General features: G+C 34.0%; 4 protein-coding genes, 1 long non-coding RNA gene, 1 other non-coding gene and 2 pseudogenes across 6 annotated transcripts; 3 read left to right on the plus strand and 5 right to left on the minus strand.

Moving 5' to 3' along the window:
• Positions 1 to 973: 973 nt before the first annotated feature.
• Positions 974 to 1,080, plus strand: LOC121205559 (small nucleolar RNA R71). Its single transcript, XR_005900635.1, has one exon. It is a non-coding gene; the product is annotated as a small nucleolar RNA R71 (small nucleolar RNA).
• Positions 1,081 to 6,868: 5,788 nt separating this feature from the next.
• LOC107930079 (uncharacterized) lies at positions 6,869 to 9,452 on the minus strand. Its single transcript, XR_001692943.2, has 8 exons — positions 9,060 to 9,452; positions 8,883 to 8,983; positions 8,675 to 8,795; positions 8,239 to 8,306; positions 8,022 to 8,090; positions 7,867 to 7,909; positions 7,367 to 7,744; positions 6,869 to 7,174 (listed from the first exon to the last, which is right to left on the minus strand). It is a non-coding gene; the product is annotated as an uncharacterized lncRNA (long non-coding RNA).
• A 2,623-nt stretch (positions 9,453 to 12,075) lies between these two features.
• On the minus strand, positions 12,076 to 19,414 carry LOC107930089 (UDP-glycosyltransferase 73C6-like; annotated as a pseudogene).
• Positions 19,415 to 23,234: 3,820 nt separating this feature from the next.
• Positions 23,235 to 24,306, minus strand: LOC107930086 (UDP-glycosyltransferase 73C6-like; annotated as a pseudogene).
• A 1,790-nt stretch (positions 24,307 to 26,096) lies between these two features.
• LOC107930101 (putative RING-type E3 ubiquitin transferase C3H69) lies at positions 26,097 to 28,752 on the plus strand. The gene is made up of 3 exons (XM_016861668.2): positions 26,097 to 26,266; positions 26,770 to 26,857; positions 26,947 to 28,752. The coding sequence occupies exons 1-3, from the start codon at positions 26,256 to 26,258 to the stop codon at positions 27,745 to 27,747; spliced, it is 900 nt and encodes a 299-aa protein (XP_016717157.1). The 5' UTR covers positions 26,097 to 26,255; the 3' UTR covers positions 27,748 to 28,752.
• Positions 28,753 to 60,886: 32,134 nt separating this feature from the next.
• Positions 60,887 to 61,384, plus strand: LOC107930090 (uncharacterized). Its single transcript, XM_016861652.1, has one exon. The coding sequence runs from the start codon at positions 60,887 to 60,889 to the stop codon at positions 61,382 to 61,384; it is 498 nt and encodes a 165-aa protein (XP_016717141.1).
• Positions 61,385 to 66,912: 5,528 nt separating this feature from the next.
• On the minus strand, positions 66,913 to 67,500 carry LOC121205063 (anthocyanin 5-aromatic acyltransferase-like). Its single transcript, XM_041075989.1, has one exon. It carries the CDS (start codon positions 67,498 to 67,500, stop codon positions 66,913 to 66,915), a length of 588 nt encoding a protein of 195 aa, XP_040931923.1.
• Positions 67,501 to 67,523: 23 nt separating this feature from the next.
• On the minus strand, positions 67,524 to 68,312 carry LOC107930088 (anthocyanin 5-aromatic acyltransferase-like). The gene has a single exon (XM_041075990.1). The coding sequence runs from the start codon at positions 68,310 to 68,312 to the stop codon at positions 67,524 to 67,526; it is 789 nt and encodes a 262-aa protein (XP_040931924.1).
• Positions 68,313 to 72,089: the final 3,777 nt, after the last annotated feature.

Genomic DNA, 72,089 nt, shown 5'->3' on the forward strand with positions numbered 1-72,089 from the left:
TAACTCCTTTAAAAATTTTGCATATGTGGGCATCTACGAAAGAGCTTCAACAAAAGGTAAGCTAATATGAAAATGCTTAAAAAGTTTAAGAAATTTACCAAATTGTTCATCCATGTGGTCTTTCTTCAACTTTGCTAGATATGGGATCAATAGTTTGTATGCTTTAAACACCGGTGGTTGAAATTTTTCTATTTTTGTCACCCCATCATCTTTCTCATCAGTTTCTTATTTCAATTTCTTTTCAAGCTCAGACAATACTTTCCCATTCCTCAATGTAGCTGCCTTCACATGCTCCTTTAGGGTTGCTTCAGTGTTGCTAGGTAAACTACCTTGTTGTCTTTCCAAAACCAGTTTAGCAAGCTATTCAATTTGATTTTCAAGTCTATGAATTGATGCTTGCTAAATTTTCAAAGTTGTCTCAATGTTTTGAAATCATTTTTCAGAAACTGAAATAAATTTAGCAATCATATCTTCAAGGTTTGGTTTCTTTTCTTACTGATAAGGCCGCTAAAAACTTGGAAGGGGTTGTGACCTTTGATTTCCTTAACCACCCCAAGAAAAATATGGATGATTCTTCCATCCTGCATTATAAGTATTGCTATAGGGGTTATTTTGAGGTCTAAAATTATTACCCATAAAGTTGATTTGCTCATGCTTCATGTTAGACTTGAAGGGTGAATATTCTAAATTAATCATCCCCACTCTATTTGCATCACATTGCATCACTGGATTTACCTGCTTAGAAAAATTTAGACCACCAATTTTCTTACTAAGAGCTTCAACCTGGTTTTCCAACATAGAACTTTCATCAACATCAAAAACTCCACCTGCCTTGACAGGTTTTACTCTCGTAACTTGCCACTGATAATTATTCAGTGTCGTCTTCTCAATAAACTCTTGAGCTACATCAATCATTTGTCTAGTTGAGGGATTCAAACTATTGTAAAAAGTGTGAACTTGAAGCCATAAAGGTAGTACATGGTGAGGACACATTGTCAACAAATCCTTAAATCTCTCCCATGTTTCATAAAGAGTTTCAATATCAAACTGGACAAAAGAAGATAAGTCGTTCCTCAATTTAATTGTTTTTGCCTGTGGAAAATATTTTAACGAAATTTTTTCAGTCATTTGAGCCTAAGTAGTGATAGAACCTCGTGGCAATGAATTTAACCACTGTTTTCCCTTGCTCCTCAATGAGAATGGGAACAACCATGAGCATATGGCATCATCAGTAATGCCATTGATCTTGAAAGTGTCACAAATCTCTAAAAAATTGGCCAAATGAGCATTCAGATCTTCATCTTGCAAACCATCAAACTGAACATATTGTTGCACCATCTGACTTATATTCGGCTTGATGTCAAAATTGTTTGCATTAACAGACGGTCTAACAATACTTGATTTAGCCCCAATTAGAGTGGGCTTAGCATAATCATACATAGTCTAAGGGGTAGAACGTGCAGGAGGTAGCCGATTGCTTTGATTATCACACATCTCCACAGTAATATCCTTTTCCTTTTGATCCTCTACTATATTTTGTTGACTTTGTCTTGCTTCTCTAAACTCTCTACGATTTCTGTGAGCAGTCTTTTCAATATCACTATAAAAAAAATAATGGATCTAACGGGTTTCCTTTAGTCATAAACCAAAAGAACCTTCCAAAAGTAAAAAATAAAAAAATTAGAATATAAAAATTAAATTAAAAAAAATATTAAAATTAAAATAAAAACGACTAAATTAATAGAAATAAAGTTTTCTTAATATTTTAGTCCCGACAATGGCGTCAAAAACTTGATGTCCATGAAACCAACTAAAAATCTAACTAAGGCAAGTGCACCTATCAATTAATAGTATAGCTATGATGAGAAAAGATATCATTCCCACGAAAACTAAAAGTACTAGTAATTACCGTCTTTCTATTATTTAACCAACAAATTGGAGTGATTGATTAAAACTAAAATTAACTAAATTAATTAACTAAAGAACATGACAAAGAACAAATTGAGAAAGTAATTGAATAATAACCAAGAAGCGAAACAATACCTAGGAAAGAATTCACTTAGACTTCATCTGTCATTATCAATCTAAATTACACAATTTCTTCACTTCACATCTTGATCCATAGAAATCCCTAAATTATGCTAATATCTCTCTTCAAAACTAAGAGCAACTGACTTTAGGTTGATTAATTGAAATTACCTTCTAATTAAAACCCCTATTATTACATTAACTCGATCTATAGATTCCCTTATTAGATTCGACTCTAATCTGGTAGACTTATGTCGTTCCATTTCTAAAATTGCATGCAACTCCACTCAATTATGCTAGACCTACTCTTAAACATGGACTTTTCCTCCTCTATTCAAGCACATCAAATATGGATTAATAGTCTGAAAATATTAAACCAAGAATTAAGCACAGAAAATTGAGAACAAGATCCAAATGTTTATTGTGTAAAACATAAATCAAAAGACAGAATTCGTTATAGGGTTCATCTCCCCTAGGTATTTTAGAAGATTAGTTTATAATCGCAAATAAAAACATCTCAAAGACAGTATAACCACAAGAAATAAAGAAACTCATAATAAACTTTAAAGAAATCAAAATGAGAGCTTCAATCTTGATGGAAATCTACTTCTGAGTCGGCTTTAAAGGTGTTTTTTCGAGTTGTTTTCTTCAATATTTTTTGACGGCTTATTCCCCTCTTCTTATATTTGGTATATATAGGTTTTAGAATGATCGAAAAACCTAAAAGTTTTGTTTCCAGTGTTTCCAGAGTGCATTTTGTGAAATCCACATGGTTTGGCACATGGCCATGTGGCTCACACAGCCATGTGTCCAGCCGGTGTGGCTCCTGAAGCTTGTTTCGATTTTTTTATTTTCACTTGTTTCTTGATCCTTTTGCTCCCAAATGCTCTCCTAAAGTATAAAAACATGAACTTAAAGGATTAAGAGCACAAAATTCACCATTTTAAATCGAATAATCATCCAAAACCACATTAAGAATTAGGCTAAAACATGTTACTTTTGGCATTTATCAACTGCCACACGACACACGGCCTAACCACACAGCTGTGTGTCTTATTGTCTTTAGGTACAGGTTTTACACGGTTTAGCACATGGCGCACAACATGGCCGTGTGTCTTATAACAGTTTGACACAAGGTCTAAGACACAGCCAACGACACGACCGTGTGACCCAATATCGAATGCACACATGGGGAAGCACACGGTCTTGTGACCTTAATTTGAATATACACACGGGTGGACACATGGACTGGGACACAACCATGTGTCTAGACTTCAAATGTCCACACGATCTGGGCTATGACACACGGCCGTGTGTCCCCTATTTTCAAAATTTTCAACTTTTTCCTAATTTCTGTTTTGTTTCGAATTAACCCTAGAATGGTTCCAAACTATTTTTAGGGCTCCGTAAACTCGGTTTAAGGCCCGTAAGTGTTTGTTTGTTATAAGTGGTACGTGATTTGATTATTTGTAATTATAATTGAATATTTGTGAGTTAGTAATGTTAAATGTTTAAAATTTTATCGTAATACTTTGTGACCCAAATCCAGTGATGAAGAAGGGTTAGGGGTGTTACAATATCCATAAACATCAAACGCAATAAAATAAAGATAAAAAATTGGATTTTTAATGGAGAAAATTAGAATCAAGTAAAGATGAACAACTAGTAGCAAGGTAAGAAGCAAAAAACATTAAAGGTGGAATCTTTAACAACTAAAACTAAAGAAATTTGAAATAACATTAAGCAAAGATTAAAGAGTGGTTACAAGAAAGTTTAAAGACTTACCACGTAAATAAAACTAAACTATAACAAGAACTAACTTAACTAATAACTATGAAATCTATTCAAAAGAAAAGAGAACACCTAAAATAAAATTGAAAAGAAAAAGAAAAAGAAAAAAGAAACCCTAACCCCAACCTAAAACTAAGAATAAATATTATAGAAACTAAAGTGAAAAGCTCTCCATTTTTCTCAGTCAAAAGTGGCTTTACATAGTTGATTTCTAACCCAAAAATGTCGCCTAAAGTGCCCTTGAACGCTGGCTTTTGATTGGTGCTTCGAGTGGACAAACTCTGTCTCTGATGCCATTTTTTGTCCCACACAACAGGGATATCGTGATACCCAAGTTAGGATATTGCAATATTGTCGACAATCTCCAAAAAGAGGTGCTCTAGGTGGATGTCGTGATATCACTATAGATGGCCTCTTTTCCTCTTCAATTCAGGCTTCTCAGAGATGTTGCGACTTCTATGCTTCAATGTCGTGATACCCTTTTCTAGGCGATTTTTTCGCTCATGTTCAGGCCTCTGATAGCTCCCTACAAAACTCAATTACCCATTAGGGTACCTAATGGCACAAGTGGCCAATTTAGGTAAAAAAGAGAAAGAAAAAAATGAGACATTTTCATTTATTAACTGAAAATATGGAAATAATGAAAAACTATGGTAAAAACTCTATTTTGCTCGAGAAAAAATTCTTTAATGGCGTCAAAAAGGCCTAATTTGCCACATCGATTTGTGGTAGATCAATAGGTAAAGTAGATTCTCGATAGATCAAGCAGTTATCTCAACAACCACCAATCGATCCTCGACTCAGCAAAGTTTGTATAATTTTGTTTTGTTAAAGTGTGGCATGTACCTAGTTGAGTTGGTTTTAGTATAATATTAGTTTTTTTTTTGTGGCCATTAAGATTAGAAGTTGATGTATAGAAATAAATCATATGGATGTATCATTTATTTGGGTCAGCATATGGATGAAATGCAAAAACAATGATTTATTGTCTATAGTCCAAGTGAATAGGTATGATTAATGGAGAATTTAAGTAGAATTATGTTTGGTAGTTAAATTATAAGTGTTATGGCATTGGTATATTGTTGCATAAGGTGTTAAAGTGCATAATTTGATGCTTGAGAAATGTATGTGTTGATTGAAAATATGAGGTAAATAAGTACGGTAGATGTTTGCAAAATTGTAGGTCGATGTTCAATTAGAAATTGCAAAAACAGTGTGTGACGCCATGACGTCGTGACGTCGCGACGTCGTGCAAGTGATATCGTGACAAGATCATGACTTCAGGGCATATTGTAACGTCATGCATGGGTCATTGAGACGAGACCATTTAGTATATTGCGTCGCAACAAGGAACTCCCTGATGTTGCCACGTCAACTAGAAGTTTTGCCAACATTACAATTTAGTCCTAATTCGACCTCAGTTAGCTGTAGAGCTATTGTAAGCTCATATAAGACCCAAAAATGATTCTGTGTCATACCATATAATTATATTACTTGTATTTTATGTTAACTGACATTAATTGAATATAATTCGATCGTAGTTGCTTTGACAACGAATGCGACACCTTATAACTCGGACCCGGCGATCAAATCGAGTATAAGGTGTTACAATTTGATTTAACTGCATTAGAACTTATTGATTTGTATAAAGTATTTTAATTTTTATATTTATGAATTATATATTATTTTATATATAATAATGTGAAATTATATATGATTGGCTTGTATTATAATTTATAAGGAAATATAAAAATACCAATTTTTTTATTATAAATTTTTAACATTTAACAGTGTTTGCTGAGGAAAATGCCACTGAAGGCCTTCTTTTGCTACATTCAAAAGGAAAAACCCACAAAAAGATTACATTCCGTTAAATATTCTATATCTATTGCGATGTTTTTACACCATCATTTTTTGCAGCGTTTTTTATTTCATCACTATTAAAAAAAGGGCCTCTAAAGATCCATTCTGTTGTGGTGATTGTTGGATGATATCTTGAATTAACAAAGTCATATTAATGTAAAAAGAGTTCCTCACTTCAACAACTTTTTTTTCCTTTTCTCCAAACTCTTTAGTACGTTTCCTTCTTTTTATTCCTTTATTCATCATCTGCGTTATGTGTTTTTAACATCTTATTTCTTCAACATGAACCCAAATTTCTCATCTCCAAACATCGTTGAGTTGTTGATTCCAAGGCTGACTCCGATTTCCAGTATTAGTACTACAAGCTTCTCGTTACTAAACTAGTCTCTAAAGAATGACAATGTTATTAATGGGATGCTTTCAATTGTTGAATTTCATATCTTGGCAGAGGCGGGAGATAAAACCTCATCATGATCTAAGAACAATATTTTAATAAGGATTTCATTTTATTTATCTAAATTTCATTGAATTTTTTTTATAATATAGTCATTTCAATGTAAAATCGAAATAAAAATAAACACTTAATTCAAGTTGATTATTTGTTTTCAAACACTAATAATGAATTTAACATTTTGCCACTATTGAATTCTCAAATTGCTTAACTAGAATATATAATATATACTCACTACAGCAAATCAGGTTTTAGCGGCATTTTTTTGGGGCCTTTAACGGCGTTTATAAGCGCCACTAAAATAATTTGCGACGTTTTGATAAACGCCACAAAAAACACCGCTATAGATAACGTCACTAAATTTTGCAACATTTATGTGAAAAAAGCCGCTATAGAACATGACCTTTAGCGGCGCTTCTCTTGCAAACGCCGTTAAAATACATGACCTTTAGCAATGCTTCTCCTGAAAATGCCGCTAAAAAGCATGACCTTTAGTGACACTTCTACAAATGCCACTAAAAATCATAACATTTAGCGACGCTTCTCCCACAATCGCCGTTAAATAGCATGACCTTTAGCAATTTTTCTCCCCAAAATGCCACTAAAGAACATAACCTTTAGCGGCACTTCTTATACAAACGCCGCTAAAAGTTATATCTTTAGCGGCGCTTCCCCTTAAACGCCGCTAAAGGTCATTAAAAATAAAAAAGATTAAAATATTATAAAGAGAGCATATATCAAAGGGAAGCATGCCATAGTATCAACACTATTATCACATCACATACAACAAGCATTAATTGGATAACAGTTTATATACAAATCCATTCCTATCACTCTACCCGCTTAAGCAAATCCTTCAGCATTACTTTAACAGTTCCTATACAATTCCATTTATGTTCCAGGTGCACAAGTAACTTCCGTTTGATTGTAATAATCAGCCCATTGCTTGTAACGCTACCGATATGAACTCTGCAAAGATATGAATGTTACGCAAATCAACTGTAAGTAGCTTGTAGTGATCACTGAGCACTTCTCCATTCTCTGCAAAGATATGAACTCTGTATCATTCTACAAAGAAGCATGTGCCAAAATGCACCAAAAGCAAGATACTATGAAGTACAAGAAGCTAGCTCTGTGATTCCTTCAATCAAAAGTTTGTTGGTGCACAATGAATTATAAAGCATTGAACATGAAACAGAGCACACCAATATTATAATTATATATAGGTGGTACCTGCATCAAGTGGAAACAGAGGGAAGATGAGGAGAAGGATCAAAGAGCTGAAGGACAGGATGGAACTTCTCTTTGGATTGGCAAAGCTATATGATGACAAAAATCTTCCCCAAAATATTGATTTAACATATTGATATTTCAATATATTATTTTTCCCCAAAATTCTTCCCCAAAATGAATGAATTAAATTAGTATCGAAAATGAATTAAAGAAATGATAAACGAAAAGAGTTTTCAATTAACATAACTCATAGAAACTACGAAATGAAACAATCTGTCGCACAAGCTCCATATGACAAAGAGAAAGTTATACGTTCATATGAAATGAAACAATCTGTTGCACAAGCTCCAGTAGATCTTCAATTGCAGCCTCTTCGCTCTGCATTAGCAACAAAGTAAATAACATTAACATCCAGATTAATGTCTCGCCGTTAAAGATAACCCTACATTACATAACTCATAGAAACTACGAAATGTCTAAAGATTCCTTAGACTTCTAACCTGTCGCTTCCCATACTCTTGTGCAATTTCTCCAGCCAAGTTCCTGAGAACAAATAATGAAGTGAGAACAAAATTATTCTAGTTATATGTCAACACGAACATGAAACCAATATGTTAATTATAGATTGAAAAATAAAGAAGAAGTAAATTAGTACCAAAAATAAATTCGCATAGGTGATCTTCTGGTTACAAACCCTAAGTCGGAGCACCAACACAAAGTGGAACTTGAAACCAATAACAAACACAAAAACATTAACACAATCTAAAACAACTCATAAGTTTGACTAGATATAGCTGATGAAGAACCACTAATACAAAATTTTCACAAAAAGTAGAGTAAATTAGCATGTTATCAAGTCGGACAATGCTCACCTCACATACTCATGACCCCACGAACCAATATCACCTTCTAAACCCAACAATCTCTACTTCAAACTCTCCTGTAGGATTGTCAAATGAAAAAAAATGATAAACAAAGATAGAACCCAACACAGACAGGATATCGGCCAAGTATTTCTACAAACAAGTGAGCTAAATTAGTGATGCAGAGTATATGGGAAAAAAAAGGAAATATCTAGGAAGCAAACACTAAAAAAATTGAAATTCTTGATTTTCAAAAGTGTGGCTAATTGAGATATTTATATAAGGAACAATTCGCAGCACCCCTGAAATAAAAATTATAAACAACGTCCCTATATAAAATATTAATGCCTTCATCTAAATCATCCTTCAGTGAATTGCTTAGCCCAATAAACATTACCCTAATAAAAGATGTAATGGAAGATAATCAAAGCAAAATTCCTAATACCTTCAAATCGGATTCTGGCATTGTCTCATAAAAAGCTTTTAAGGTTCCATAATGAGGATGGAGAAACTTCAATGGCTTCGGAACAGAAGTCATAGAGCTTGTTGAAGTCCGGATTTCATGCCTACATAGCATATCAAATCAAATCATAATTTTTTTAAATAACCTTTAACTACAAGTGACAAAAAAACCCCTAATTTGATTCAATCACCTCATGCTCTCAAGACCTACTTTCTGTAACCTAGGATCGGAATCCTGAACTCTCTCTACATATAACTCCAACTGTTGTTTCAAAGCCAAATCCTTCTCCGACTGCATAAAAAAAGCCAAGTGTTAAAAAAATCGATACAGTTAACCAAAAAAAGCTAAATCCCGAACAGCCACTCACCAGATCCTCATCATCTTTTTTCTTTTGGTCCTCAGCCGTACAGATCTTGGGAGGATCCGAAGTAGCTGCAGGACGGCTTCAGCATATGAGATTGAAAGACATGATTCCCTTCCCCCCTCCCGGTAGAAGCAAAAGGAAGAGGCTGGGGTTTTAATTGAACGTTGAAAAGGAAATTGGAACAATCAAATTGCACGCCGCGTCTCTTCCGTTGGTTGAGATTAAAGATGGGTAGGCATGAAATCTTTAAGAGAGAAAATTTATGAGAAGGGGATTTTGATCAGTGAAACCAAAGGGAATAGAATCATGGTTTTTAGCAGCGTAAAATTAGGGATTTAGAGGAGGGAGTGAAAATAAAACCGCGCCGATGGAAAATTTTTTGCGGCGTTTTCACTAAAAACGCTATTATAGTTAACTTTTTACGGTGTTTTTCTCAAAAAACACTACTATTGCTCAATTTTATTTTTTTCATTTTTAACATATATTTTTCTATTTTTTTGTTTTAAAATTTTTGTGCTGAGATTATCATTTTTTGAAATTTTTATTTTTTTAAATTTTGAATATTGATCTTTTTAACTAAAATATGGACTAAAATATTAAATATTAATTTTTTAATTTTTCAATTTTCAATTTTTTAAAGATTTTTATCATTTTTAATTAACATATAAAAAGATAGTATCATGTCATGTGAATTACCTTGTAGGTTTTCACGTCAATATCATTAAAAAATTAATTTTACAATTACATTCCTATTAAAAATGAGATTTAACATTTTTTAAAAAGTGGAAGCTTTTGGTTCAAAAAATGAGAATCAAATTGATAAAAAAATATAAATATTGAAAGTTAAAATTTAATTACCATTATCAACTCTTTTAGGAATTAAATTGATAGATGGGTATGGCATGGTCTAGTATTGTTGAAAGGATTTCTTTTTTCTTTCTTTTTTCATCAACATTATTTTTTTAAGTATGGTTTGCATTAGTTGTTTAGATTTTTATATAAATGGCATTTAATTATATGTATACACCTAAATTTTGATAGAGATACATCTTAGAATTATATATGAATTTCGGTTTAATATGTAATTGTAGACGTGAAATTTTAATTCTGGTTTAAATGTATAGTTGAAACTTTAATTTTAATTTAATCATACACATTTAAAAAAAAATACATCAATATATTTTTATATTGAATAAATATAAAATGATGTTATATCAATAATTGTGTTAATAATTTACAAGAACTGGATCAAATTAAAGTTCATGTATGCTTTTGGGATTTAACCCATTTTGATATATATTTTTTTTAAATAATAATTTATATTTATCTTATTTAGATTTATATTATAAAAAAATCCAAGATACACAAGCTAAGTAGTTCACCATATTTACCCCTAAACCCTAAAAATTAAACCCTAAACCACAAACACCAAACCTAAAAACTTAAATAAACCCTAAATCTTAGACCATAAAACTTACATCCTAAACCCTAAATATGTATTACAAGGGACAAAAGTAATTAGAAAATCTTATTGCTTACCTAAACCTTAAAATAAATTGATTTTTTGTCATTTTATCAAAAACCCTAACCCTTAAACCCTATTAGCCTAACCACTAAAACCATGAACATTACTAAAACCCTAACTATAAAACAATAAACCCCAAACTCTAAACTCTAAACCATAAATCCTAAACTCAAAACTCTAATCACAAAATAATAAACATTATATCATAAACCCTAAAACCCAAAACCATAGACATTAAACCTTAAATCATAAACCTTAAATCCTAAAATAAAATATTTTTTATGGCGTTTTTCGAAAAGCTCCGCTAATACCACTAAAGCTCAACAAACGACGTCGTTTTGGTCAACTTTTTGCGTCGTTTTCCGAAAAGCGCAGCTAATGCTCGATCTTTTGCGGCATTTTTCAAAAAACGACACTAATTCTCGATCTATTGCAGCATTTTCCTAAAAGCGCCACTAATGCTCAATCTTTAGCGGCATTTTTCAAAAAAGTGCCGCTAGTGTCGTTGTTTTGCTAAACTTTTTTGAGGCATTTTTCGTAAAGCACCGTAATGCTCAATTTATAACGGCGTTTTTCACAAAGCGCTCTAATGCTCGACTTATAGCGGCGTTTGTTACATAAACGCCGCTAATACTTGACCTTTTAGGCGATTTTGTCATAAACGCCGCTATACCTCTAACCTTTTGCAGCGTTTTCCTACTAGTGCCACTAATGTACAACTTTTGGGGTGTTTTTAGTTTAAGCGCCGTTAAAAACGCCGCTAAAAGCCTGTTTTGCTGTAGTGATCACATAAAAAATGTCATATAATCATGTAGAAATAAATGATTCATGTGTATGTTACACATTAAAATAACATTTAAGAGTTTGTAAAATAAATACCAATGTATAATCTCATAGATTTATTTATAATCAATAATTTAATTATTTGACTTACTTTACAGGGTAATTGGAACAGATTTGAAGTAGAAAAGAAAAGAAAAACTATAATTTTACACTGTAACTACAAGAAAATAATTGTATACACTTAATTCCTTCAAGAGACCCTTTATTGGGTGCTTGAAGATGTAAATCATGATGTTAAGTACTTGAGCTCTTATGATGTTAGGATATAAGACGTCATAATTCGAAGATTTTTTTCAAAAGAGTCGAAAATCTCTCAATAAAATTAATTTGTATTTTCTTTTTGTTATTTTAGGTTAAGTCAATTTTATGTTTGGATCATTTTTAAATTCAGCTCATTTCGAATTTTTCAAACTAAATAATTATTTGTTAGAATCATTTTCAATTATACTTGTTTTAGATTTTGATCATCCTAAATGAAATTAATTTTAAATCGATTTAGATTTAAGTTAAATAAAATAAAATTTTTAATGTCAAATCAAATTAAGAAGTATTTAAATTTAAATACAATAAATGAAATTTTTGAATGGCTAAGAAAGTTAGCAAAGTGGCTCAACTTGATAATTAATTTATTATAATAATTATTATCAAAAGTAGAAAGCAAAGTTTAATTGGAACTCTCTATAGATGATAGACCAATAATTATCCCAAACAGATATTCATCTAAGGTACTAGCTGGACTTGATATTGACAAATGTATAATATGCCAGCCAGGGTGGCTTGCTAACAAATAGAAAACAAACTTTATTTTGAAACTCTTCATAACTGATATATCCCGGTTCTTGAACCAGATGAGGCTCCTAGCAGCAAGATTTATATGAGGAGTTTCGTGCATTACCTGCTACCAGGGTCCATATCATCATATTCCACTTCAAACGGACAAGGAAACCCAGAGTCATCAAAATCATTTTGTATAGACCTACTGTATTATGCATATATCATGTAAAAGTGTCCATGTAAAAGTAAATCAAAGTACAAATAAATATTTATAAGTATGTTACACACTAATAATTTTAAGAGAAAAAGATTACGAAGCATGCATAATCTCATCTGTTCATTTATTTATTTGGTTTCCTTTATAGGGTAACTCAAAGTGGATTTTGAAGAGGAAAAGAAAAAAAAAGCTATAATTTTACACTTTGACGAAAGAAAATTAGTTGTATACATTGTATTATGCTTATTGAAAGAACTTATATTCTCATTCACTCTCATGTGAGACAGAATTCGAATCCAAACATAGTTTTGAAGATTGTTGGATGATATCTTGGACTAACAAAGTCATATTAATGTAAGAAGAGCCCCCCACTTCAACAGCTTTTTTTTGCCTTCTCACCAAACTCTTTAGCACGCTTCCTTCTCTCTATTCCTTCATTTCTGTTGCGCGGAAGCGTGTGAAAGAGTAAAAATATTGTACTGAAAAATCACACTAAGTTCAATTCCCAGGAAAGAGAGGTAGATCATGAAGATCACTTAAATACCAAGTCTTTCCTAGCCAGAATATCCCTCTATCGTAATTTAATAGCACAATAAATCACTACAATCACATTCACAAAATATGCAAAATAAATAATAAAGAACACCAGAATTTTAACGAGGTTCAGCAAATTTTGCCTACGTCCTCGGGCACTACCAAATATATTTCACTCAAAAAATTACAAGTGAATTTTACAAATAGGGAGAGAGAATAATGCCTTAAGTAGAGAATGGAAATTATGGGATGAAGAAAGTAAGAAATGGTTAGGCCTATTTATAGTTGAGGTTCAAGGATCAACTCGTAATGTCCCTATACAATTAGGGACCAAAATTGCAATTATCCCATGATAACTTTTAACCCAACTTGCCAACCAATCTTACTTTCTACTTTCGGTGCCCACCCTTTTTGACATTTCAAACAATGGGTGGGTTCCAATAATCTCCACCTTGAAGATTTGATTAGGATAATCTTATCTTCACACAATTCTTTCTGCCTTTGACAAGAATACTTGATAGTGCCTTCTTCAATTGTTAAACTTGCAGGATACTAATCAAGTTCAAACAATGTTCAAACTTGGTTATTATTACCACCTTGGTCATCATATCTGCGGGATTATCTGCAGTCTTGATCTTCTGAAGACAAATTTTCCCCTCATCAATAATTTCCTGCACAAAGTGGAAACGTACGTCAATATGCTTTGTACGTGCATGATAAACTTGATTCTTTGCTAAATGAATAGCACTTTGACTATCACAATACACGTTAATATGCTCCTGGACCAATCCCAAGGTTTTAGTCATACCTTGTAACCAAATAGCCTCCTTTACAGCCTCTATTACAGCCATGTACTCGGCTTCTGTGGTTGACAACGCAACTGTAGACTGTAGTGTAGACTTCCAACTTATTGGTCCTCCAGCAAGTGTAAACACATAACCGGTGGTTGATCTTTGCTTGTCCAAATCACCGGCATAGTCAGAATCAACGTACCTAATAACACCTTTACCAAGTGTATTATCCTGCTTGAACAGTAATCCAACATCCACGGTCTTCTGAATATACCGTAGAATCCATTTCACAGCTTGCCAATGTCCTTTTCCAGGATTATGCATATACCTGCTCACTATACTAACTGCCTGTGAAATGTCGGGTCTTGTACACACCATTACATACATCAAGCTACCCACTGCATTAGAATACAAAACTTGCAACATGTATTCTCGTTCTGTATTCGTCGAAGGAGATAGTTATGCAGAAAGCTTGAAATGAGAAGCCAACGGGGTACTTACAGGTTTTGTCTGTTCTTTCATGCCAAACTGCTGTAGTACCTTTTTCAAATACTGCTTCTGAGACAAGCTAACTCTATCATGAGCTCTATCTCTCTATATTTCCATGCCGAGAATCTTTTTAGCTTCTCCTAGATCTTTCATCTCAAATTCGAGATTAAGTTGAGTCTTCAATCTTTCAATCTCAATTTTGCTCTTAGATGCCATTAGCATATCATCAACATATAAGAGCAAGTATATGAAAGTTCCTTCTTGTAGCTTCTGAAAATACACGCAATGATCAAATTTACTTCTTGTGTACCTTTGCCCTTTCATGAACTGATCAAATCGCTTGTACTATTGCCTCGGAGATTGCTTCAATCCATAAAGCGACTTTGTCAGTTTGCAAACCCAATTTCTTTTCCAGCAACATTGAATCCATCTGGTTGAGTCATATAGATTTCCTTTTCCAAATTACCGTGTAAAAGCGCAGTCTTCACATCAAGTTGAACTAGTTCGAGATCATATTACACAACCAAGGCTAGCAAAATCCGTATAGATGAATGCTTCACAACTAGAGAAAACACTTCATTATAGTCATTCCTTCTTTCTGAGCGGAGCCCTTTGCTACCAATCTAGCCTTGTATCGAATTTCATTTTTACCAGAAAATCCTTCCTTCTTTGCATATACCCATTTGCATCCAATTGCCTTCTTTCCCTTGAGTAGTGTCACCAACTCCCAGGTCCTATTTTTATGAAGAGACTGCATTTCTTCATTCATTGCTTGCTTCCACTTTACACCATCAGGGTTACTTATTGCTTCTGTGTAAGTAGAAGGAATATCATCATCTGCAATTGGAAGTGCATAGGCCACTATATCATCAAAGCGAGCAGGCTTACGAATCTCTCTTCTTGGCCTCCTATATGCAATTGAATCTTGTTGCTGTAGAGGTTCTTGGGTAGGAACCTCTTCATCATTTGTCCCTTCAATATTAGCTGGATCATCGTTAACCTTTTCAAGCTCCACCTGCTGCAAAGTACTACTGGTTTTGTCATCCTTTTGTGAATCCTTGTACTTTAACATGGTTGATTCATCAAAAGTCACATCTCTACTGAAATCAATCTTCCTTGTATCAGGACACCAGAGATAATATCCTTTTACTCCATCAGTTATACCCAAGAATAATGCTTTCTTTGCTCTTGGGTCTAACTTAGATTCTTTTACATGATAATATGCAGTGGAACCAAATACATGTAAAGAATCATAATCAGTAGCAGATTTACCAGTCCACATCTCCATAGGAGTTTTTCTATTTATTGTAGCTGATGGCAAACGGTTAATTAGATGGCACGCATATGTAACTGCCTCAGCCCAAAATTCCTTGCCCAATCCAGCATTGGACAACATACATCGAACTTTCTCCAGTATAGTTCGATTCATGCGTTCTGCCACCCCATTCTGCTGTGGTGTATCCCGAATAGTGAAGTGTCGCACAATGCCCTCATCTTGACATACTTGTAGAAATGGATCATTTTTGTACTCAGTGCCATTATCTGATCGAAGTCGTTTGACCTTTCGACCAGTCTGAGTCTCCACCATCTTTTTCCATTTCAGAAATGCATCCAAAACTTCACTTTTTCTTTTCATTAGATACACCCATACTTTTCTTGAATAATCATCAACAAAAGTAACAAAATAGTGCACACCTCCCAAAGAAGCCACTTTGGTAGGTCCCCACACATCATTGTGAGCGTAGTCCAGAATTCCTTTCGTATTGTGAATTGCTGGACCAAATTTTACCCTCGTCTGTTTTCCCAGAACACCATGTTCACAGATTCCAATTTGCAAGAATTTGCACCTTTCAACAAGCCTTGCTTCGCCAAAGTCTGCAAAGCTTTTTCACCAGCATGTCCCAATCGCATATGCCATAATCTGGTAGCCTCTGAATCTACATCTTTTGTAGAAACTGTTGATGTTGATCCAATAACTGTACTTCTATTTAAAAAGTACAAGTTATTTCTTCTTGAACCTTTCATCACCATCAATTGCCCAGCTACTACTTTTAGTAATCCATCTCTCAAAGTGATTGTGAGCCCTTTAGATTCTAGGGCCCCTAATGAGATGAGATTTTTCTTCAGGCTAGGTACGTAGCGAACATCTGTCAAGACTTGGATTAAGCCGTCGTGATTCTTCAATTGGACTGTACCCACTCCCATTGTCTTACAAGCACTATCATTGCTCATAAGAACAATTCCACCTTCTAGCTCTTTAAGACTAGAAAACCAGTCCTTATTAGGACACATATGGTAAGTACATCCTGAATCCAAAATCCACTCATCTATTTGACATGCCATTGCCATGCCAACCAAGCTAAAGTCTGACTCCTCATCATGCTCCGCTACACATGCATTAGAAATAGCCTTGCCCTTTTGTAGCTTAGGACAATTCTTTTTCCAATGCCCTTTTTCACGGCAAAAGGCACATTCATCTTTGGCGGGTCTCCCTTTAGATTTTCCCCTTCTACTAGATTTACTACTGTGTGAGCGACCTCTTACTGTTAAGACTTCTGCAGTTGTATCTCTGTGATCTCTTTTATCTTTCTTTCGAGTCTCAGATCTATACAACGCACTACAGACTGCATCAAATGTGTTCGTGTCCTTCCCATGAAGCAATGTGGTGGTAAGATGATCATATTCATCAGGAAGGGAATTCAACAACAATAATGCCTTGTCTTCATCTTCAAATTTCTCATCCAAATTTAGCAAGTCGGCTAAAATTTTATTGAATGAGTTCACATGGTCATTCATCGACATACCAGGTGCATACGTGAATCGATAAAGTTTCTTTTTCATATAAAGCCTATTTTCAAGACTTTTCGTTAGAAACTTTTCTTCCAGTGTATCCCATAACTTCTTCGCCGATGTCTCCCTCATGATAGAGTACTTCTGCTCTTTGGCCAAACATAAGCGGATTGTACCACACGCTTGTCTATTGATCTTGGCCCACTTCTTGTCATCCATCTTGTCAGGTTTTTATGCAAGGGCTATATCTAGCTCTTGCTTACATAAGACATCCAGGATCTCACATTGGCACATACCAAAATTATTGGTACCATCAAATTTCTCTACTTCAAATTTTTCATTTGTCACAGTAGTCCTTGCTGATGACGATGCTGCTGCCATTTTTCTCCTCAATCCCAACTACTGTATACGTGAACAGTACTATATACGTAAATAGTACTGTATACATGACTAGTGCCGTATACGTGAATAGTGTCGTAAATGGTCGTATTCTCCAAGTACGAATTTGGCTCTGATACCAATTGTTGCGCTGAAGCGTGTGAAAGAGTAAGAATATTGTACTGAAAAATCACACTAAGTTCAATTCCCAGAAAAGAGAGGTAGATCACGAAGATCACTTAAATACCAAGTCTTTCCTAGCCAGAATATCCCTCTATCGTAATTTAATAGCACAATAAATCACTACAATCACATTTACAAAATATGCAAAATAAATAATAAAGAACACCAGAATTTTAACGAGGTTCAGCAAATTTTGCCTACGTCCTCGGGCACTACCAAATATATTTCACTCCAAAAATTACAAGTGAAATTTACAAATAGGGAGAGAGAATAATGCCTTAAGTAGAGAATGGCAATTATGGGATGAAGAAAGTAAGAAATGGTTAGGCCTATTTATAGTTGAGGTTCAAGGATCAACTTGCAATGTCCCTATACAATTAGGGACCAAAATTGCAATTATCCCATGCTAACTTTTAACCCAACTTGCCAACCAATCTTACTTTTTACTTTCGGTGCCCACCCTTTTTGACTTTTCAAACAATGGGTAGGTTCCAATAATTTCCTTCAATCACCAATTGGGGCTATCGCGTTTTTAACATCTTCTTTCTTCAACATGAACCCAGATTTCTCATCTCCGAACATCGTCGGTTTGTCGATTCCGATGCTGATTTCGATTTTCAATATTTGTACTACAAGTTTCTCGTTACAAAATTGGTCTGCAAAGAGCGGCAATGTTATTAATGGGTCACCAACAGAAATGCCTTCAATCATTGAATTCTATCCGCAATGAGTTAAAAAGCCGTCTATAGCTGGGTGTGACAAAATGAGTACTTAGGGAGCCCATCCCACAACTACAAGCCCTCTTCCTTTTATTCTTTCCTCAAATCCATCCTCTTTGATCCACTTCTCAACTTGGTTTGATGTTGTATCGTTTCCTCTTAACACCCAAATGAATGGTTTGTTCGATGCCTCTAACCCCAAACCCAACTCTATTAGTTCTGGGCACTTTACAGTGCTGATGCTCCCAAGGCAAGCATAGATTACAGAGTTAGGTTGTTGAGAATCAAGCCACTTCAAACACTGCTGCTGATTAGTTGAAGCCTTGTTGCCTCTTTTAGCCTTGTCTAACTCATCTTTGTGACTAAGAGAAACTGGACCAATACACCAAGCTTTCTTTATCTTCCTATACTCTTTGACATAAGTTGGCTCCAGCTCCTCGAAAGTATTTATGAAAACCCCGTATGATGCTCGGTCAGCTTGGATCATTGGTTCAAAAATGTCCTTCCTGGATGCATCACGGTTAAACGATAACTGGGCTTTAGTAAATTTGATCTTTTCAGTCAAGCCAGGCACCGTGAAGTATTCAGAATCAGAGGTTATGGTCTCAAGTATCTTGGAGGAAAGTACATTGTGCAAACAAAGAAGATAGAAGCAACAAAATCCATGGAATGATATCCTTGGAATCTGAAACTTGGTGGCAATTTTGTGAGTATAATAGAGGCACATGTCAGAAACAATGCAATTAGGGCGTGGTGTTAGCTTCTCAAATAATTGCTGTGCTGCTTCTTCCATCTTGTTTGCTGCAATGAAGAAACTGAAAAAGTCCTCCATTGAATACAGCATGTCTAGACTCTAGATTCTCAACCCCATCTTGCAATCCTTCTTCTTTGCCAGGAAACTGGAGCTGCACTAAACGGATACGGAGCCCTGACTCAATGGCACGGGCAATTGTATTCTGGACTCTGCTTGCGTTGTGAGGTGTTGTAACTATAGTAACAATCACGTTACGTTGTGCTAACAGTCGGCCAATATCTACCATGGGGATCAAGTGACCTTGAGCCATGAAAGGGAACAGCACAAAGTGAGGCTGAGGCTGGTCGAATAAGGAACCCATAGAAATAAGAGTAAATGAAACACGCAAGTTAATTTGTAATAGAAGGGTGCCAATAACTGTTATATATAGCGAAGTTTGAAGTTCATTTAAGAATGTTATACTTGGCTGCTGATGCAAGAGCATATATAAGAATATTGTTTTATACGGTAAAAGGATGAGGTTGGCCAGAAAAACTAGAATTCTGTGGGCTGTAATGCTTTGTTATAAACCTTTTTTTTGTCTGTTGCATTTCAGTACGTGTCTGACCAGTGGCCCTGAGTTCAGTCCTAGTCTTGGGACATAATTGTGTGAACGGCATATCATATGGCAATGGCCGAAGGGCCGAAGGACAAACAAACAAAAAGTTTGAAATGGTAGTCAGCAAGATATCTTTGTTTGTGGAACTGGGTTTAGGCCTGGAAGCTTTCTATAAACATTAAAACAAGTCACTATATTTGGAAAATTGTCTTCGATCACCAATAAGTTTCACCTACGTGTCTTAGGCTACAACTCAAAATTCATTTAGGGTTCGTACTGCTCTGTGTGCTAGTCTATCACTGGTTTTAACTCCAAAATAATAATAATAATAATAATAATAATAATAATAATAATAATAATAATAATAATACCAGGCAGGTAAAAGCTAGAAGTGTATTGAAATATGAAAGTTTACGAGATACTTGGTGAGATGTAGGTCACTCATGTATCTGAATCCATTTTATTAGTGTTTCATTAGGCGAAACATTACTATTGAAATATGAAACTTGAAAATGTAATGCAATGAATTTGATAAAATGACTTGATATAACATTGAAGTAAATTGTATGGAATTGATATAATCTTATAGATTGACATGGAATATGACATTGAAAATGGACTATGTAAAATTGGTATGTTCTTATGAATTAATGATAGAATATAACATTGAGATAAGTTTTGTGAAAGTGATATAAATTGGTATGTTTTGAGTTTACTTATAATGTCTAATGAACATGGATACTTATGCTCATCTTGTAGTTATTTTAAGTGTCATGTTCTAGCCAAAATTATGCCAAAACTAAGGTAGCTAACATGCTTATGTATGAACAAGGTAAGCATAATATTTTCTATTTGAACTTATTAAGCATTTTTATGTTTATCCTAGTTGTTTTCCCTACTTATAGATCATCAACTTGCAGAACTTACCGAGTCGGATAAACGCGAGTCATACACTATCACCAAGACGGTAGAATCATGTCTATTTTGTGTCTAAATATTGTGACATGTATATAAGGGCACTTCGTTGTGCTAATGATCATTTTTGAGTTGATAGTTATGTGTAAATGTGGTTATGGTTGAACTTCTATGATAAGTTTGACATACAACTTATTTGATGCATAGTCTTGATCATGTTCAATGCTAGTATGTGTAATGATGTTAAACTTGCAAGACATTGGCATGTTAAAGGTTGCAAAGTGAAGAAGTTGAGAAACATAAGTTGATGAATGGTTTGGAAATAGTATGTTTGGATATTAGGCATGAAATCATGTTAGGGTACTTTAAGTGCTTGGTTCCCAAGTTGCGTAAGTATGATATGTTAAAATGAAATAATTTAGTATGGCTAGTTGATAAAGGGTTGAATGTGCCTAAATGATGAATATTTATTTTGTACTATATTGAATGTTTGATTTCAAATGTTTATAGGTTTGAATTGGTATAGATTGGTATGAAATGATTGTGGAAAAAAGTATGAAAGTACATAGTGTATAATTGAAAGCATGAAATTGTTGGGAAATGTACCCATATTGTAGTAAACATGTAACTATTTTCTACGTATTTGAATTATGAATGAATAAATAAATGTAATTTCACATTTCACTATTATATCTTTTGTGTTTCTATCTGTCATGTTTTACATACATAGCGAAATTGTGACAAGCAAATATTAGCTCATTGATTCTCTAAGTTCAAGTTGATGATAAGTGGCACTGTAAGAACGTTTAAATTGCTAGAAAGATAACTTACTTCAGTAGATAATCTAAACAAGTTCGTAATCCCATAAAAAATCAAAGTGTGCATTTAATTCAAATACATAGAAGGATTATTATGTTGTCTACAATTCCAATTAGGGAGATGGCTAGTCTTGGCTATCGGAGCAGTTGACTCCACGGGTAGATACATAAATGTACTAATTGGAAGAATGTTACATTAGACTGGACCCAAATTAAATTAATTTTGAATCTGTTTTGTGAATTAATTCACTTGTGACATTCATTGTGTGACTTGCCTAAATCCCGAGTTAGTCACTGACCATACAAATGTAACTCATGTGGTTTGATATAAATGGAGGCTTATGCTCTAAAGATGATCGAGCCAATAGTTGGTATGTTGGGTATATGACTTGTGTATATCATGACTTTACTAGCAACAATGAAATTCATAACTCAATTAAAGAGTTAACGATATCCTCTCATTGACATTGTATAGATTGATAAATATTGAACATGGTCAGGGGTTGTTTGTTCTCGAACGAGCACTTTATCACAGTCATTAGTTGATAGTGATCATATTAATCATTAAGAAGACATTATGGTGACAATGAGATAAAATATGATTATATTAAGTGAACGGACTTAACTCAAAGGAATCAAGATATCATATGAGGGTAACATACACATGACGAGATTATTGGACAAAACAGTTGGATGAATTGCTTTCGTAAAGAGTATACAATAAGGAGTTTTCAATCATGGTACTTCTTGTGGACTGACTCCATGATTAAATAAATAGTGAATTATCGAAATGATACTTCTAGATATAATTACAATTAACTCGAGCCTAATTATATATGTCCAATTGGTTCCTTCACTAGCTCAACAAAAGCTTGATCAAACTGCATTTGAATCAGAAGAAAATTCTATGATTTTGAAAATAACTTAATTGAGTCAATTTATTCGATGTGGAATTAAATTAGGTGGTCGTTGTTCAATTAGAGAATTGATTAAAGAAATTTTTTAAAAAATAATTTGGAAAATCTTAGTGATTTTTGGGAAAATTAATTTTGATCAAGTAAAATTTAATTTAATCAATTTAATTAAAATAAATATGATATTTTTAGAAATTAATTTTCAAGTCAAACAATTGACCCAATGGGTAATTGAACTTGAAAATTGGACCCGAGAACCAAAACCCGAGATTGAAACTCAAAAACTGGTTGAACGGGACCTATGCATGAAGCTAGACCGGCGATCCAATTGGTGGTTGGACCGGACTGCTTGGACCGTCATTGGCCTGAACCGAACCAACAATAGCCGAATCGACCAAGACCATTCGAGCAAAACAACAACGGTTCAGAGTGCCGGGGGAGTTGCACTGTTAATGGCACCACCAAGCACAGTAGCTACGGTGGTGGTGATCTACCGATCGATGGATGGTTGGCAACAGTGGTTTGTAGGTGGTAAAGTAGTGGAAAAATTAGACTCCTAGTGGGACTCTACCGGGTAACTTGATTTCAAATTAAATTTTTCAAAGATAATATTATTTTAATAAATTTAATATTTAATTTAATTTAATTTTTATCTAGATAGTATTTTATTAATTTAATATTAATATGAAATATTAAATTTAATTTAATATTTATCTAGATAATATTTTATTAATTTAATATTTATGTGATTAATATTTAACTAGATAATATTTTATTAATTTAATTTAATATTTATCTATAATTTTACACTTTGACTACAAGAGAATAATTGTATACATTGTATTATGCATATTGAAAGAACTTATATTATCACTCGTGGTCATGTGAGACAGAAGTAAAATCCAAACACATTTTTGAAAATTGTTGGATGATATCTTGGACTAACAAAGTTATATTAATGTAAGAAGAGCCCCCACTTCAACAGTTTTTACAGAGTTCTGGGCACTTTACAGTGCCGATGCTCCCAAGGCAAGCATAGATTACAGAGTTGGGTTGTTGAGAATCAAGGCACTTCAAACATTGCTGCTCACTGATTGAAGCCTTGTTGCCTCTTTCAGCCTTGTCTAACTCATCTTTGTGGCTAAGAGAAACTGGACCAATGCACCAGGCTTTCTTTATCTTCCTATACTCTGACATAAGTTGACTCCAGCTCCTCGGAAGTATTTATGACGACCCCGTATGATGCTCGGTCAGCTTCGATCATTGGTCCAACAATGTCCTTCCTGGGTTCATCATGGATAACCGGTAACTGGGCTTTAGTAAATTCGATCTTTTCAGACAAGCCAGGTACCGTGAAGTATTCAGAATCAGAGGTTATGGTCTCAAGTATCTTGGAGGAACGTACATTATGCAAACAAAGAAGACAAAAGCAACAAAATCCATGGAATGATATCCTTGGAACCTGAAACTTGGTGGCAATTTTGTGAGTATAATAGAGACACATGTCAGAAATAATGCAATTAGGGCGTGGTGTTAGCTTCTCAAATAATTGCTGCACTGCTTCTTCCATCTTGTTTGCTGCAATGAAGAAATTGAAAAAGTCCTCCGTTGAATACAGCATGTCTAGACTCTAGATTCTCAACCCCATCTTGCAATCCTTCTTCTTTGCCAGGAAACTGGAGCTGCACTAAACGGATAGGGAGCCCTGACTCAATGGCACGGGCAATCGTATTCTGGACTCTGCCTGCGTTGTGAGGTGTTGTAACTATAGTAATAATCACGTTGTGCTAACAGTCGGCCAATATCTACCATGGGGATCAAGTGACCTTGAGCCATGAAAGGGAAAAACACAAAGTGAGGCTGAGGCTGATCGGATAAGGAACCCATAGAAATACGAGTAAATGAAACACGCAAGTTAATTATAGAAGGGTGCCGATAACTGTTATATATAGCGAAGTTTGAAGTTCATTTAAGAATGTTTTACTTGGCTGCTGATGCAAGAGCATACATAAGAGTATTGTTTTATTCGGTAAAAGGATGAGGTTGGCCAGAAAAACTAGAATTCTGTGAACTGTAGTGCTTCGTTATAAACCCTTTTTTTTGTCTCTTCTATCTCAGTACGTGTCTGACCAGTGGCCCTGAGTTTAGTCCTAGTCTTGGGACATAATTATGTGAACGACCGAAGAACAAACAAACAAAAAGTTTGAAACGATGGTCAGCAAGATATCTTTGCTTGTGGAACTGGGTTCAGGCCTGGAAGCTTTCTATCAACATTAAAACAAGTCACTATATTTGGAAAATTGTCTTCCATCACCAATAAGTTTCACCTATGTTTATTAGGATATAACTCAATCAATACAATACACAATAGATTTAAAATTAGACAAAACCCATATAAAGTATATACATATGAAAAAAAAGAGACCTGCATCATAAATACAAATGACGAGACTTAAACTCAAACTTCAAAATAGTGTGAACAACTTATCAATAATGTGTAGCATTTATTTGCATTTTTTTTCCTTGTTAATTTAAAGAGCAAGCAAAAAGGTGAACCAAATATCCCTTATTGTTAATATAATAATATTTTATTTTATTTTTATGACTTCAAAAATAAATTTTTTATATAATATTTAAACTACTCATAATTTCAAATTCTTAAAGATGAGGATATTACGTGCTTAAAAATGTTTGAGTCCACAACCTTCAAATTATTACACCAACCGTATCAATCAAGAAAATATTTATTAATAAAAATTTAAATGTTAAATAAAATACTTTAATAATATAAAGCTAAGAGCTGCCACAATAAAATAAATGCATTGACATTCAATATTTAAGTATTTTCATTCAATTAGTGGCTAAAAAATTACAAAGTACGAATCGATTTGTATTCGTGTTATCTTAAATTTTATATATTTTATTGTTTTTTTTATTATTTAATAAGTTTTTAGGTTTAGAAGTTTTTGTCTGTTCTTATAGCACGGTTTTTAGTCTTGCTTATGCATGTAATATTAACTCAATTTTTTTTCGATTTTTATTCGTCTCTTTGGACCATTCGGGGTTAATTTTCTTATCATGTTAAGTGCTTGCAATCACTCTAGACATGTCGTGCTTGAGTTATGACAAAACCAATTGACAACGTGTTGATGGAGTTTGTCATTCCCTATCTACGACGAGTATTTGTTATTTTCTTTCTCTCTAAATTATATGGTTATATCCATGGAATGAATTAATAGATTTAGCTTTTAAATAATAATAATGATAATAAAGCAAGAAGAAAAATTGGTTTTAAATATCTGACTGCATCCACTAATTGAACTATGAACTTGATTAGTTGGAGGTTTTAATAGTATAAGTTAAATTAAAAAGAAAAGTAGAGAATTGACAAAAAATAATAAAAATAAAAAATCGAGATTTAAATAAATCAATTAAAAACATATAAATGATAATGCTTTTATTTTTTGACAAATAATTCAGTCTTTTTTTATTATTATCTTTTGATTTACTTTCATCCTTGTTTTCTTTAAATATATATTTCATTATATTTGGTATTTTTTTTACTATTAATAATTTAAAATTTTAAAATAGTTTCAACAATGTTAAACTAATTAAACTGAAAACCAAAATGATTTGCAGAATTATGAGAAGAGAAGGGGCCATTTCCATAATTAGACAACTTTTGCCCCCTTTCCTTTGCGTTTGACTCCGGTCTTGTACGGAAAACCAAGTCACCGCCAAATCAAATCCTATGTTTATGTGAATGTGTAACGTTGATGACATGTATGTTAGTTACAATATCCAGACTCTGAAAGAACCCACCTTCAATTTCGCTGATCCCCTCTTCCTTTTCTTTTCTTCAGCCATCTTTCAATCCAACACCTCCCTTCTTTTTTCTCTTTTTATAATTTTAATTTCTTGGCTTCTTTCATTCTCTGAATCAATCGCCCATTCTCCATGCCTAAGAGGTGATTTTCATCTTTCAATTAATCCCCTCCCCCCTTTTTTCCCTCTTCAAGAGTTCATAATTTTGTTTCATTTCATGTAATTTCATTCTATTTATCTGATGATTATGATGCTTTAAATTGTTTATTATCCCTTGATCATTCTCTTCCTATCCCTTTGAGGCTTCAATTTATTTTGTCCTTGGTTTCAACTCTTATGTCTAGCTGCAATCTTATCTCTCTGTCGTTAAGTATGGATTCTTTAATAACCATCCTGCTTATTAATGTTAAATTTTGCCGATATTTCCTAATTTTTTTATGAAATATTGGAAAATGTTTGTTTATTTTTTCAGCTTTTTCTGTATGAATGAATTCCCGGTTCCATTATTTTATGAATGAATTTTAGTTACTTATTTCGCTGTCTCACCAAAACTTCAATCCTGGTTCCATTATTTTGTGGATGATGTCAGGATCAATCTGGATGTAGACTGCATGTTTTGTAACTTTTAATTTTCTTATCATTTCAGAGTTCTTTGCAAGTTCTTTGCTCATGGAGCGTGCCTAAAAGGGGAGCATTGTGAGTTTTCCCATCAATGGAAGCACCCACCTAACAATGTAGGAAGTTTCCCTTCCCTTCGCCTTTTTGCATTTACCTGTTGATGATGCTTTTTGGTTACCTTATTCTTGTTTCTTGTGCATTCCAGATTTGCACGTTCTACCAGAAAGGAAACTGCTTTTATGGTAGTCGGTGCAGATATGAACATGTTAAGGCTTCTCAATCAGATCCATCTGCTTCGTCTTCATCAACAGCACCTCAACAATCTACATTATCAGATACTATGCCTTTAACTCCTTCAAAGACTGCATCTGTTGGGTCGGTTGTACCTCCAGCTGCTTCTAATAAGGTTCCTGGTTCCAGTAGAGCTTGCCTTGCTCCCTTCAAAAAACCATGCGATTTGGAATCTGGGCCTCAAGGTCCATCAGACAATGGTGAATCTATGGAGCCTAGGAGCACTAATCCGGTTGAACGTTCTATCTGCTCATTTGCTGTAGCTGGAAATTGTCCCCGTGGAGAAAAATGTCCTCATATTCACGGAGACTTGTGTCCCACCTGTGAGAAACATTGTTTGCATCCTTTTAGACCTGAAGAAAGGGAGGAACATATAAAAATGTGTAAGAAAAAGAAAAAATACCTTGATGCATTGAAGCATAGTCAAGAAATAGAGTGTAGTGTGTGCTTGGATCATGTTCTCTCGAAGCCCACAGCAGCTGAACGTAAGTTTGGGTTGCTTTCAGAATGTGATCATCCATTTTGCATATCTTGCATTAGAAATTGGCGTAGCAGTTCTCCTTCCTCTGGAATGGATGTCAATACTGCCTTGAGGGCTTGCCCAATCTGCCGCAAGCTATCATACTTTGTCATTCCAAGTGTCATTTGGTATTGGACTCCAGAAGAAAAGCAGCGAAAAGAAGATATATTCGGCATGCAATTTTATCTTAGATAGTAGTGTTTGAGAAGAACCCCAGGATTCCTAGGTTCTAACAAGGTTAGGGTTGAGGTTGAAATAGTTAGGAGAAAGCGCGCTCTGCAGTGCAATACGAACCAAAGATTGGAATAAATGGAGGGAGAATAACTTTAATGAAAAAAATAACACAAATGAAATAAAATAATTAGAACTAACCATACGATATGGTACAATACAAACCAATTTAATAAATTCGTTGTGTGGATTGTAAATAAGTGTACATTTGGGAAGTAAAATAAATAATACAATTTGGTGTCAATAAATGTGGAACAAGAACATTATGGGTGGAAAATTTTATTACAATACAAATTAAAATTTAACAAATTAGAGATGAGGTATTTGAGAAAAATTACAAATAACATAATCATTGAAGTCCCAAATGTGTGCCATAACCTGGTGGGCGTTAGGTACACCTAAGGTTCTATCGAGTAAGTTAGGGTGGCAACTCCTCATCTTCTTCATCTTCATCTTTATCTCAACCTTGATATTGATCTCCATCTTCATCTCATTCCTTTATGGTTGAGTGCTTTTGGGTCTTAGGCGCCCATTGTACATCCCCCATTGTATAAATAGGCGATTGTGAATATGACCTACCTCAGTAGAACAACGATGCTGGGGGTGTTTGCGACACTATCGACGGATAATTGTATGGTGTCGCACAACCTGACTGTGGATAAAATGTGAGAATTGTTGGCAATACTGGATATGTTGGTGTTGCTAGTGGCATCAGCATGTAATAGGGTAAGGTGGGAGGTGATGGTGTAAAAAATACACTTGGATAAGGTGTTGATTTAGTGAATGATGGTGCAAGTTGTGGTGCTAGTGTAAAAAAAACTTAGTTTAGCACCAAAAAAATATGAACCATACTGATTGGAGGTTGCACACCCATCAGGTCCTTGTGTAGAGCTGGAGCAGATGTTGATCCCCTTACGACATGTTCTCTTGACCTAGGATTACTAAGCGGTCGTCTTGGCCTCCTACAACGATGTTGCCTTGTAACGCCCGATTTTAGCTAAATCAGAACAGTGGTTTCGGAACTACTAATCCAATGTCAAAAAATTATTTTAATATTATTTTCAGTATTTATAGCTTGTTATTTGATATGTGTGAAAATTTTGTAAGCTAATTTTATCGTTTAAATGGTCAATTTGAGAAAAAGAACTAAATCGCGTAAAATGCAAAAGTGTTGTTCTATTTGTTAAAGGTATTAAATTACTATGACTTATTAAATTAAAGGTCCTTATATTGTAATTATACCATTATAATAATGGGTGGACAATTATAGGCAATGTTTAAGTGATTTTTGTTTATTAATTAAAAGGGTAATATAGTAAATTAGTTAATAATTATGATAAAATATGTTAACAAAAGAAAAAGATTTCATTTTTCTCTTTTCATCATTGAATTTCAAAGGAAAAAATAGGGTTTGAAGCTTTTAAATAAGGTACGATTTTAGCTAAGTTTTTGATGATTTCTATGTTTTTGTAATCATTGCAGCTCAATCTAGCTAGCCCGTACCTTTAATTTCGAAACTGTTAAAGATTTTGAGAGTTTCCATTGATGATTTTATGTGTTCTTTGGTGTTTGAGAATGAAATATGAAGGCTTGATGATAGTTTTACATGTTTTGTTAAGTGATTTTTGGTAAAAATGCAAATTAGGGGCTAAATTGTGAAATGTGAAAAATGTGCAGTTAAAATGTGAAATAAATGAAAGTTTTGGGTTGCTAGGGACCTATGAATAATTGGCCTAGCTTGGGTTCATTGAAATTATGTGAATTTTGTGTATTTGTGAAATAGGGACTAAATTGATTAAATGTGAAAGTTTAGGGGCTAATGTGCAAATATGCCTAAATGTATGTTGGACTAAATTGAATGAATGGTTGATTAAATAAGTTAATTTTTAATATATTTAGATTAAGAAAAGAGGAATCCGGAATTAGATCGGGGGAAAAGCAAGGTTATTGAGTAGTTGATTCGATTTGTCAATTCCGAATACGAGGTAAGTTCGTATATGGTAATTTCCTTATAAAAGTATGTTAAAAGCTTTGATATTGCATAAACTGTGATTATGAGAATATGTATAATGTTCGAATTGTGAAAATGACTCTACGAATGTATTCAAAGATATGAGCGGAAAGTGTGAAATCCCGGTTGAACTTTAGGAATAGATTTGGATACTAGTGTCATGTTATTAGATGATAAGTTGAGTTGGCTTCGGGCCATGATATTAGCACTTCAGGTGCGAGTTATACCGATTTGGCTTCGGGCTATGCATATCAGATGATTTGGCTTCGGACTATGATAATTGTTCTTCGGATAAGTTACCTTGATTTGGCTACGGGCCATGGTATAGATACTTATCGTATGAGACTATTAAGTATCCAATTTCTATTCTGAATGGTTCAACGGGTAAACGAATGATGTGGTTGAGAAAGAGGTTATTACGAGGTGATACAGGTATGTACAGAACCTATTTGAGTATTAAATAGAGAAAGTTCAATGAGAAGGTATTTAATCATGTTTTAAGACATGAGAAAGGTTTGAATGTGAAATTGGTTGATTTACATTTATTCGATGAATTAAGTTATTTACATACGAGCTTACTAAGCTATGAAGCTTACTTCGTATTATATTTCTATGTTTATAGTGAATCAAGGCTAGCTCGGATCCGAAAGTCGTTGGGAACATCATCGCACTATCGGACATCTATTTGGTACTTTTGGGTTGTGTATATACGGTATATGGCATGTATAGGCTAGATGTGGTATTTTGGTTGTGATTATAGCCATAAGAGTTGGCTTGTAAATGATGTTAATATTGATGTATGTTTGGCTAATAGAAATGACTTACTTCGGCATGTTTGGTATGAATATGGTTAATTGTTTTGTGGAGTATAAATGCTTGAAAAATGCTTTGATGAAGTATGATTTTAAAAGTTGAGTTGATAAGTATTTGATTAGGTAAATGGCATTGAATTGAGTACTGAAATTGGTTGAAATGGATATTGTATGAATTGTGCATTTGGTTGATGTTTTTGGGCTGCCTAATTGTATGATGAAATAGTACCATTTTGGTTGTTTAGGTGAGCATGAATTGGGGTGTCAAATTGGCCTTGCAAATGGCCTATTTTTGTCCACACGGGCGTATTTCTTAGTCGTGTGTGACACACGGTCATGTTACATGGCCGTGTGTCCCCTGGTGTTGATATTAAAATAAAGTCAGTATGCCCCACACGGTTTCACACACGGGTGTGTGATTTTGGCCGTGTGGTACAAGTCAGTATACCCCCTAATTGGCACACATCCTAGACACGGGCGTGTGACATGGCCGTGTTGCATAAGTTTGTAACGCCCCCTTTACCCTAGACCATCATCGGAGTCGAGCACGAGACATTACTCAACTTATTTGAGCACTTAAACAAATTCAAACAATTTATATCACACTTTCTAGACAAGCTGTCCAACTGCATTACAGACGCAAAAAAAATCATATCTTGAGTTACAAAACTCAAAATCCAAATCCGTAAATTTTCTCCGAATCTAGGCTCATATATATACTTACTAATTTTTTTTCTAGAATTTTTGGTTGGGCCAATTAGTACAGTTTATTAGTTGAAGTCTCCCCTGTTTCAGGGTTCGGTTGGTCTGACCCCTGTGTACTACGAACCAAATTTCTCCATGTAAAGAATTCAAATAACCAAGAAGTTTGTTTCTATTAAAAATAGACTCAATAAGGAATCTATACATATATAGTATGACTCCTAATTAATTTTTTAAAATTTTTAATGATTTTTAAAAATCAGAATAGGGGAGTTCAAAATCACTCTGACCTTGTCTCACAAAAATTCAAATATCTCCTGATATGAAAGCCTTTTTCTTACACCGTTTCTTCTATGTGAAACTAGATTCAATAAGATTTAATTTCATATTTTATTCAACCTCTAATTAGATTTTCATGATTTATGGTAAATTTTCAAACTCAAACTACTGCTACTAACCAAAAACTGTTTTAGTACAAAATGTTGTTAACTAGTTTATAACATCTTTACTTCATTTCATTTAAACTCTATACATGCCATATAAATCTTCAAACATAAAACAAAAGCTACCGAAATTGATCTGGATAGTGTGCTTTGTTGTGTTGATCCGATCTACCCATTTCACTTCAAGTCAATCTACATAAAAATATTAAACACACACAAGTAAGCTTATTGAAGCTTAGTAAGTTTATAGGTTTAAAAGTAATGCTTACCAAACATAATATTTCCAAACAATACCAAAACATTTACTAAAGTTTCCTGCGATTCACAACCATTGTTATAATAATTCACATAGTTGAGCTCAACAGTAACAACTACTCAATCTCTTTCATTTGGATCACTTCTCTTTTATTTCTTATAATCAAATTAGGAAACGGCTTACGAAATTGAGTACGTCGTTGCTCAATGCCATGATTCACAACTCAGTATGGTTTTCCTCATTGAAATACCATACCTACATTTTTCAACTCGGTATGAGAAATGCCATACCTACATTTCTTAACTCGGTATGGATTTGATAATACCATACCTACATTTCACAGCTCAGTATGGATAATACCATACCTACATTTCACAACTCAGTATGGATGCTACCATACCTACATTTTACACTTTTCCATGGAACAACCATGGTCTTATCCGTCAATTCATCACACGTCACGATACGAACGTATTCAATCCTGCGTTTTTCCTAATTTGCATTTCCACATTTATTCTTTCATTAACAAAATCTACACAATCCCACAACAAATTCGTATATAATAACACATTATATACTTCAATCATTCACAAATAAACATCTAAATTCAACCATATGAACTTACCCGGCTAATTTGTAGAAGATATTGAAATTTAGGGACTATTCCGCAACTTTTTCTTTTCCTCGTTCTTCTTTGGATTCTTGATCTATAATATAAAATATTTCTACTCATTAGCATTTATTTGATTTCTATTTCACTTCAAAATTTATGCTGTTCAAATTTCGAAATTTCACTTTTACCCCAAAAATTACAGTTTTCACAATTTAGTCCCTGCTCAATTCACCCATCAATTGAACTAAATTTTCTCAATTAACACTTTATTTTATCATTATAATCTATTTCAAAACCTTTTCTATTCTGAATTTCAACAGCAACCTTCAATTCATAACTTTTTCACAATTAGGTCCTAAATATCATTTTCTATCAAAATCACTTAATAAAACCACCTTAATATGAAATTAGAACTTAAATTTCATAATAATTCATCATAAATTTCCCTTATCCATGCAGGGTAACTTCCAATTTCACCCATAAAACAAAAAACTAATGAATTCTATAAGTGGACCTAATTGTAAAGGTCATAAAAACATAAAAATTATCAAGAAAAAGAAAGAATTAAACTCACATGATGTAAAAATATGAAAAACCAGATTTCTCCAGACCTTCTATGGCGTTTTGGCTGAGAAAATATGAAGAAATGTCTAGATTTTTCAATTACATCATTATTTAACTATTAACTTTTATGCTATTTCCAATTTTACCCCTTGTTCACATTGTTTTCTTGCTTATTTCATACCCAAACCGTCCAGCCATTAACCTTTGGGTCTAATTGCTCTTTAAATCCATATTTTTAAATACTTAAGCTATTTCCTCAAAATTTAACAAATTTTGCGCTATTTTCAATTTAGTCCTTTTTAATTAATTAGCCATCCAAACGTTAAAATTTTCTAACGAAACTTTAATACTAACTCAATGACACTCCATAAATATTTATAAAAATATTTATAGCTCGATTTTCAATTTTGAGGTCTCGATACCGCATTTTTGACTCGTTTGACCTAACAAATTCTTTTAATTCACTAATTTCACCATTTCACAAATTCTTCTAAATTCTTACTTGACTCATAAATATTAAATTACTATCTTGTTCAATCTTATTTGTCGAATTTAGTGATCCGAAATCACCATTTTCGACACCACTAAAAGTTAGGCCGTTACAACTCTCCCCCCTTTAAAAATTTCGTCCTCGAAATTTGTTACCTGAAAATAGATTTGGATACTGTGATCTGATTGACTCCTCTGTTTCCCAGGTTGCCTCCTCCATACCATGTCGATGCCATAATACTTTAACCAATGGTACTCTTTTGTTCCGCAATTCTTTAACTTCACGAGCCAAAATCTTCACTGGTTCTTCTGAATAAGTCATATCTGGTTGAAGCTCAATTTCAGTATGGGGAATTACGTGTGAAGGATCTAACCTATACCGCCTTAGCATAGACACATGAAACACATTGTGAATCTTCTCAAGTTCCGGAGGTAAACCCAAACAATAAGCCACAGGACCAACCCTTTCCACAATTTCATATGGCCCTATGAATCTCGGACTTAATTTTCCCTTTTTACCAAATCGTAACACCCTTTTCCATGGTGAAACTTTTAAAAATACTCGATCACCCACTGCATATTCTATGTCTCTTCGTTTTAAATCAACATATGACTTCTGACGATCTGAAGCAGCTTTTAGACTATCTCGAATAATCCAGACTTTCTCTTCGGTTTCTCGAATCAAATTAACCCCAACTATTTTTGATTCACTCAATTCAGACCAACACAATGGAGTCTTGCATTTTCTACCATAAAGAGCCTCAAATGATGCCATTTTTATACTAGCCTGATAGCTATTGTTGTAAGCAAACTCAGCCAACGGTAAATACCTTTCCCAACTGTCACCAAACTCGAGTATACAACATCTTAACATATCTTCTAAAATTTGAATCACTCGTTCTGACTGTCCATCAGTTTGAGGATGAAATGCTGTACTAAAATTCAATCTGGTGCCTAAATCTTCTTGCAATTTATTCCAAAATCTTGAAGTAAACCTCGGATCCTGGTCTGAAATGATAGATATTGGAACTCCATGTAGTCTTACAATCTCTGACACATACAATTCTGCTAACTTCTTAAGTGAAAAATCTATTCTGACTGGAATAAAATGTGCTGACTTTGTCAATCTATCAACAATCACCCATATCGAATCTTTCTTTCTTGGAGTCACAGGCAATCCTGACACAAAATCCATTGAAATATGCTCCCACTTCCATTCAGGAATCATAATGGGTTGTAATAAACCCGTTGGCACTTGATGCTCTGCTTTAACTTGCTGGCAAATCAAACATTTTGCAATAAATTCTGAAATTTCTCTTTTCATACCAGGCCACCAATATGTCTTTTTCACATCACCATACATTTTTGTACTACCCGGATGAATAGAATACATACTATTATGTGCTTCAGAAAGAATATCATTCTCTAAATCAGAATTATTTGGAACACAAATCCTATTATGATAGCGCAATATACCTTCATCATCAATACTAAACTCTAAATCTAAATTATCCCAAACCATTTGCCGTTTCAGCACCAATTTTGGATCTTCATTCTGCAGCTTCTGGATTTGTTGAAGAAACATTAGTTTTACCTTCAATTCTACTAATACAACACCTTCTTCATTAAGAGCCAAATAAGCATTCATTGCCCGCAGTGCAAACAAAGATGACTTTCGACTCAGTGCATCAGCAACTGCATTAGCTTTCCCTGGATGATAGTCAATAACCAAATCATAGTCTTTCAACAACTCTAACCACCGTCTCTGTCTTAAGTTCAGTTCCTTCTAAGTCTTTAAGTATTTCAAACTTTTGTGATCTGTATACATATAACACTTCTCACCATATAAATAGTGTCTCCAAATTTTTAAAGCAAAAACAATTGCAGCTAACTCAAGATCATGTGTAGGGTAATTCTTTTCATGTGGTTTTAATTGCCGTGAAGCATAAGCCACCACCTTTCCCGATTGCATTAACACACAACCCAAACCACTTAAAGATGCATCACTGTACACAACATACGGTATACCTGATTCTGGTTGAGTCAAGACTGGAGCTTCTGTTAACATTTTCTTTAACTGATCAAAGCTCTGCTGACTTTCATCAGACCATACAAAACTCAACATTCTTCTGTAGTAAACGAGTCATAGGTGAAGCAATCATGGAAAAATTCTTTACAAAACGGCGATAGTATTCTGCTAATCCCAGAAAACTTTGCACTTCAGTTATATTCTTCGGTGTTTTCCAATTCACCACTGCCGAAACTTTACTTGGATCCACACAAATTCCTTCAGCTGATATAATATGACCCAGAAATCCAACCTCATGAAGCCAAAACTCATATTTACTAAATTTCGCATATAACTATTTTTCTCTCAAAGTTTGTAGTACAATTCTCAAGTGCTATGCATGTTCGGATTCTGTCTTTGAATAGACCAATATGTCATCAATAAATACCACCACAAATCTATCCAAATAAGACTAAAAAATTTGATTCATTAAATCCATAAATACAGCAGGGGCATTCGTTAAACCAAAAGGCATTACCAAAAATTCGTAGTGACCATACCGAGTTCGAAAAGCAGTCTTTGGCACATCACACTCTTTAACCTTCAGCTGATAATACCCAGATCTAAGGTCTATTTTTGAGAACACTGCAGCACCTTTCAGTTGATCAAACAAATCATCGATACGAGGTAATGGATATTTATTTTTAATTGTTACCTTGTTCAACTGCCTGTAATCAATACAAAATCACAACGAACCATCTTTCTTTTTCACAAATAAGACAGGTGCGCCCCAAGGTGATGTACTCGGTCTGATGAACCCTTTATCCAATAAATCTTGCAACTGTGTCTTCAACTCTTTTAACTCAGCTGGTGCCATTCTATACGGTGTTATTGATATCGGAGCTGTACCCGAAATTACATCAATTGTGAATTCAACCTCACGATCTGGGGGTAAACCAGGTAATTCCTTAGGAAACACATCAGTAAACTCATTAACAACTGACAATTGTTCCATCTTCAATTCAGAACCCCGAGTATCAAGAATATAAGCTAAAAATGCTTCATTACCTTTCCGAATCAATTTCCGAGCTGTAAAGGCTGAAATAATTCTGACATCATTCTTTTTATCCCCAAACTCAGATAAAACTATTTCCCCTGTCTGACATTTTAAATCAATTCGTTTTTCTCTACAATTCACTATGGCATCGTGTTTAATCAACCAATCCATTCCAAAAATAACATCAAATTCTCGGAAAGGTAACAACATTAAATCAGCAGAGAATTCACAGCCTTGTATTTTCAGTGGACAATTCCGACATATTAAATTAACCAACACACTTTGCCCTAGTGGATTAGTGACTTGCAATTCAAGTTCAGTGGACTCAACAGTCATTTTCTTTTCTAACACTAATGCAGTGCAAATATATGAATGTGTAGATCCAGGATCAATTAAAGCATACACAGAATCATCAAAAAGATAGAAATTACCAGCTATCACATCCGGAGCAGAAGCTTCTTCCTTTGCCCGGATAGCATATGTACGTGCAGGTACTCTTGTCTCTGATCGAGCTCCAGTATCTCTCGTTCCTGAATGAACAGTCCCAGCAGTACTACTTTGACCTGAACGTTTACCTTTCTGAGGAGTATTTGCTTGCTTCTCCCCTTGTTCTCTATCTTCTTTTAATAATTGAGGATAGTCCCGAATAAAATGATCAGTTCCACCACATTTATAGCAAGCTCCGGCTCTTCCCCAACACTCACCAATATGAAATCTACCACAATTTTTACATCTAAGTCTCGGAATATTTTGCACACTACTAACACTAGCTGCTGGTTTCTTAGTTACTCCGACATCTTGTTGAGTCGTTTTACTTTTATTCAATCGTTCCGGAATTGTAACAGGTCGACTAGAATCATCTCTGAACTTTTTGGCCGAAAAAGTCGAAGTTGGTCTAGAGAAACTTCTTTTGTATACCTCTTTACCTCTTCTTTCTCTTTGCATCTTTTTGTTATACACTTCTTCCATCTTTTGAGCTCGATCAGACAGAACCACAAATTCTCGAATCTCTGTACCTCCAATCATCATTCTAATTTCATCATTAAGCCCTTCTTCAAATCTAATGCACATTTCTTCCTCTGTCGGTACAACATCTCGAGCATATCTACTGAGATACACAAATTCTCTTTCATATTCGGCCACTGTTTTATTCCCTTGTCGAAGATCAAGAAATTCTCTCTTCTTCTTATCTAAATATCTCTTTCCCTCATACTTCTTCTTAAATTCGTTTTGGAAGAATTCCCAGGTAAGTTTATCTGCAGGTACCACAGCCTCAATGGTTTCCCACCAATTATACGCTTCTTCTTTCAATAGCGAAACTGCACATCTCAAATAGTCCTCCGGAGAACACATCATCTGTTTAAAAACTCTCTCTAAACTCTTTAACCAATACTCTGCTTTAACGGGACCATCGTCCGATCTCCCTCGAAATTCTTCAGCTCCAAACTTTCTGAGTTTTTCAATCGGTGTTCTTTTGCTAGGTTTATCTGTTAAAGGAGGAGCAACCGGGGTTGTAACTGGTGGTAAAGTAGGGGGAGAAGGAGGTTGTTGTGCCTGACTTCTTCCTTGTATTGTTTCATGATACCACTGATTCATTAATCCGTAAATCATATTTTTAAGTTCTTCCTCTCTCATCAAAGAAATCGAGACATTACCACTTGTTCCCTGCTCAGAAGTCTGTATTCTACTATTAACTTCCTCTTCCTGACTAGCACCATCGGGTCTATCAGACATCTTTACAATCTATAACAAAAATTAGTAATTAGATCGGATCATTCACATCACACTATCACAGATTTATATGGCATGTATTTTTAAACACTTTACACATCAAATTTGTTCCGAGAATCGACTAAACCAAAGCTCTGATACCAATAAATGTAACGCCCCCTTTACCCTAGACCATCGTCGGAGTCGAGCATGAGGCATTACTCAACTTATTTGAGCACTTAAACAAATTCAAACAATTTATATCACACTTTCTAGACAAGCTGTCCAACTGCATTACAGACGTAAAAAAAATCATATCTTGAGTTACAAAACTCAAAATCCAAATCCGTAAATTTTCCCCGAATCTAGGCTCATATATATACTTACTAATTTTTTTCTAGAATTTTTGGTTGGGCCAATTAGTACAGTTTATTAGTTGAAGTTTCCCCTGTTTCAGGGTTCGGTTGGTCTGACCCCTGTGTACTACGAACCAAATTTCTCCATGTAAAGAATTCAAATAACTAAGCCGTTTGTTTCTATTAAAAATAGACTCAATAAGAAATCCATACATATATAGTATGACTCCTAATTAATTTTTTAAAATTTTTATTGATTTTTAAAAATCATAACAGGGGAGTTCAAAATCACTCTGACCTTGTCTCACAAAAATTCAAATATCTCCTGATATGAAAGCCTTTTGCTTACACCGTTTCTTCTATGTGAAACTAGATTCAATAAGATTTAATTTCATATTTTATTCAACCTCTAATTAGATTTTCATGATTTATGGTAAATTTTCAAACTCAAACTACTGCTACTAACCAAAAACTATTTTAGTACAAAATGTTGTTAACTAGTTTATAACATCTTTACTTCATTTCATTTAAACTCTATACATGCCATATAAATCTTCAAACATAAAACAAAAGCTACCGGAATTGATCTGGATAGTGTGCTTTGTTGTGTTGATCCGATCTACCCACTTCACGTTAAGTCAATCTACATAAAAATATTAAACACACACAAGTAAGCTTATTGAAGCTTAGTAAGTTCGTAGGTTTAAAAGTAATGCTTACCAAACATAATATTTCCAAACAATACCAAAACATTTACTAAAGTTTCCTGCGATTCACAACCATTGTTATAATAATTCACATAGTTGAGCTTAACAGTAACAACTACTCAATCTCTTTCATTTGGATCACTTCTCTTTTATTTCTTATAATCAAATTAGGAAACGGCTTACGAAATTGAGTACGTCGTTGCTCAATGCCATGATTCACAACTCAGTATGGTTTTCCTCATTGAAATACCATACCTACATTTTTCAACTCGGTATGAGAAATGCCATACCTATATTTCTTAACTCAGTATGGATTTGATAATACCATACCTACATTTCACAGCTCAGTATGAATAATACCATACCTACATTTCACAACTCAGTATGGATGATACCATACCTACATTTCACACTTTGCCATGGAACAACCATGGTCTTATCTGTCAATTCATCACACGTCACGATACGAACGTACTCAATCCTGCTTTTTTCCTAATTTGCATTTCCACATTTATTCTTTCATTAACAAAATCTACACAATCTCACAACAAATTCGTATATAATAACACATTATATACTTCAATCATTCACAAGTAAACATCTAAATTCAACCATATGAACTTACCCGGCTAATTTGTAGAAGATATTGAAATTTAGGGACTATTCCGCAACTTTTTCTTTTCCTCGTTCTTCTTTGGATTCTTGATCTATAATATAAAATATTTCTACTCATTAGCATTTCTCTGATTTCTATTTCACTTCACAATTTATGCTGTTCAAATTTCAAAATTGCACTTTTACCCCAAAATTTACAGTTTTCACAATTTAGTCCCTGCTCAATTCACCCATCAATTGGACTAAATTTTATCAATTAACACTTTATTTTATCATTATAAACTATTTCAAAACCTTTTATATTCTTAATTTCAACAGAAACCTTCAATTCACAACTTTTTCACAATTAGGTCCTAAATATCATTTTCTATCAAAATCACTTAATAAAACCACCTTAATATGAAATTAGAACTTAAATCTCATAATAATTCATCATAAATTTCCCTTATCCATCCAGGGTAACTTCCAATTTCACCCATAAAATCAAAAACTAATGAATTCTATAAGTGGACCTAATTGTAAAAGTCATAAAAACATAAAAATTATCAAGAAAAAGCAAGAATTAAACTCACATGATGTAAAAATATGAAAAAACAGCTTTCTCCAGACCTTCTATGGCGTTTTGGCTGAGAAAATATGAAGAAATGTCTAGATTTTTCAATTACATCATTATTTAACTATTAACTTTTATGCTATTTCCAATTTTACCCCTTGTTCACATTGTTTTCTTGCTTATTTCATATCCAAACCGTCCAGCCATTAACCTTTGCGTCTAATTGCTATTTAAATCCATATTTTTAAATACTTAAGCTATTTACTCAAAATTTAACAAATTTTGCGCTATTTTCAATTTAGTCCTTTTTAATTAATTAGCCATCCAAACGTTAAAATTTTCTAACGAAACTTTAATACTAACTCAATGACACTCCATAAATATTTATAAAAATATTTATAGCTCGATTTTCAATTTTGAGGTCTCGATACCTCATTTTTGACCCGTTTGACCTAATAAATTCTTTTAATTCACTAATTTCACCATTTCACAAATTCTTATAAATTCTTACTTGACTCATAAATATTAAATTACTATCTTGTTCAATCTTATTTGTTGAATTTAGTGATCTCAAATCACCATTTCCGACACCACTGAAAATTAGGCCGTTACAAAGTTAGTATACCCTCTAGTTTTCATATGGTCTGGTACAAGGGTGTGTCCTCGGCCGTGTGATGCAAGTCAGTTTGTATGCCCTGTTTCCACATGACCTAAGACATGGACGTGTCTGAAGCCGTGTGAGGCACACGGCCTGTTCACACGGGCGTGTGACCCTTGTATGGTTGAAATTTTACTAAGTTTCCAAAATTTTTGTATGATATCAATTTAGTCCCGAACCACTTTTAAAGCATGTTTAAGGCCTCGTAGGCCCTTATAAGGGATAATGTGATTGTGTTGAATAATTTATGAGAATGAATGCTTTGTGGTTGATAAATGTATGCTATACGTTGTGTATTGATCGGTAATACCTCGTAACCCTACTCTGGCGACCAATACGGGTTAGGGGTGTTACATGCCTACTCCTTCCCACATCCGACAGTAGATAAGACTTGTCGTTATGCCTGAACCAATATATGTAATTAGGAGATTTCGCCAACTCTGGTGTGAGAAATTATTCACGCGTTGACAAGTAACCGTACCTACGCTGCCACATCTCAATATAGGTCTTGTGGAATGTTAGCCAATCTTCCTTGAATCTCCCTTTCAAGTCGATCTTGTGCATGTTATCAAGATCTTAGGGTTGCGGCTATAAAACGTTGCATACACCTGAACTATTGCATTACTCGGTTAGATTTGTGCATCTCAACCATTGTAAAAATGATCAATGGCACTTTGGCATGCCAGATGTTGTGATTGGCAAAAAATTCGGTTGGTATGAATTCTTGAATTATCAAATCGACATATGATATCCATACAAACTGCAGTACGAATTTATAAATTTTAGCACATGCCTAATGTTTAATTTCAAATGCTGAAGCAAATATTATATAATTTTAAATTTTATAAACTAAACTACTCTTCAGACTATTAATCTAACGCTAATTGGATATCCTCGAGCTCGGTTGGTATACCTATGTGTCTTGCATGATTATTCCACCTATTCAAATAATATGTTATTTCAAAATTACAATAATGAAATAAATATTAGGATAATGATATTATCAAATGAATTTTACCGTATTACAAGTGGGAATTTATAAGGGGTGTCCACTCGGGGCCGTGAAAATGATAGTTGATACCATGCCCACGATTGAAGAAAGTGCATGCAACCACCGATTTTAACTTTTTTGGTTTTGTCACCTAAACTTGTTTGACACCTTCCCTACTAGTTTCTCGTGTAACGACCCGTTTTTCAGTGGTAGTAGAATAGTAGTTTCAAAACCACAAATTTCCTATATGTCAATTCATAAATATTATTTACAGAATATTTACGAAGTCATTAGAGTTGTATTAAAATTTGGTTAAGAAATTTCATCATTTAGATTGCTAATTAAAGAAAAAAGACTGAATTATAAAAGGTGCAAAACTTAGTAATTATTACATTAGGTGATCAAATAAGTGCTAAATGAGGAAGGACCTATGTATCAATTAACCTTTAATCATTAGTGTTGGACAGCTATTATTGTGAAAATGAGAAAAATAACATGTGATTTAATGGCAAAATTGTAATTAAAGCAAAATTAAAACAAAATTAAAGGAAGAAAAACATTTTATGCTTTATTTTCTTCATTTTGTGTGCCAAAATCACCATTGAAGGAGCTCCAAGCTTCAGTTGCATTCTCCTTGTGCATGTTAGCTAAACTTTCACATATTTCTTGTAATTTTTATGTTTTTGATATTGTTGCAACTAGGTCCAGTTAGCCCGTACCTTTGTTTTCGAATCTGTTAAAAATTTTGGACGTTACCATTGATGAATCTTGGTTGTTTGTAATGATAATTATATATTTGAAGTTTTGATTGTGATATTTGGTTGTTTTGTGAAGTGATTTTTGTTAAATTTTGATTTAAGGATTAAATTGTTAAAATGTCACTCAAGGTTTGATGATGAATTTGATGTGTAATAGGGACTATTAAAGGGCCTAGAATAATTGGCTGTAATTTGATTCTTAAAAAATGGTCAATTTGATGATTTTTAGGTTAGATGGTTAAATGGAAAAAGTTGTAAAAGTTAAGGGAAAATGTATAATTAATGAAAAGTTAAGGGTCATATGCATTAAATGAAATATGAAATGTGTATGAGATTAATATTGTGTTTAATTATTATATAGATCAAGATTTGAATAAAAAAGACAATAACTGAGGAAAAGGGAAAATAACAGAATAGTCCTTGCGTGTTGATCAGAATTAAATCGTAGGTAAGTTCATAGTATTTCAATACGTAAATGAATTTCTAATTGTGTTCTTATATTATGATTCTTTAATTAAGATGTTTATAGAAAATTATTGTATGATTGCAAATACGTGCCTCTATTTGTACTTTGGTACCCCTGAATGCACATACGTGCTGTTATTTGTACTTTGGTACCTCTAAATGCACATAAGTGCCCCTGTTTGTACTTCGATACCTTTGAAAGCACATACGAGCCCCTGTTTATACTCTGGTAACTTTGAATCAAATAGTATATGAACTTTATTTAATTGTATTTAGATTAAATGTTATACTATGTCCTTACTAAGCTTTGTAAGCTTATCGGTTATTATGAATTGTTTTATAGATAAACATTGCTGACAGTTTGGAATGATCATTCAACCTATAACACCCCCTACCCATATTCGTTGCCAAAATAGGGTACGAGGCATTACCGGAGTTTACGAATTTTTTTTAAAACTCAATATAACCCCTTTATAGATATCTAACATTCCCTGCAAATTTTAAACCAAAAACAATCCACATCAACCAATCCAATTCAACAAATTTTCAAGATAGATTAATGCATATAGATTCACGGATATTTATAAGATAACGTCATCACATACCAAAACCAGGTTTGTTAACCATACCAATGGCTAACTTTACATTTATTTCACATTAACATTTACTTTATTAACTTATACATGCTATTGATTTCCAAAATAAAGTTTCTTTATATGCTGAAATCTTGAGGTTGATAGTGTGATGTGTCTTCGACCGAATCCGACCTCCGAACTTTTAACACTATAAAACAGGGAAAAAGGAAACAGAGTAAGCACTTTGTGCTTAGTAAGCTCATGTAACAAGAATTATACTTACCTAATATTTTCGATACAATGCAATAAACATTCATATATTCATTCAATGCATTATTACCCTAACATGCACAAACTCAACATTCAAGTTAGTTCAATAATTTCCATGTATCAACAATACATACCATGATTGATGAGCTCATCGATACCATAATTTTCATTCCCTTGTTATTTTTCCATATTTATCTCATTGAAATTTTTGGAATTTCGATGGATTTTCAGAGGTACACTTTTAGTGTATATTTTCGGGTTCGTTAATTCATATTCATGTGCGTACATTTCCATTTCAGAAAGCACACTCCCACGAACCTCATTCTTACAGCAGGATTACTAGTCCAGGCTAAATCCCCTGTAATATAAACTCATAGAGTATTGTCGGGATTACCAATCCAGGCTAAATCCCCTACAACGACAATTACTCTAATGAGCTTGGATCTGAATTAACAGTCTAGGCTAAATTCAGATCCTAATTCGGATTACCCGTCCCAGCTAAATCATGGATATAACCTTTAGGAATCAGAATTTCAGCAATAGACTTTAATTCCAAACATTTTCACAATTATGTCCTAAAAATCAATTTCTATTGAAATTATCTAATAAAATCATCTCATAAACAAATTAAAGCTTCAATTTCATTCTATTTCATCATAAACTTACAACAATCAACCATGGTGACTTTCAATTTCATCCATGAAATCAAAAACTAATGAATTTAATAGTAGGACCTAGTTGTAAAAGTTTTAGAAACACAAAAATTACAAGAAATAGGCAAGGATTAACTCACTTGGTGCAAAAATTATGAAATACCAGCTTAGAGAACCCCTCCTATGATGTTTTGGCTGATGAGAATGAAGAAAAATCAAGAGAAATCTAGATATTTCCTATTTAGTCCTATATTTATTTAGTTAATTATGCAATATTCCTATTTTGCCCTTAAATCATCAATTTTCCTACTAATTTCATGCCCTTGCCATCCAGCCCAAATAAATTTTAGGTCTAATTGCCTTTTAGATCCTTTCTCATTAGACACTTAAGCTATTTAATCATTCTAGCAACTTTTACACCTTTTACAATTTAGTCCTTTTCATTTAATTGATTACCCAAACATTAAAATTTCTTAACGAAATTTTAATACCACATCACTAACATTTCATAAATATTTATAAAAATATTTCCAACTTGGTTTTATGAGAACGAGATCTTGATACCTTGTTTTTACCCAATTTCTTCAATAATTTCTTTTTCTAACTAACCACTAAATCAGTAAAAAAAATTATCGATATTTTCATATGATTTTCCTATTATATTAATATTCATGCAATATTTTTTAAAAATAATTTCTCTTTAAATCGGATTTGTGGTTACGAAACCACTGTTCCGATAACCTTGAATTTAGACCATTATAACTCCCCCCCTTTAAGGATTTTCGTCCTCGAAAATCTTACCAGTAAAAAGGTTTGGGTATTGTTTCCTCATTGTCTCTTCCGCTTCCCATGTCGCTTCCTCAATCCCATGCTTTTGCCATAATACTTTCACCAAATTTATTTTTTTATTTCTAAGCTTTCTTATTTCCTGTGCCAATATCTTGACCGGTTCTTCACTGTAAGTCATATCCGGTTGAATCTCCACTTCTGTCGAAGAAATAACATGTGAAGGATTTGATCGATATCTTCGTAGCATAGACACATGAAAAACATTATGGATTCTATCAAGTTCTGGTGGTAATGCCAATCGATAAGCGACCGGTCCAATTCTTTCTACGATTTCATATGGCCCGATAAATCTTGTACTCAATTTACCCTTTCGACCGAATCGAAGAACTTTCTTCCGAGGAGACACTTTCAGGAATACCTTGTCGCCGACCTGAAATTCAATCTCTTTTCGTTTAAGATCAGCATATGATTTTTGACGATCGGAAGTTGCTTTTAAACCATCTCGAATAACCTTTACTTTTTCTTCTGTTTCCTGGATCAAATCAACCCCATGTATCTTCTTTTCACTGAGCTCTGTCTAATATAATGATGTTCTACATTTTCTACCATACAAAGCTTCATATGGAGCCATTTTAATATTGGACTGATAACTGTTATTATAAGCAAATTCAATCAAAGGTAGATACCTCTCCCAATTTCCTTCAAACTCTAGTATACGACATCGAAGCATATCTTCCAATACTTGAATTACACGCTCAGATTGGCCATCTGTCTGAGGATGAAATGCAGTGCTGAAATACAACTGAGTACCCAAGGCTTCTTGCAATTTGTCCCAGAAATAAGACGTAAATCGGGGATCTCTATCCGATATAATGGAGATAGGAACTCCATGTAGCCTGACAATCTCAGATATGTACAATTCAGCCAGTTTATCTAAAGAATAATCCATACGTACCAGAATAAAGTGCGCTGACTTTGTCAATCGGTCAACAATCACCCAAATAACATCTTTTTTCCTCAAAGACAACGGTAACCCCAATACAAAATCCATAGTGATTCTTTCCCATTTCCATTTCGGTATAGTGATTGGCTGAAGTAACCCCGAAGGTACCTGATGTTTAGCTTTAACTTGATAACATATTAAACACCTTGATACAAACTCAGAGATATCACGTTTCATTCCCAACCATCAGTACATCTTTTTCAGATCATTATACATTTTATTACTCCCCGGATGTACAGACATAGTACCGTTGTGAGCGTCGTGTAGAATCTTTTGTATGAGCTCTAAATTCTGATGTACACATACCTTACCTCTGAATAACATACAACCATCAATCCCAACCTAAAATTCAGAATCAGTACCTGACTCACACTGTGCCCATTTAACCTGTAACTTCTCATCATTCTTCTGAGCTTCACATATTTGCTATAAAAATGTCAGTTTAGCTCTCAATTCAACTATGATTGAACCATTATCAGTTAGTGACAACTGGGTATTCATATCTTGTAAAGCAAACAGAGATTTTTGACTTAAGGCATCAGCTACAACATTAGTCTTACCTGGATGGTAATCAATAATCAAATCATAGTCCTTTATCAGTTCAAGCCACCTGCGTTGTCTCAAATTCAAATCTTTCTGCATCATCAAATATTTCAAGCTTTTATGATCAGTATAAATATGATTTTTCTCACTGTACAAGTAATACCACCATATCTTCAACGCAAATGCGATAGCAGCTAATTCAAGATCATGTATTGGGTAATTTCTTTCACGTGGTTTAAGTTGTCTTGAAGCATAGGCTATTACTTTACCTTCTTGCATCAAGACAATACCTAAACCATTTAATGAGGCATCACTGTAAATAACAAATTCCTTACCTTGTTCAGGCTGGATTTATACAGGTGCTTTCATTAGTGGATCTTTCAATCGGTTGAAACTCTGCTGACATTCATCAGTCCACTCGAACTTTACATCTTTCTGCAATAATCGAGTCATTGGAGAAGCTATCATAGAGAATCCCTGTACAAATATCTGGTAATAACCAGTTAAACCCAAGAAACTTCTAACTTCGGATACATTCTTCAGTGGACTCCAATTGACAATAGCTGAGATTTTACTTGGATCTACCCTGATGCCTTCGGCAGATACAATATGTCCACGAAAACCCACCTCTCGAAACCAAAATTCTCATTTACTGAATTTAGCATATAGCTGTTTCTCTCGCAGAATTTGCAACAAAATTCTCAAATGTTCTACATGTTCTTCTTCATCCCGAGAATAAACCAAAATATCATCAATGAATACTACCACAAATCTGTCTAAGTATGGTCTGAACATCTGGTACATCAAATCCATGAATACTGCGGATACATTAGTTAACCCAAATGGCATATCCAGAAACTCATAATGCCCGTACCTTGTTCTGAAGGTTGTTTTTGGCACATCTGAGTCCTTTACCCGTAACTGATAATAACCTGATCGAAGATCAATCTTTGAAAACATTGTAGCACCTTTCAGCTGATCAAATAAATTAGCAATCCGGGGTAATGGGTACTTATTCTTTATGGTTACTTTATTAAGCTGCTAGTAGTCGATACACAGTCTTAAAGACCCATTCTTCTTTTTCACAAATAAAACCGGAGCACCCCAAAGTGAATGACTCCGTCGGACAAAGCCCTTATCAACGAGTTCTTGCAACTGTATCTTTAACTCCTTTAATTCTGTAGGAGTTATTCGGTACGGAGCTATGGAAATCAGAGTAGTTCCTAGAATCAAATCTATAGAAAATTCCACTTATCTTTCTGGTGGCAACCCTTGTAATTCCTGTGGAAACACATCGAAAAATTCAGATACTATTGGCACTGCCTGTATCTTTGACTCAGATACCTTGGTGTCGAGTACATAAGCCAAGTAAGCATTATACCCTTTTTTGTCATACGTCTATGCTGCCATTGTTGAAATCACATCAGTTAACCCCTCTTTCTGATCAGATTTAACCCGAAGCAACTCACCATTCTGACATTTTAGCACAATATATTTCTTTCTACAATTTACTACTGCATCATGCTAGGTTAACCAATTCATGCCCAATATCACGTCAAATTCATCAAATAGCAATAACATCAAATCCGCTCGAAAATAATAACGTCTTACCATAAGTGGATAATTTTTACAAATTTTATCCACCAAAACAGATTGACCCAGGGGGTTCAAGGCTTTAACCACAAATTCAATAGGTTCAATAGATAAATCTTTAACACATGCAAACTTTATACATATATATGAATGCGTAGAGCCGAGATCAATTAATGCAGTAATATCAGTGTCAAGTAAAGAAAATGTACTAGTAATAACATCGGGTGCTGAGGCATATTCTCTAGCACGAATGGCATATGTCCTAGCAGGTGCTCGTGCTTCAGACCTGCCTGCAATATCTTTCGTAGCTCCTCGACTACCACTAACATTACCAGATGGTCGAGGTGGTCTGCCCTTCGAAACTAGATTACTCGGCTTCGATATCTGTTCAGCTTCTTTTTCACCCATTTCTGGACAATCTCTGAGGAAATGGTCAAAAGAACCACATCAGTAACAAGCCCCGCTCTTTAATCAACATTCACCAAAATGAGCTTTATTACAATACTGGCATCTCGGCTTAGGAGTACCAACACTGCGAACATTGGTCACTGATGGAGTGGAAGGTCTTGGATTAGTACGTTGAGAACATTGCTCTCTACCCGAATACCCAGTAGCTGAGGTAGAACGATCCTGGTACTTCTTCAATTTCTTTGAAGTAGAAAACTGGGATTTTCCTATCAGTCTTTTACTAAAAATTCGAGCTTCCCTCTCAACCTGTTTCTTTTCTTTGCTCAATTCTTCTGCTTTATAAGCTCTCTCTGCCAATGTAAAAAACTCTCAAATTTCAAGAATTCTGATTAGTAGCTTAATATCTTCATTCAACCTTTCTTTAAATCGTTTGCACATTTCGGCTTCTGACTGTACCCATTCCCGAGCATATTTACTCAACCGAACAAATTCTCTTTCATACTCAGATACTGATCTGTTACCCTGTTTCAGCTCAAGAAATTCTTTTCTGTTCTGATCAAGAAACCTCTAGCTGATATATTTCTTTCTGAACTCGGTCTGAAAGAATTCCCATGTAATTTCTTCTTTCGGAACAACTGAAGCTTTAGTATTCCACCAATGGTAAGCTGTGTCTTTTAGCAGTGAAACGACACATTTCAGACATTCTTCTGGTGTACAAGATAATTCCTGCAAAACCCTAGTAGTATTCTCTAACCAGAATTCAGCCCGTTCGAAATCATCATCAACTGCTGCTCAGAATTCTTCAGCCCTATATTTTCAGATTTTATCAACCGAAGCTTTCCCTTTTCTGACAGATTCAATACCTGCACCTTGTAGGATTTTAGGAACCGGTGGAGGAGCAGGAGGGGGAGCTTAAGCTTGCTGCACTACAGGGTTAGTTCTTAAGTATTCACTAAACCATTCATTCATCATTTGAAAGAAGGCTCGTTTTGCCTCCTCTCCTTGGCCCTCAGATACAGGCCTTGTACTACTAGTAATTTCGGCTTCCCTCTGTGTCTGTTCTGGAGTCGAAGCATGACTCCTAGCTTCCTCGGATTGAGCTCAGTCGGTAGGCATTTACTATAAGAAAAACACATTTAAATGGTCAGGAGATATCACACTATCAATAATAATTTAAATGGCATGTATAGCTAATCCCGTATTTGCTACGTTAGTCCGAGAACCGTCTAAACCTTGGCTCTGATATCAACAAATGTAACACCTCCTACCCATATTCGTTGCCGAAATAAGGTACGAGGCATTACCGGAGTTTACGAATTAATTTTTTTAAACTCAATATAACCCCTTTATAGATATCTAACCTTCCCTGCAATTTTAAATCAAAAACAATCCACATCAACCAATCCAATTCAACATATTTTCAAGATAGATTAATGCATATAGATTCACGCATATTTATAAGATAACGTCATCACATACCAAAACCAGGTTTGTTAACTATACTAATGGCTAACTTTACATTCATTTCACATTAACATTTACTTTATTAACTTATACATGCCATTGATTTCCAAAATAAAGTTTCTTTATATACCGAAATCTTGAGGTTGATAGTGTGATGTGTCTCCGACCGAATTCAACCTCTGAGCTCTTAACACTACAAAACAGGGAAAAAGGAAATAGAGTAAGCACTTTGTGCTTAGTAAGCTCATGTAACAAGAATTATACTTACCTAATATTTTCGATACAATGCAATAAACATTCATATATCCATTCAATGCATTATTAACCTAACATGCACAAACTCAACATTCAAGTTAGTTCAATAATTTCCATGTATCAACAATATATACCATGATTGATGAGCTCATCGATACCATAATTTCCATTGCTTTTTTATTTTTCCATATTTATCCCATTGAATTTTTCAAAATTTTGATGGATTTTCAGAGGTACACTTTTAGTGTACATTTCTGGGTCCGTCAATTCATATTCATGTGCGCACATTTCCATTTCAGAGAGCACACTCCCGCTAATCTCATTCTTACAGCAGGATTACCAGTCCAGGCTAAATCCCCTACAACGACAATTACTCTAATGAGCTTGGATCTGAATTACCAGTCCAGGCTAAATTCAGAACCTAATTCGGATTACCCGTCCGGACTAAATCCATTTTACACATATTCTTCAGGAGGGCTATATCAAGATAGGATCACCCGTCCGGGCTAGATCCTTTTTACCGTCAATTTCTTTTCAGAGATCCATCAAATTTTCCTTTCATTCAACCGAGATTTCTTCCCCTTTTTATCAAATAAATCAATGTTTCATCAATTTTCATACAATGAACATTCAAATCATATTTACATCAATAACATACATTTCAAGCATTTAAGATAATAATTCAAGTTACACGTACTTACCTCGATACTTGTTCGTATATAAAAATCTAATAATCCCGAACTTTTTCCTTTCCTCGATCAAGCTTCGTATTTGAATCTTCTGGATCTAAATAAATAAATTTAATTATCAATTTAATACATTTCATGTTCATATGCAACATTCTTTATAATTTCATTATTATTTATAGTTCATTCAAAGCTGTCTACTTGAGTCATAGTCACTAAATTATTTTTATCTTGAGCTACAAAACTCCAAATTAGGATCCAATAATTTTTCCTGAAACCAGACTCATACATCTTATTGCCATAAAATTTTTAGGATTTTTGGTTTAGCCAATAAGTACATTTTATTCTTTAAATTCACCCCTGTTCTGCTGTCTGACAGTTTTGAACCTTCTTCACTAAAAATTAATTATCTCTTCATACAGGATTCGGATGATGTTTTCGTTTATTTTTCTTCAAAATATACTCATTCAAAATTCTAAACATATAAATTTAAGCCCCTATTTATTTTTCTTAAATTTTTTATGATTTTTCAAATTCAGAACAGGGGAACCTGAATTCATTCTGACATTGTCTCACAAAATTCATTATATCTCAATATTTACAAATCCATTGCTTACACTGTTTCTTCTATGAGAAACTAGACTCAATAAGATTTAATTTCATATTTTTTTATCTTCTAATTCAATTTCTAAAATTTATGGTGATTTTTCAAAGTTAGTCTACTGTTGCTGTCCAAAACCATTTTAGTGCAAGCGTTTATTACTATTTTTCGCCCAAGCTTTTAATAAATAATAATTTCGTTCCTACTCAATTAGCCTATCAATTGAGTTGATTTTTCTCAATTAACACTTTATTCTATCACTTTAAACTACTTTATAACCTTTAGGAATCAGAATTTCAATAATAGACTTTAATTCCAAACATTTTCACAATTAAGTCCTAAAAATCAATTTCTATTGAAATTACCTAATAAAATCATCTCATAAACAAATCAAAGCTTCAATTTCATTCTATTTCATCATAAACTTAAAACACTCAACCACGGTGACTTTCAATTTCATCCATGAAATCAAAAACTAATGAATTTAATAGTAGGACCTAGTTGTAAAAGTCTTAGAAACAAAAAAATTACAAGAAATAGGCAAGGATTAACTCACTTGGTGCAAAATTTATGAAATAAAAGCTTAGAGAACCCCTCCTATGGCATTTTGGCTGATGACAATGAAGAAAAATGAAGAGAAATTTAGATATTTCCTATTTTGTCCTAATTTATTTAGTTAATTATGCAATATTCCTATTTTGCCCTTAAATCATCAATTTTCCTGCTGATTTCATGCCCTTGACGTCCATCCCAAATAAAATTTGGGTCTAGTTACCTTTTAAATCCTTTCTCATTAGACACTTAAGCTATTTAATCATTCTAGCAACTTTTACACCTTTTACAATTTAGTCCTTTTCATTTAATTAACTACCCAAACATTAAAATTTCCTAACGAAATTTTAATACCACATCACTAGCATTTCATAAATATTTATAAAAATATTTCCAACTCAATTTTATGAGATCAAGATCTCGATACCTTATTTTTACCCAATTTCTTCAATAATTTCCTTTTCTAACTAACTACTAAATCGATAAATTTTTTTATCGATGTTTTCATACAATTTTCCTATTATATTAATATTCATGCAATATTTTTTAAAAATAATTTCTCTTTAAATCGGACTTGTGGTTACGAATCCACTGTTCCAATAACCTTGAATTTAGGCCATTACACAACCGGCTCACACTATCTAAGTTGGTAGTTTTTGTATCTCTTAGGGTAGTGGCATGTATATATAGATAAATATGTTGGTTGGGTACACTTTGATACTTTACCAAACTATGTCTCTTAGTTATCTTAATATGCTTGTAAATAAGGTTCTTCTTAATGTAATTAGAATGGTTTGAAAATGATTAATTGTGGTATGTTTTGCTACATATTTGAACTAGCTTATCATGCATGAAGTGAAGCATTATTGACATGTTTTTTTAGTTGATGTTTTTACATAATTGTGATATCTTTGAATGACACATTGGTTAGTTGATTTAGGGTGTCTAAAATGACATGTTTATGTAGTTGCGAATGATGTTTAACTCCCTTGGACGTATGATCAAATGGCTAGATTGGTTAGCTATGAATTGACTGTGAAATGATTTGATTTTAGGTAAGTTTTAGGTACACACAGCCTGGGACATGGGCTGTCACACGATTGTGTAAGGCACATGGCCTGGCGGCACTACCGTGTGTCATCTTAAAATTTCTTGGGGTTTAAGTTAGTGAGTTACACGGCCGTGTGCATGTGTTATCTGAAAATTTCTTAAGGTTCAAGTCAGTGAGTTACAAGGCCTGGCACACGGGCATGTGACAAGGTTGTGTGACATTTGTTTCCAATTTTTGCAAATTTTTCTTAAACTTTCCTTTTTTTTTCAAATTAGTTCCGAACTGCTTCCAAGTTATTTCTAAAGCCTAGAGGGCTCGATTTAAGGATGAAATTTATGGGAATGAATGGTTTATACTATATACATTTAGATTGTTGAATGTTATGATGTCTAAATGTTTTCGATTGTACAGTAATGTAACGACCCAAATTTTAAAGACATCAGAAAAGTGAGTTTTTGGGGTCTTCGATTCTGAAAATTAGATTCATAAATATTTATTAGAAATATTTATGAAGTTAAGTGAGAGGTTAATTAGATCTTAATTAAGTAAATTTAGCTTAATTAAGGTTAATTAGGTATAAGGATTAAATTGAATAAAATGTGAAAGTCTAATTATAAACTATAGGAAAGTCAAGGGACTAAATTAACAAATAAGCCTTATGTGACAAGTGTGTGGTAAGTATAAATACATGTGTATTATCTTAATTAGTACAAATGTATGTATATATATGTATTTACTTATTATATAAGTAAATAATAATATAAAGTAAATTATATTATATTATATAATTATAATATATTAATTAAATAAAGAATGAATAAAGAAAATAAAAGAAATAAAACATAAAGAAAAAGAGAAAGAAAGGCATGAACATCAGAGAAAGAAAGAAGGAAAAAGGAAAAGAAAAAGAAAAAGAAAATTTAGGGTCTTGGAGTTTCAAGCTTGACTGCTAACGTAGCACCGGAAATGTCATTGAAGAAGGGAAAAGAGAAAGCGAACGAGGATATCGAGTAAACTCGAGAATTACGGTTTGTATTTCTATAAACTAAACTTATTGCATATTTATAGATGTGACTCCCGTAAATATATAATAAATGAAAATAAAGGTAAGTATATTTATTATCAAATTATGAAAACCCTATTAATAGAGTCGGGCTAGTCCGATATAGTTGGCATGCCATAGGATTGGAAGTGTTCAGGGATATTCTGACTTTGTGTCGATGAGATACTATAAGTGTCACCTTACTGTTACTGTTCTGGATTCGTTCTGAAGAGGTACTCAATACCTGACTGTTACTATTACTGTTACCCTTACGTTGTATTCTGGCTTTTGCTGATGAAACACTGTATACTATTCCGGTATGTGGGTTGGATTCGTGTATCCGTCCAGGTCCGAATTATGTTAATAGGGGTATATGAAGGTAATGTAGACTGACTATTATCGATTATTGATTATGACTGAATGTTGACTGTTAGTGAATATAATGATATACTGATGTATGATTATTGAAAGTATTGAATGATACGAAATGTGTAAAGAATTGTTTAATAACATTAAAGGGTAAGAAATAAAGAAGAGTAAACAAACCTTAGAATCAAGAAAGTAAAGGCATAAGGATAATTGTATTAATAATTTATTAATGCTTTAAGTGTTAGTTTATAGAAATACCACTAAGTGTATACTCAGCGTACGGTTTTGTTTCTGTGCGTAGGATTAAGTACTAAAGAGCTAAGGACTCAGTATTCAAATCAATCCCAGACACCAAAGTGGTGAAGTACCTTTCTTTTTGGTAAAATGGCATGTACCTAGGCTATTAAGTTGTTGTTTAATACATGACAGTAAATGGAATTAAAGATGCTAAACTATGGTATAGAATATGAATGTTTGAAGTTAAATCTAAGCATGTTTGATTGTTATGGTCATCTAGTATGTTTGACATAAATTGTGGTACCAATGAGGGTACATTAGTTGAATGAATTATTGTTGAAAGTTAAGAAAATTGTTATCTTAAAGCTTGAGTTTTGCAGGGTTGGTAAGTTTGTGAATAAGGCTCATTTTGAGTCCACACGGCCTAGCACATGGGCGTGTGATTAGACCGTGTGAGACACATGACTAGCACACAGGCATTTTGTTAGGCCGTGTGTCCCCTGTACCTAAAAATGTCCAAAACTGAATGCTCAGGTGATACCACATGGGCTGAGACACGGCCTTGTGACTCAGCTGTGTGAGGGACATGGCCATGCACCATGGGCATGTGTCATGGCAGTGTGAAAACTGCACTTGATTCGAATAAAAAATAAATCAACTCGGGCTAAGCACACGAGCGTGTGACTTGGCTATATGAAATTAGTTAGTCATGAGTAAATTGACAGAGAGTTACACAAGTCGAGGACACGGGTGTGTCTAGGTAGTGTGAGTGATACGGAATGTTCACACGGGTGTATTGAAAGGAGCACATGGGCGTGTCCTCTAGACCACACGGGTGTGTGATACTGATCATAGGGAGAAACTTGAAATTTTCACGAAAAATTTTCTAAGCTTCCAATCGAGCCCTGGCTTGTTTTAATTGTATTTTATAAGTACCGAGGGCCCATTAAAGGTATATTAAGATGTATTTGATATACAGAATTGCATTTATTCCTGATTTATGTGTAAATGTACTGTAATGATAGGTAATACTCCATAGTCCTGTTCCGACGACGGGACGGGGTTAGGAAGTGTTACAATTAGTAGTATTAGAGCTAATCGGGTTTAGCCGATTCTAGGATTAACTCAAGTATTGAAAAGTTTTTGGAGGTACATGCCATTTTTATGTTAACTTGGAGTCGGGATTGGATGCTGATTTATAAATATATTGATTAATTAACTCTGTTTTATAGTGTGTGTAAAAGATGTTTGACGAAAGTATCGAGGGTACTGATCAAGAAATGCACAGTAGAGATGAATCACATGATGTAAATGAGTCCGAATCCGTAACCCCAAGTATAAACCCGGTAGGTAACCAACCACCGAATACTGGAAGGGATAATACAAAAATATTTAGAATGATTGCCGAAGCTCTTCAAAGAACAGTAGTAAGTATGCCTGCTACTACTTCTACCCCTGCTACCCGACGAGCCCCTATTAAGGAACTACAAAAATACGGAGCTATAGAATTTCTGGGATCAAAGGGAACTGATTCAATAATAGCTGAAATTTGGTTAGAGACTACCAAGAGAATTTTGAAGCAATTAAAGTGCACGCCATAGGAAAATTTAATATGTGTTGTTTCTCTGTTACAAGAAGAAGCTTACATATGGTGGGAATCGGTGATTCAAAATGTACCAGGAGAATAGGTAAATTGGGAGTTCTTTCAACGGGAATTTCAGAAGAAGTATTTGGGAGAGACATACATGGAAGACCGGAAATAGGAGTTCTTAATTTTGAAGTAAAAAGACATGTCTATAGTGGATTATGAATGAGAATTTCTGAGATTGAGTAGATATGCAACTGAATTTATACCAACTGAAGCTGACAGATGCAAGCGATTCTTAAGAGGACTGCGAGATGAATTCCAACTGCAATTGATGCCTCTATGGATTATAGAGTTTGCAGACTTAGTAGAAAGAGCTAAAATGATTGAGTAAGTGCTGGGAAAAAGTAAAAAGTTTGAAACTGCTTGTTCAACCGGAAAACATCCTGGAAATGCTAGTTCAAGTCCGCAATTCAAATGATCAAGGGAATATCGGGGTAGTGAAAGATTCAATTCAAGATCAGAAAGAGGAGACTGAAGTCGAAAGAGATAAATTACTTATCTACTGGCAGTATCAGAAGCCCAGCTCAGAACACTGAAATTTAAGAATGTGAAAATTATGGAAACAGACATAGAGAAGAATGTAGAAAGTTAATTGGGGGCTGTTTCCTTTGTGGATCCACTGATCATTTTGTAAAGGACTGTCCGAAGCTTAATAAAGCAGCATCAACAGTTTCTCATAGATCAGAATCTGTATCTAGAGGCCGAGGTTCAGGCCGAAGTGGTTCAGTTGCTAGACGTGGAATTAGAAAGGCTAGTGAAAGTGCTACTCAACAATCAGAAGTAAAGGCTCCAGCTCGAGTATATGTTATAAGAATTCGTGAAGAGGGGGATGCTCATGATGTAGTGACAGGTATATTTTTACTCATTCAATACCTGTTTATGCTTTAATAGATCCAGGGTCATCTCATTCTTATGTTAATACAAAACTAGTTGAGATGGGAAATTTAAAATCTAAACTATCCAGAGTAACAATAGAGGTGTCTAGTCCTCTGGGGCAAACTATGCTAGTGAATAAAATATGTCGAAGATGCCCGTTGATGATTCAGGATAGAATATTTCCGGTTGACTTATTAATCATGCCATTTGGTGATTTTGATATTATACTGGGTATGGACTGGCTATCGAAACATGGAGTAATATTAGACTATTATAAAAAGAAGTTTACTGTTCAGAGTAAAGATGGTGATTGGATTAAAGTAAGTGGTATCCAGACTGATGGTTTAGTTCGAATCATTTCTGTAATCAAAGCTAGCAAACTTCTTTATCAGGGATGTGCAGCTTTCTTAGCCTATGTTATCAATTCAGATTTAGTTGAAAGTCAGTGTAGCAAGATTCAAACAGTATGTGAGTTTCCTGATGTATTTCTTGAAGAATTACTTGGGTTACCTCCTGATCGAGAAGTAAAGTTTTTAATTGAAGTGTATCTAGGTGCAGATCCAGTGTCACTACCTCCGTACCGTATGTCACCTACTGAGTTAAAAGAACTGAAAGTACAACTACAGGAATTATTAGACCGAGGTTTCATCCGACCAAGTACATCACCGTGGGGAGCTCCAGTGTTATTTGTAAAAAAGAAAGATGGGTCGATACGATTGTGTATTGATTATCGATGGTTAAACCAGGTAACTATTAAAAATAAATATCCACTCCTTCGTATAGATGATTTATTTGATCAGTTGAAGGGAGCTAATTTATATTCCAAAATTGACTTGAGGTCGGGATACTATCAGTTAAAGGTAAAAGAAAGTGACGTATTGAAGACAGCATTCCGTACACGACATGGACATTATGAATTTCTGGTGATGCCATTTGGGTTAACAAATGCACCAGCTATTTTTATGGATCTTATGAACTGGATTTTCAGCCATACTTAGACCAGTTTGTGGTAGACTTTATTGATGATATCTTGGTATACTCCAAATCTGAAGAAAAACATGAGCAACATCTCCGAATAGTTTTATAGACATTGCGAGAAAAGCAATTATATGAGAAATTGAGTAAATGTGAGTTTTGGCTATCAGAGGTTATATTTCTTGGCCATGTGGTATCGACTGATGGAATCAGAGTAGATCCAAAGAATATTGAAGCTATTGTTCAGTGGAAAGTTCCCAAAAATGTGTCAGAAGTAAGAAGTTTCCTCGGTTTAGCTGGATATTATCGAAGGTTCGTGAATGGATTCTCAAAGATAGCTTTACCGATGAAAAAGTTACTGCAAAAGAATGTCCCATTTGTTTGGAATGATTAGTGTCAACAAAGTTTTGAAACATTGAAGCAAATGTTGACAGAAGCGCTAGTATTGACCTTGCTAGAATCGGGAAAAGATTTTATTGTGTATATTGATGCTTCATTGAACGGGCTTGGATGTGTACTGATGCAAATTGGAAAAGTAATTGCTTATGCTTCACGGCAATTGAAATCGCATGAACGTAATTATCCGACTCATGATCTGGAATTAGCAGGTGTCATTTTTGCTCTAAAGATTTGGAGACATTATCTATATGTTGAGAAATGTTATATCTACACTGATCATAAAAGTCTTAAGTATCTTCTGTCACAAAAAGAATTAAATTTGAGACAGCGTTGGTGGATAGAGCTTTTAAAAGATTATGACTGTGTTATAGACTATCATCCAGGTAAAGCTAATGTTGTAGCTAATGCACTAAGTAGAAAGGCTGCAGTTGAACTGAGGACAATGTTTGCACAGCTCAATATTGTTGATGATGGAAGTCTTCTGGCTGAATTGAGAGTAAAACCAGTAATGTTTGATCAAATCAGAACAACACAGTTAGAAGATGAAAAACTAATGAAGAAGAGAGAGATGGTGCAGAATGGTATGATAGAAAATTTTAGCATTGATGAGCATGATTGTTTGAGATATCAGAATTGATTTTGCATTCCAACTACTTCAGAATTAAAAGAGTTGATACTCCGAGAAGCACATGATAGTTCTTTTGCATTACATACCAGAGGAACAAAGATGTATCGTGATTTATGGGAACTGTATTGGTGGCCAGGTATGAAGAAAGGTATAGTAGAATATGTAGCTAAATGTTTAACATGTCAACGAGTCAAAGCCAAGCATCAGGTTCCAACTGTATTACTTTAGCTTATTAATATTCCTGAATGGAAATGGGACTGCATCACGATGGACTTTGTAACTGGGTTACCATTTTCAGCAAGTAAGAAAAATGCTATTTGGGTGATTGTTGATCGGCTGACAAAGTCAGCTCATTTTATAGCAGTCAGAATGGATTGGTCACTTCAAAAGCTGGCAGAAACTTATATCCGGGAAATTGTGAGGCTACATGGTATTCTTGTATCAATAATTTCCGACCAGGATCCATGGTTTACATCGAGGTTCTGAAAACAGTTGCAAGAGTCTCTCGGTACTCAACTTCATTTTAGTCAGCTTTTCATCCACAGACTGATAGATAGTCAGAACGAGTCATTCAGATTTTAGAAGACATGCTCCGAGCTTGTATCATTGATTTTGAATCAGGTTGGGAACGTTATTTACCGTTAGCTGAGTTTGTATATAATAATAGTTTCCAATCAAGTATTCAAATGGCACCATATGCAGCTCTGTATGGTCGGAGATGTCGATACCAATGTGTTGGACGGAATTGAATGAAAGAAAAATAGTCGATCCAGAGTTGATTCAAGAAATGGAAAATATTGTTAAAAAGATTCAAGAAAGATTAAAAGCAGTTTTTGATAGACAGAAATCGTACGCAGATCTGAAACGACGGGACATTGAGTACTCAGTTGGAGACAAAGTATTTCTTAAAGTCTCTCCTTGGAAGAAAATCTTGAGATTTGATCGGAAGGGTAAATTGAGTCCACGATACATTGGACTGTATGTGATTATAGAAAGAATTGGACAGGTAGCATACCATTTAGCTCTGCCTTCTGAACTACAAAAGATTCATGATGTTTTCCATATTTCTATGTTAAGAAGATACAAATATGATCATTCTCATGTGATTTCAACTGAAGATATAGAGATTCGACCTGATTTATCATATGAAGAAGAACGAGTTAAAATGGTAAAGGAATTACGTAATAAACGAGTTCCCTTAGTAAAAGTATTATGAAGAAGTCATAATATTGAAGAAGTAACGTAGGAACCAGAGGATACAATGAGATTACAGTACCCCCATCTTTTTTCAGGTAAATTTTGTGGACGAAATTTATTAAGGGGGGAGAAATATAACGACCCAAAATTTTAAGTTATTGGAAAAGTGAGTTTTTGGGGTCTTCGATTCTGAAAATTAGATTCATAAATATTTATTAGAAATATTTATGAAGTTAAGTGAGAGGTTAATTAGATTTTAATTAAGTAAATTTAGCTTAATTAAGGTTAATTAGGTATAAGGATTAAATTGAATAAAGTGTGAAAGTCTAGTTATAAACTATAGAAAAGTCAAGGGACTAAATTAGCAAATAAGCCTTATGTGACAAGTGTGTGGTAAGTATAAATACATGTGTATTAATTTAATTAGTATAAATGTATGTATATATATGTATTTACTTATTATATCAGTAAATAATAATATAAAGTAAATTATATTATATTATATAATTATACTATATTATTAAATAAAGAATGAATAAAGAAAATAAAAGAAAAAAACATAAAGAAAAAGAGAAAGAAATGCACGAATAGTAGGGAAAGAAAAAAGGAAAAAGGGAAAGAAAAAGAAAAGGAAAATTTAGGGTTTTGAAGTTTCAAGCTTGATTGTTAACGTAGCACCGGAAACGTCATCGAAGAAGGGAAAAGAGAAAGCGAACGAGGATATCGAGTAAACTCGAGAATTACGGTTTGTATTTCTATAAACTAAACTTATTGCATATTTATAGATGTGACTCCCGTAAATATATAATAAATGAAAATAAAGGTAAGTATATTTATTATCAAATTATAAAAACCCTATTAACAGAGTCGGGCTAGTCCGATATAGTTGGCATGACATAGGATTGGAAGTGCTCAGGGATATTCCGACTTTATGTCGATGAGATATTATAAGTGTCACCTTATTGTTACTGTTCCAGATTCATTCCGAAGAGGTACCCAGTACCTGACTATTATTGTTACCTTTACGGTGTATTCCAGCTTTTGCTGATGAAACACTGTATACTATTCTGGTGTGTGGGTTAGATCCGTGTATCCATTCAGGTCCGAATTATGTTAATAGGGGTATATGAAGGTACTGTAGACTGACTATTATCGATTATTAATTATGACTGAATGTTGACTGTTAGTGAATATAATGATATACTAATGTATGATTATTGAAAGTATTGAATGATACGAAATGTGTAAAGAATTGTTTAATGACATTAAAGGGAAAGAAATAAAGAAGAGTAAACAAACCTTAGAATCAAGAAAGTAAAGGCATAAGGCTAACTGTATTAATAATTTATTAATGCTTTAAGTGTTAGTTTATAGAAATACCACTGAGTGTATACTCAGCGTACGGTTTTGTTTCCGTGCGCAGGATTAGGTACTAAAGAGCTAAGGACTCAGCATCCAAATCAATCCCGGACATCAAAGTGGTGAAGTACCTTTCTTTTTGGTAAAATGGCATGTACCTAGGCTATTAAGTTGTTGTTTAATACATGATAGTAAATGGAATTAAAGATGCTGAACTATGGTATAGAATATGAATGTTTGAAGTTAAATCTAAGCATGTTTGATTGTTATGGTCATCTAGTATGTTTGACATAAATTGTGGTACCAATGAGGGTACATTGGTTGAATGAATTATTGTTGAAAGTTAAGAAAATTGTTAGCTTAAAGCTTGAGTTTTGCAGGGTTGGTAAGTTTGTGAATAAGGCTCATTTTGAGTCTACACGGCCTGGCACATGGGCATGTGATCAGATCATGTGAGACACATGACTAGCACATGGGCATGATGTTAGGCCGTATGTCCCCTGCACCTAAAAATGTCCAAAACAGAATGCTCAGGTGATACCACACGGGCTGAGACACGGTCGTGTGACTCAGCCGTGTGAGGGACACGGCCATGCACCACGGGCATGTGCCATGGCCATGTGAAAACTGCACTTGATTCGAATAAAAAATAAATCCACTCAGGCTAAGCACACGGGTGTGTGACTTGGCCGTGTGAAATTAGTTAGTCATGAGTAAATTGACAGAGAGTTATACGGGTAGAGGACACGGGCATGTCTAGGTCGTGTGAGTGATACAGGATGTTCACACTGGAGTATTGAAAGGGGCACATGGGCATGTCCCCTAGACCACACGGGTGTGTGATACTGATCATAGGGAGAAACTTGAAATTTTCACGAAAAATTTTCTAAGCTTCCGATCGAGCCCCGGTTTGTTTTAAATGTATTTTATAAGTACCGAGGGCCCATTAAAGGTATATTAAGATGTATTTGATGTACAAAATTGCATTTATTCCTGATTTATGTGTAAATGTATTGTAATGATCAGTAATACTCCATAGTCCTATTCTGACGACGGGACAGGATTAGGGAGTGTTGCAAGTAATGCTTTGTAACCTTAATCCGGTGACGGAGACAAGTTAGGGGTGTTACAGCTCACATGTTGCACTCCAATCGGCACTCACCACTGCCCATCTAACGACTTCCCCATTGACTGGTAGACCAAGTTGTAAACCAACATCTTTGAGTGTAATTGTGCATTCACCACAAGGAAGATGGAATGTGTGTGTCTTGGGTCTCCATCTTTTCACCAAAACGCCAATAAGTAGGGGGATCTAATTGAGTCCCCTCAATATCTGAGCCAAGTATAAGAATCTCGCATCTCGCAAGTGTCAATGAATGGCAATCGATGCACTCACACTTAAATTGTGTATGTATATCTCCAAAATTCGATATTCAACCAGAATATATAAACATAAAAAATTAATAATGTTAACAACACAATAATTAACTAATTAAAATTTAATAATTTAATAATATTTTCTTACCATTTGTAATTGAACGTCGGAGATGTGCTTATCATCCAAACAAATAAGCTAATTTGCCATTTTACAAATTATAATGAATAAAATAAAATCGAAAATAATAGGATTCGAAGAAAGATTTAAAACGAAATTATTGAGAGCATTAGGAATTGAGAAAATAAGTTTGAATGAAAAAAAAATGAAGTTTAGTGAGGTTTATACAGGAAAAATATATGGTTGTTAGAAGACATAACCGTTGGGGATAACCGTTGCCGTTTTCATTCCTCTCTCTAAAAACGTCTTATACTGGTAAATATATATAAAAAAACCAGCCCACTTACTTAAATATTAAAAAACAAAATATTTACTTAATTTAACCAAATTACAATTTACATACCAATTTAAAATCTAAGTAGAAGACTCATTGTAGGACTAACCCTTATTATTTCCTGATCTCCTATGCATAAAACAGTTGGAGCCGAGCCCTGATGGTGATGTTGATACTACAACATATTTAATTTCCATGGCCTGGAAAGCAAGTCGGGTAGCCATACAATTAGATATGGCCTTTTCAAACACATACCAACAAATATAAAGTACTGACAGAATACAACACTTCATGCATCCCCTGTCTGCTGAAATAGGTTTTTTTTTGTTTTAAAGTAACATAAAAATAAAACAAATTTATAAAATGATATAAGTTATAAATTATTTATTAAAATAATATGGAAGGTACAATAATTTTAGGTGAATATAAACTAATTATTATCAATGATGGGTGTCGCACATACAATAAGCAAGACCCTGCTAGAAGGGAATCAACTATTTTGTAGTTTGAGATAATTCTTATTTACATCCCTTAATTTTAAGCTTTGACTTATTTCTAACCTTAATTGACAGTATTAATATATTTTATTTAGTCATTAATTTTAATAGTTTTTTAATTTAGTTTACATTTTATATGATTTTTTTAATTATTAATGTCTTTGTAGGTATATGGTGAAGATTCAATTTTTCCTATAATAATTTTAATTATGCCTATTTACATGTCTCTTTTAATATAAATTAATTCAATTATTTTTCAATTTTCATGTTAATATAAATATTAATTATAGAAGATGAAAATTAGTCAAAATTTAATTTATTGTACAATTAATGTATATTATAAGATACATGTAATTAGACACAACTAAGATTATTATACAACAAATGGCATTAACAATTGTAAAAAAGAAAAACTAAATAAGATGCCGATTGAGTCTTAGTTTAATTAGCATCGATATTCTTATCAGTACAGGAAAACATGAGTTTAAATACGCTGAAGCTCATTATACCCTTATTTAAGGGTTGGGGAGGGGTTATTGGCAATTCTAGATAGTATATCAAAAAACAAAGAGGGTGTTTGATAAATAGAGTTTTGAGCCTTTTTAACTAATTTGGGCACAAATGGAGGATTGGGTAGTCAAACCCTCTAATTATAGTGTTCAGTGAATGGAGGTTTGTAAGAGCTTATTGAGTTAAACCTCCAAAACAAAAAAACGTAGGGATGAATAACTTTTTTCACAGTTGATTGAGAATGAGATATATGAAATGACATATCTGACCATGTTTGTTCAAAAATTACTGTTTTTATCACATGCTCTCAAACATAATAGGGATGTCAAGATTTCAGTACCTTCAATTCTAAAAATTATTCACTAATTAATTCATGTACTCTTAATTTATTTGTGTAAAATGATTTTTTATGAAACTTAAGAAATTTGCAAATAAGAAACTTTAAGAAATTTGTTTATTTAAATTTTAAAAAATATTTACTAATTAATTTTCATAATGGATGTTTTAATTCCTTGGTACTAGTGTTTTATTTCAATAGTTTCCTCCAATAAAGACTAAAGTATTATAAACAAATAAATAATTAGCAATAAAATGTGTCATATCCTTATTTGTTATTTTACACATATCAACTTTCAACTAAGTTTTACTAAACATTTTTAAATAAACAGTTAATAGAATTAACTGATCAAATTAGTTAATAAAATGAGTTGGTTAAACCAACCACTGCAACAAACAATTACTATCAATCAATTGTCAAATAAAATAAAATATTAGAAATAATGATACTAAACTTATATGAAAAAAAATAAATTAAAAAAACATGTAAGAGAAAAACTAAATTAAAAAATATTAAATGTAAGCATTAAAATTAAATCGAAGTTTAAAATTATGGGGTACAAAATAGTTGCTTCCCTCCTAGTAATGTGAATCACAAAGTTTGCAAGATGTCGCCTATTGTATGTGCGACATCCATCCATCCATTTATTATTATTATTATTTCAATAATTATTTGATAATGATACATTTATTTTTTTAGGGTAGTGTTTGTTGCCAATGGCATATGCCACATGCCCACCTCCAAAATTACTGTAGGTTCCATGTTATTTTGATAAATAATTTATATTTTATATTATTTCTGAAATTAATTTTATTTTATATTATTTTCATAAAAAAACCTCTGCTATACAGTACATAATACTATACCAGCTGCTAGCTATAGGTATAGCTACTGTAGCTATTACAGAGTTAGACATAAAAGAAAAAAAAATAGGGATATCAACTTATTTAAACTCTGCTGAAATGAAACAGCAGCTTAATAATGATGAGGCTTATGACTAAAAAAAAAAAAAAGCTTAATGGTGAGGCAATAATTGAGTGAAGAAACATGTAAAAGCATCCATTTTAGGTTTAGGTAATGCTACTCCCACCTCTATTCCGCCTTTCACATCTCTGCTTTGGGTGAACCAAACGGCTTTCCCTTTTGCATTATCCATTGAAATTTCCTCTATTCTCCTTGCCTTTCCCCAACCAAAATCTGTCTCGTAGAAATCCAGTTTCGGTGACCCGAAAACCATCACATGGGGCTCCAAATCCGACCCATAAAACTCCCCCCATTCTGATATCCAGCTTTCTGCCCCTTCCAGAAATGCTTCGTCCAATTCCTTAACTCTGTTTCCGATTGCATCTGCTGCAACTATAATCCCATCTTCTCCGCTAAGCTCACTTTGAGTTGCCATTGTTCGAGCAAACGCAATGCAGTTACCAAAATAAGCAGCTGGTACCGGATATCCCAACCGGGTTAAACCGCCCGCATTGAACCCGAAGTAACTGGGGTTCTTGCCAGTTAACTTCCCATTTACTTTCTCATGGGATTTTATCAAACACACCCACACATAAGCACATGTTAAATTCGATGGTGTTAAACGTGGTGGTTGCTTCATGTTTTTCACCTTGCATCGACCAACTATCCACCCTTTAATCTTCTCCATATCATCAGGACACATAAAGAAAGTAGCACCATGGCCGAGTCTAAGTTCTTGTCTGAAACACCTATGACCATGTTTGTTGAAGATCTTCTTTTTCTCCAATGGTTCAAGAAAATGGACTGCAACCCATAACTGTCTTTTATTGCCGTTCTATCATAGAAGGGAAGTAGCGATGAGTTGACTGAGCAAGAAGAAGGGTCTTTGAAAAGAGAAGCCCAAGTCTTGATGAAGCTGTTGAAACTTCTCCCATCAGCAACCACATTATGATACGCAAACCCAATGCAAACACCGACATTAGAGAAAATGGTGGTTTGTGCAGCAAGCAAAGGGGTTTGAGTTTCCTTTTGTTCCCCGCTCGGCAAAGGAGGGAGTAGTGGGTAAAAGTCGTTGATGCAACGCTGATGATTCGAACACAAGTGATGAAAATCAGCGGTGGATTGGGCGACAACCAAGGAGACGAAGTTGGATCGGTCGTAGACAATGAAAGGGGGGTTGGATGAGTGGGGTGGGAACACAAGGGTGGCAGCCAAAGCAAAGAAGTGCTGGAGAGTGAGGGAGAGGGAGTGGATGAGTGGTCGAAGAGCGGTGGATAAAAAGTGAGAAGTAGGGTAAGGGTAGTCGTAGAAGAAGAGAGGTTGAGTTGGGGAGAAGAAAAGCCATGGTATGTCGAAGAAAGTTAGAGGGAGGGAGGTAGGTGGGACTGTCTTTGGTGGTGGAGACACACGGTAGCGACCCACGATTTCTACCGCCAAACGTCCTTTATCCATGGAAGGGAATTGATAATTCAGAGTTCGGAAATGATGGAGGATATGTTACTGATGGATTGTGCTTTAACTAGTGGTGATGCCTATACATCGCATATAGGATCCATTGTTAAGTGAAGTCTTAGGTTTAAATAAAAAGAAATAGTGTTAGACAAAAAAAGAAAAAAAAAGAAAGCAGCAGCAGGTGATGACCACCAATCCATCCGCTGTCTAGCTTGTCCGAGTCTCATCTTATAAGTTGTAATATGATATTCCTAATAATTATTATTTTATGTATACATATATATGTATACATAAATAGTTGTTGTATAGCTACTAGCAAATATCAAAGTAAAAGTCCAAAGTGGCAGTGGTCTTTGGAGCAATATTCGACGGGCCGGTATCACTAATCTTCACCACAAAAGCAAAACCCTACAAAAATTAGTACATGTTTATTTGCAGAGCAGGGCCCAGGGTGATGGTGTTGTTGAGCATACGTTTTCCATGGCACCAGATATGTGGGAAATTTTTTGAATTATTTTTAAAAAGTAGTGGATGGATCATAGCTAAAGTGTCATAACTTACAAGTACCTTCACAGTTCTGTCTAGAAGAAGCATTTTTACAAGTGATGTGATTCTCAACATCAAATTTAATAATAGCTACTTGTTGAATAACGTAAAAATTAGACAAATAGTAGGCCCCCTACCTGAACAAATAGCACACCTTTCTTTCTTTTATTATTATAATGCACGAATGGTGATGTATTAGAGAATAACTGGAGTGAGGACATCCATCTATTATAATGCACGAATGGTGATGTATTAGAGAATAGCTGGAGTAAGGACATCCATCTACAAAGTTGTTCATCATAAAATATGCTTTAATAATTGAGCCTCTATGTCATATTATTTATTCATTCCACAAGTTAAACAAAATAAAAAGAGAGAAGAGCTTGCTTACCCAAGGATCCATGTGTTTTAGGGTTTGGAAATAGGAAGAGGCAATTGATCTTATTACACTCCCACCTTTTTCATTCCACAATGAAGATCTCCTCAGTAGGCGTCTCTCCCCCAAAATTTCTCATAAAATTAAACGCCCAACAACAAGCATGATAATTTGATATGGACATCCCATCCCCGAATAAATAAGTGAAAAAGCTGGGCTGCTTTTCATTGACGGTAGGAGCATATCATCTAAATTCTTTCGTCTTTAAGACTTAATATTGATACAAATTTGGGAGTAAGATGAAAAGTGATGCCGAGAACCGATGTATGTGGTTCCAAGGGTTGAGGGTTCTAAGGACTATGTAAAAAAAATAAAATAAAATAAAGAACACATAAATTTTACGTGGAAACCCTTTCGAGAAAAAACCACGGGCAGAGGAGAAGAAAATTCACTATGTCGAAAAATTTGAATTCAATACAAGAGGAATAGACTATGTCTATTTATAGGCTTGTACAGCCATATTCTAATAGGATTGAAACACCTTATCCTAATCAATATAAAATAGATGAAGTTTAATAAGGTTTAAAAACCTTATTCTAAAATAAAATAAAAGAAGTCTAGTTTTATATGGATTTTACTTTTATTTTATTTTCTATTGTATTTTATTTAAATAAGAATTCGAGTCACTTAATTCTAACAGACTAATTTGACAGGGTTTATATTTGGTTAGACTAGGTCTGATTATACCCCTCAAAGTGGGCCTTTTGCATACATGTGTTAAGACATGAAAAGTAATTAATTGGGTCGTGATAATTTTTATTACGTGTTTTTAAATATGATTAGAGATTTATTGGTGTACTAAAAAAATCTCCAAATAAAGTTGACAGCCCTTATTACATTTTTGTATGTCATATAAATAAGATGGTGTGAAAAGCAAGATAGCTTAGTATTTTATGGATATGGCAATCTCAGGCTCTTGAGCAAGGTCCCTCTTTCGGCGAGGTGGTTACTTGAGATTGCTTACATGTCATCAAGGTAGAACTTTTTGAAAATGAAACCTGCATTGGTTAAGGAGCGAGTTTTGCCCCTTCCATTGCTTAAGTATGATGGTAGTGGAGGAGAGCAAAGTGTTAATCCTAGTTTTTAGGTATGGGACATGAACAGCAAGAAAATGGTCAGTCGTGGGAATATTAAGTATGATGGTAGTGGAGGAGAGCAAAGTGTTAATCCTAGTTTTTAGGTATGGGACATGAACAGCAAGAAAATGGTCAGTCGTGGGAATATTAACTTTATGAAGCTAGGTTGTTCCTTGTGAAGCAATGGGACTTAACTTATGACACATGCACTTCTTAGGTAAAATTTCACTTTTTTTTTCTTGGTGATTTATTCATGGAAAAATTAAAAAAGGACGAGGACTAAATTAAAATTTAAAATAATTAAAAGATGATAAAAGAAAATATCATCTTATTTTTGTCATTTTCAACCTAACTTTCGAGGCCTAATTGGGTAAGTTTCCTTGTCCCGTTTTTAGTAATTTTGATATTTTTAAAATCGAGATAGTCTAAACTATCTATTTGAGGGATTAATTTGAAAAGTTATCAATGTATGAAAATGGGTCATGGATGTAAATGTTGGAAATTAGAAATTTATGGTAGAAAATGAAAGATTATTGATAGATAAACAACTTTTACGAAGTGATTTTTGATGAAAACATGATTTAGGGATGAAAATGAAAAGTTGTAAAATTTGATGAAAAATTCTAAAATTTTATAAATACATGTGCTGTAAAATTTGTAATGTGGCTTTGGTTAGGCTTGGAATAGGGAGTAATTTGCACAAGTTTCATTTTCTGGGCCTAAGGACAAAATCAAAATTTATGAAAAAGTTAGGGGCAAAATGGTAATTTTTTCTAGGAAGTAAATTGAGTCCATTTAAATATGAAATGTGTGAAATTGATGGATAAATTCATTTATATAGATCCAGGAAACACTAATTCGAGGTTAGATTGAGGAAAAGAAAAGGTTTCGGATTAGTAGATTTCTAATGCAAACAAGTGTCGAAGTAAGTTTGTGTAACTTAATCGAGTATGTAATTATGTTAATTGAATGTTTTGTTTGTATATAATGTGATTTATGTTGATGTGCTTTAGTTGTATGCTATGATGGAAAATTGATACATGCTTGAAATGGTGAAAAAGGGTTAAATCCCGATTGAATGTTGAGTTCCGATGAGTAGATGCACTTTCCTGAAATGAATGAGGTCCTGCATTTGTTGTGGACGAAATTTAGCTTGGGCGAGTAATCCCATTGACCTTGTTACAGAAAGGATTTAGCCCGGATGGGTAATCCCGATATGATACCTCTCGAGCATACGTTATGATTAGGGTTTATACGATATGTGGTTCGAGAGGGTGTTTCTTGGTTAAGTGCCCTAATGGGTACCATTGAATAAGAAATTGACAGATTATTGAATCGTACACTTCGAGAATACTACTTGAGAATCCATCGAAATTCAATGATTCAGCAGACATAAAACTCTTGACATGGTATGAGAATCTTGAGATGAAATGATAATGACTTGAAAGAATATTGCTTGATGAGCTCAACTATGTTACTTGATTTATATGAAGATTTTGATGACTAACGTTTGATTGAATGTATGTGTTTAGGCAATTTAGGCAAATGGATGGAACCATGACATTCTATGCTTAGATTTAATAAATAGGATTGGTAAGTTTAGTTTCCGTTATAGGAACTTACTAAGTATGTAATGCTTACTCTGTTTTATTTTCCCTTGTTTTATAGTGCTCGAAAGCTCGTGAAGGTTGGAGATCATTGGAGCATCGTCACACTATC

Source organism: Gossypium hirsutum, chromosome A08, assembly GCF_007990345.1.
Source record: "Gossypium hirsutum isolate 1008001.06 chromosome A08, Gossypium_hirsutum_v2.1, whole genome shotgun sequence".
NCBI lineage: Eukaryota > Viridiplantae > Streptophyta > Magnoliopsida > Malvales > Malvaceae > Gossypium > Gossypium hirsutum.

Bases quoted from the DNA above. Each gene is read 5' to 3' on its own strand.
- LOC107930101 (XM_016861668.2), top strand. The intron at 26,858-26,946 runs GTAGGAAGTTTC...TGTGCATTCCAG, and splicing joins GGAAGCACCCACCTAACAAT to ATTTGCACGTTCTACCAGAA.
- LOC107930090 (XM_016861652.1), top strand. From the start codon at position 60,887: ATGTCGATACCAATGTGTTGGACGGAATTGAATGAAAGAAAAATAGTC.
- LOC121205063 (XM_041075989.1), bottom strand. From the start codon at position 67,500: ATGAAGCAACCACCACGTTTAACACCATCGAATTTAACATGTGCTTAT.
- LOC107930088 (XM_041075990.1), bottom strand. From the start codon at position 68,312: ATGGATAAAGGACGTTTGGCGGTAGAAATCGTGGGTCGCTACCGTGTG.